This window comes from Chanodichthys erythropterus, chromosome 12 (assembly GCF_024489055.1).
Source record: "Chanodichthys erythropterus isolate Z2021 chromosome 12, ASM2448905v1, whole genome shotgun sequence".
In the NCBI taxonomy this organism is placed as follows: domain Eukaryota; kingdom Metazoa; phylum Chordata; class Actinopteri; order Cypriniformes; family Xenocyprididae; genus Chanodichthys; species Chanodichthys erythropterus.
In genome coordinates this window covers 2,726,010-2,798,098 of record NC_090232.1, presented here as the reverse complement: position 1 = coordinate 2,798,098, position 72,089 = coordinate 2,726,010, and the positions used below count along the sequence as shown (strand labels likewise).

General features: G+C 38.0%; 5 protein-coding genes across 7 annotated transcripts in view; 3 read left to right on the top strand and 2 right to left on the bottom strand.

Moving 5' to 3' along the window:
* Positions 1-15,156: 15,156 nt before the first annotated feature.
* On the bottom strand, positions 15,157-36,236 carry LOC137032944 (uncharacterized). The gene is made up of 5 exons (XM_067404986.1): positions 36,158-36,236; positions 31,336-33,747; positions 30,683-31,050; positions 29,425-29,490; positions 15,157-15,228 (listed from the first exon to the last, which is right to left on the bottom strand). The coding sequence occupies exons 2-5, from the start codon at positions 33,398-33,400 to the stop codon at positions 15,157-15,159; spliced, it is 2,571 nt and encodes an 856-aa protein (XP_067261087.1). The 5' UTR covers positions 33,401-33,747; positions 36,158-36,236.
* Positions 36,237-36,252: 16 nt separating this feature from the next.
* LOC137032035 (small integral membrane protein 11-like) lies at positions 36,253-40,148 on the top strand. Of its 2 annotated transcripts, none has more exons than XM_067403517.1 (3): positions 36,253-36,382; positions 38,511-38,727; positions 38,805-40,148. In XM_067403517.1, the coding sequence occupies exons 1-2, from the start codon at positions 36,368-36,370 to the stop codon at positions 38,697-38,699; spliced, it is 204 nt and encodes a 67-aa protein (XP_067259618.1). In that variant the 5' UTR covers positions 36,253-36,367; the 3' UTR covers positions 38,700-38,727; positions 38,805-40,148. The 2 variants fall into 2 exon arrangements, with proteins under 2 accessions (XP_067259618.1, XP_067259619.1); XM_067403518.1 differs by lacking the exon at positions 36,253-36,382 and adding an exon at positions 36,435-36,921.
* A 149-nt stretch (positions 40,149-40,297) lies between these two features.
* On the bottom strand, positions 40,298-56,523 carry rcan1b (regulator of calcineurin 1b). Of its 2 annotated transcripts, none has more exons than XM_067403515.1 (4): positions 56,180-56,523; positions 45,113-45,286; positions 43,685-43,844; positions 40,298-42,514 (listed from the first exon to the last, which is right to left on the bottom strand). In XM_067403515.1, the coding sequence occupies exons 1-4, from the start codon at positions 56,297-56,299 to the stop codon at positions 42,342-42,344; spliced, it is 627 nt and encodes a 208-aa protein (XP_067259616.1). In that variant the 5' UTR covers positions 56,300-56,523; the 3' UTR covers positions 40,298-42,341. The 2 variants fall into 2 exon arrangements, with proteins under 2 accessions (XP_067259616.1, XP_067259617.1); XM_067403516.1 differs by lacking the exon at positions 56,180-56,523 and adding an exon at positions 47,049-47,353.
* Positions 56,524-58,130: 1,607 nt separating this feature from the next.
* Positions 58,131-60,335, top strand: LOC137031574 (caldesmon-like). Its single transcript, XM_067402610.1, has one exon. The coding sequence runs from the start codon at positions 58,131-58,133 to the stop codon at positions 60,333-60,335; it is 2,205 nt and encodes a 734-aa protein (XP_067258711.1).
* Positions 60,336-65,301: 4,966 nt separating this feature from the next.
* The window catches only part of LOC137031985 (chloride intracellular channel protein 4), a 7,720-nt gene continuing 932 nt past the window's right edge, over positions 65,302-72,089 (top strand). Inside the window, exons 1-6 of the mRNA XM_067403410.1 lie at positions 65,302-65,456; positions 69,512-69,621; positions 71,022-71,147; positions 71,235-71,341; positions 71,429-71,610; positions 71,995-72,089. The exon at positions 71,995-72,089 is cut by the window's right edge and continues 932 nt beyond it. Coding sequence (XP_067259511.1) covers positions 65,394-65,456; positions 69,512-69,621; positions 71,022-71,147; positions 71,235-71,341; positions 71,429-71,610; positions 71,995-72,089 — 683 coding nt within the window. The 5' untranslated portion in view covers positions 65,302-65,393. The remainder of the gene's footprint in view (positions 65,457-69,511; positions 69,622-71,021; positions 71,148-71,234; positions 71,342-71,428; positions 71,611-71,994) is intronic.

Genomic DNA, 72,089 nt, shown 5'->3' with positions numbered 1-72,089 from the left:
AGTTCACCCAAAAATGTCATCAGTTACTCACCCTCAAGTTATTCCAAACTTGTAAGAATTTCTTTCTTCTGCCAAACACAAAGGAAGATATTTTGAAGAATATGGATAACCAAACAGTTCAAAATACTTTGGAAGTCTATGGGGCCCATCAACTGTTTGGACCATTTTTGGGTGAACTGTCCCTTTAAGTTCAGATCTATGCTCCAAAAGGAGTTTACAGTTACTGTGCTGATTAGATAAGCAGTGTTCAGCAGCCGTAAACATCTAAACTCTGCTTTGTGCCTAACAAACATTCTTTAATAACAAGTTCAGCCTCATCTTGGCTTGTTTGGGTCATGTCACACTCCATCGGCTGACACATGTGACACAATAATGAGTGTCAAAATTTTGTTTTTGGGGTGAAGCTACTCCTTTAAACCATCCATTCTAAGGCACCTGTAATCACACCCCCCTCTGGGAAGCCCTCGAGGAAACTCAGCACATGATGTCCTCGGCTGCGCTCCGTCCCCGGAGAACCGACTCAGTCAGACGAGCGACTCGCTCACATATAAGGGATATTGTGTGCTCGATGTGAGAGAGCATTGTTCCCTCTCAGAGCCGTGGAGAGAGAGCGATCGAGAGAGGCAGAGTGAGTAGATTTACCTAAGATTGTGTCTCTAGGGTTCAGGTTACCAGACATCGCCCCCCGCCTCTGTCTGCCCACTTTCTCCCTGAACAGAATTTTCCACTCGTCTTTTTTCCTGGGAAGACACCTACATTCATCCGCTGCACTTCTCATCCTCTCATTATACACTCGCCTATAGCAAAAAATAGACAGTAATTGTGAGGGATTGAGTGTAAACTTAGAAAACCCTCCAGAAGAGTCAAACAATTCATTCTTAGTGATGGAGATCTGGTTCATTGTTGCATAAACGTGTATAAAACACATGTTGCTCAAGACTAAATTACATCTGACCTCTTGCTGCAAACAAACATCTTTTTACTAATTATATCCTTTAAGCAAAACAATTAAAATGTCTTGTGACGGTGTGCATTCTGGGTCAAAAATAAGCCCATAAATGTTAACCAGAAGCTGCCCACATGCAACAGTTTGGGGTCAAGATTTTTTTTTTTTTTTTTTTTTTAAATAATAAATTAATACTTTTAATTTAGCAAGGATGCATTAAATTGATCAAAAGTGTCAGTAAAGATGTTACAAAATTGCAAATCAGCATATTAGAATGATTTCTGAAGGATCATGTGACACTGAAGACTGGAGTAATGATGCTGAAAATTCAGCTTTGCATCACAGGAATAAATTACAATTTACTATATATTCATGTAGAAAACAGCTGTTTTAATTTGTAATAATGTTTCACAATTTTTACTGTATTTTGAATCAAATAAATTCAGCTTTGATCACAGAAATAAATTACATTTTACAATATATTCACATAGAAAACAGCTATTTTAATTGGTAATATTTTTCACAATTTTTACTGTATTTTGATCAAATAAAAGCAGCCTTGGTGAGCACTTCTTTTTTAAAAAAAACATTTTTAAAAAATCATACTGAACCCAAAACAATTGAATGGTTGTGTAAAATAGTGAAGGTATAGTTAATAGTGAAAAAACAATCTAAACAATTAAAAAAAAACAACAACAATAAAAAGATGGGGGAAAAAAAATGCATGTGCAAAAAAGAAAGATACCTGAATCAGCTTAAAAGAACTTGAGAGATAATATATTAATTGTCTGTTAATATGTTACAGTTTTTATTATTTATTCTTTCCGTCATTAATCATTTAAATATCCGAACTCTTGCCAGCTAATTTATTTTCGCCACCCATAACGCTTCGCTGTGAACCTTGAACAGTTTTGCCCTCAAGACGTCTTTGCTTACCTATAAACAGCAGAAGAAAGCAGAGACGTATAAAAAGAGTAACACAAACATCTAAACACAAAATGGCCAGTGAAAGTAAAGATTGTGCGCTAGAGCTGCAGGTTGACACAACAAACGCAATATGTCACACGGGGTCATGGAAAAGCGCTCTACCGAAACCATTGTGAAACATTGTCCCATATGGGCTTGACAAAGTTGAATTTTTTTTAGCCCTGATAGCGATTAACACCAACATTCCCCTGTTAAACACTTTATTTCAGTAGTCCGCTAATAACTTTGCAACTATACTGTATGTCAACTAATTATTTTAATACTTTAATGACTGCTAGTTGACATGTAGTTGCAAAGTTACTTGTAGTAGAATGTCTAAAGTGAACCTTCAAAATAAAGTGTAACCCTAAGCGGCTATAGCATTAGGCCTACAAGCAGCATTAATGATTGATCTCATCCAGAGCTTCTTGACTTGCCTAAGTCTTCCAAGCAGCAAAACCTCCTATATTGGTGTAGATATGTGGCTGACACCTGGCTGAAGCTTAAACCCATGACTGTTTACAGAACACAATGACCATAAACATGTAAATCAGGTTCACACGGGCAGGACACCTATGAGAATGAACTCAAACTTAACCCAACAAAACACTGTGTTAACAATGAACATATATTATAAATCGATCAAAAGTGACAGTAAAGACATTTATAATGTTACAAAAGATTCTATTACAAATAAATGCTGTTCTTTTTAACTATCTTTTCATCAAAGAATACTGAAATAAAGATGTATCAAAATGTATCACCATAAAAATATGAAGCAGCACAACTGTTTTCAACATTAATAATAATCATATATGTTTCATGAGCAATAAATCAGCATATTAGAATGATTTCTGAAGGATCATGTGACACTGAAGCCTGAATAAACTTGAACCCTCCGGTGCTCTTCTGTCATCTTTGACTGAAAAATTCAACTTTTTGTTTTTGTTTGTTTTTTTAAAGAATCTTTTTTAGAAATTGTTACTTAATCTGAATGGTCTGAAGCTTGGTAAAGGTTTTGGTACTTGCTATGTGTCATAGATATGTTTTGAAAAGTTTAAATGGTCCTGTAAAAAAATATGAGCCCACTGGAAATGATTGGAAAACAAAGTTATCTAGTGGAAACGTTTGGTACTGCGGCCAAACAAAATCTCACTGAAAGCTCATTTTTTGAGATATCAACCTCAAATTTTGGAACATAACTTGTTTAGATTAATGGCTTTGGTTTTCTCACAGTTTTAGAGTAAAACATATTTTGTAAAATATATAAATTGAAAATAGTGTTTTTGTGCATTTTTCATAACAATAAATGTAAAATTGTACAACTTTTTAAGTTCACTTTTTTTTTTTTTTTAAGTTTACTTTTTTCACATCTGCAATATTCTACCAAGTGTCTTCTCTAAAAAGAGACCAAACTTCAGTCTTTGCTCCAAAACATTCAAAATTTACCACAGTTTAAGTTGGAAAATTTCATTTTCAGGTCTATGTTTAAAAAGAGAATAAAACAAACTATAACTATTGCATAAATATAATTTAGTAGCATAAAATCCCCTAAAAATACAAAATATTAAATAAAAAACATGATCAAACTAAAATATAGTACATAAAAAAAGATCATTGTTGAAATCTATATTTAACATACTGTTTAACTATAATCAAAAAATATTAATCTGTTAGCATTTTATATTATTAATTAAAATTATTAATGATCTTCAATGCTTTATCTATCTAATTTATGTGTAGCCCTCATTATGCTTCACTCTTGAACAGTTTTGCCCTCGAGACGTCTTTGCTTATCTATAAACAGCAAGGAAGCAGAATTACAAAAGAAGAAAGAACACAAATGTATAAACTCAAAACAGTGAAAGTATAATTACGCTGCAGGTTCACATGCAGGATCATGGTGGACACGCTGAGCACACTGAATGATTAAAAATCACTCAACTGAAACCACTGTGAAACAATTTTACACACTTTTTAGCTCTTTTAGTGGTTACAGTAGCAGACAGTGTCTTTCAATAGGCAACTAAATCAGATGCCTGAATCAGCAAATGCTGAAAGACACGTTTAGGTTTTGACACGAGATGATGCAAATCCAAAGTAGCACAGAAATACCATGGAAAGCATTTATTGTGAGTTTTTAGAGTTGGTCAGGGCAGCTTTGGCAACCAAATGCTCTCAGAATAACACAGAAGTAAAATCTGACCACTTCATAAGATTCAAAAGATGTATTTATTCACTAGATGGGCATTCCTGTTATACAAACTACTAATTTTTCACAAAAATAGCATGCACAAAAAGGCTCAGTGCCCAATTTGCATGGCAGATTACGATCAGAACAAAGGTAGCTCAACATTTAAAGAGCTTTGTGCTTAAAAATGACTTTATTCATGTTGAGAGAAAGGCAGAGAAACAAGCTGCATTGGGTTCGTTTAGGGACAGGTCCCAGCTAACAAAACTATGTTCTATCAACATTTTGCTAAGTTATCAAAATGTATGTTCTCGAATATTCAAAACATCCAGTTTTTTAAATGTTTTAAAAGGGTTATGGATTGAGAAATCAACTTTTCCTTGAGCTTTATATATATAAGAGGTCATCGTATTATAAGAATATCCTGTAAGTTTCAGAACTGAAAACTTCCTTGTTAGTCCAATAAAACTTTTAATGACACCAGACCCAGAGATCATGACCTAGATAGGTGAAACTCCGCCTCCGCAGAAGAAATCAATGCCTACTTCATCATTGCAATGTCAGCCTCGCCCACCACTGGTGTGTGAGTGAGATGAGAAGGAGAGAAGAGCGATATAGGACTAAAATAACATTACCTTTCAAACGTTCCTGCTAGGAATATGGTTATTTATTTTCAACAATGTGAATGTCTCAGTTGAGCTTTATTTATTTGTATTCGGTACATTTCAGTGTGGATTCTTTGGTAAATAAATCGTATTTTGGTGCAGGCTTTGCAAACAGATTTTTACGATATGGACTCGACAGTAATGCAACAACATGTCAGTAACTGTGTTCATTCTAATGCCTGATCTGATATTAATGATTCAAGTACAGTCAGATGTTCTTTATCTGTGTATCAGTAAATCAAAACCTCATGTTGTTTCTCTTAGTAGGATGAAAATAATCTATTATTTAAACAGTGATTAAATTATAAATAGAAAGTGATCAAAGAACGCTCCCTTAACAATAGCTGGAGCTGTCAATCAAACAGTGTGAGTTTATCAGTGACTGAGTTCTGGACTCGTGCAAAAACTCCCGTTTTATTAAAAAAAATCTCTTAGTTACATCATGCTGGCACTGTTAGTTATGATGAAAGCATTCGTTATTGTGCAGAAATTAAGTTGCAATGACGAGATCACTGCTTTCATGAGCTCAACAACATGTCTGTGATCGACTACATGTTCATCACTGCAACCTTTAATGCCACAATCTAAATATAACGCCATAAATAAAAATGTAATGCAACACTTTCCATGATTTCCATGTTAACCTTGAGAGCTGTAATAATAAAAACGTGCTAAAAGTTTTCAAGAGAGTAATAATTAGCAATTTCATATTGCAAAGATGTTAGCCAATCACAGCAGTGAAGTCTCACAGCAGACACGCCCCTTAAAACAGTGTGGTCAAATCAGAGGGCTAAAATTAAGGTAGGTAAAATGCCTTTTGTTTCAAAGTTATTACAATTTTTGATGTAAAAATCATACTAACATTATAAGTGCACCCGGGGAAACATTATAAAACAATAAAACAACGCAGTTCAAATGTTTTTTCTTATATGTGAACATTCCATTCTCTGAACATTCTAAAACAAGTAGTTACATTTAAAAAATGTAAAAATGTTATATCATCATCCAACTAAACCGTTTCAGGAGAAAAAGTTCCATGGATGATGTATAAATGATGCTTTTGTGCTAACGATTTGAGAACATTATTAATAAAGACCAGATTAGATCATTCTATTAATGTCACTGAAAGAACTTTTGTTCATAACTTGCCAGAACATCATCTAAAGTTCTGAAAACGTTCCCTGTTAGCTGTGAGGTAGTGGACATGTCTTGTGTAATAGTTGGCAAAATCTGCATTCGGCGGGCTGGGCTGGTAGTTTACCCTCCGGCGGGAAGTTACTGAATGACTTACTGAGGGAACAAACCAGTAAAGCGAAGGAGAAAGGCATGTGTGTGTTTGTGGTCACTGTGAGTTTGCCATGTAAGACATGTTCCTGGTTCAATTTTGTTGTTCCTGGAACAACATTCCTGTCCAACCATTTTGTCCTACCCCTAATCCTAACCCTACCCATGACTTAATACTTAAAATCAGAGGGAAATGATTGGTGAATAACACTGATGTAGAAGCACCTAACCATGGTTGTAAGCCTAAACTTGGCATAAACTCAGATCTGATTGGTTGATTGGAATGTTGTTCCAGGATCAACAAAGATGTTAATCCAGGAATTTGGAGTAATTGGTGAAATCTGGTTCACTTCGTTGGTCGTACATAGTTTCCACAAGTGTTTTTGTGAAAGAAGGCGCCCTGTTTGTCCATGACATCATGAGCTTCAGTCATGTCGAGGCGAGGCAAAGCCTGACTGCTTTCGATGAAGACTAGAGCAAACAAAACATTCAAAAGGTGAGCCATTTGTTTACTTAGGCTTGCCTGTGAGATTCTGACAAAAAAGCATTGTGTATTATCCCATAGGAAAGAAAAATCACACTTTTTAATATCTCACTTGTTTCTCCAAGACAGCAGTGACAGTAAATGGAGAGATAAATGATGTTACATAAATGTATACAGTCTATAATAAAGTGTATTATAAATGTATACAGAAATGTTTATTTCTCTTAATGAATTTTAAGAGAAACAGCTGAGACAATCAATCTAAACAACTAATAAATTAATGAACTAATGTTCCTCTGACACTTTATCAACCCAAAAAGCAACATAAAGAACAAAACATGTCTAAACAGTTCTCCAGTACATGAAGTACGTGACCTTCACTTGCTACACTGTCTTTGTGAGTCCCTGTGAAAAACTCCAGGCCGGAGACACTGTGAGAGGGAGGAGGACATGGAAAAGTTCCTCACAGGGGATCAGGAGGAGGTCCGGCGCTCACAGTCCTTGATCTGTAGAGGTCATTCCTCTGTTCCGACACACTCTCGTTCAGCTGCGGATCTTTTCTTTCGGGATTGTTTACTCACTCCTCACGTTCCCATTTGTGCTTGAGGGGCTTCAGATTAACGTGGCCTTCGCGGCCGTTTGACAGACGGGTGAGCTGTCATTGCACAATGTCATTTCCAAACATGTAGCTAAAGTTACGGGAAGGCCAGCGATGTATAAATGGTTTTAAGAGATAATCCCTGACACATTCCAGGACGCGCATTCACCTCCAAACAGATGGCACTCTTATTAACATGCCTGTGTAACCGGGAAAAAAGGACACTGGGAGAGTGTTGACTTTATACGTCACAGAGGACATAATGAGAGAAGGAAGTTACTCTTAAAAACCTGTGAGGCCCAAAAACTATTCAGCTATAACTATAACCCAGCAAATGGTTGTTTTAACCTAGCGGTTGGGCTGTTTTAACTCAGTGATTGGGTTGTTTTAATCCAGCGGTTGGGTTGTTTTAACCCAGTGATTGGGCTGTTTTAACCCAACAGTTGGGTTGTTTTAATCCAGCGGTTGGGTTGTTTTAACCCAGTGATTGGGCTGTTTTAACCCAACAGTTGGGTTGTTTTAATCCAGCGGTTGGGTTGTTTTAATCCAGTGATTGGGCTGTTTTAACCCAACAGTTGGGTTGTTTTAATCCAGTGATTGGGTTGTTTTAATCCAGCGGTTGGGTTGTTTTAACCCAGTGATTGGGCTGTTTTAACCCAACAGTTGGGTTGTTTTAATCCAGCGGTTGGGTTGTTTTAACCCAGTGATTGGGCTGTTTTAACCCAACAGTTGGGTTGTTTTAATCCAGCGGTTGGGTTGTTTTAATCCAGCGGTTGGGTTGTTTTAACCCAGTGATTGGGCTGTTTTAACCCAACAGTTGGGTTGTTTTAACCCAACAATTGGGTTGTTTTAATCCAGCTGTTGGGTTGTTTTAACCCAGTGATTGGGCTGTTTTAACCTAACAGTTGGGTTGTTTTAATCCAGCAATTGTGTTCTTTTAAACCAACAATTGGGTTGTTTTAATCCAGCGGTTGGGCTGTTTTAACCCAACAGTTGGGTTGTTTTAACCCAACAATTGGGTTGTTTTAATCCAGCGGTTGGGTTGTTTTAATCCAGCAGTTGGGTTGTTTTAACCCAGCGATTGGGCTGTTTTAACCCAACAGTTGGGTTGTTTTAATCCAGCAGTTGGGTTGTTTTAATCCAGCGGTTGGGTTGTTTTAACCCAGTGATTGGGCTGTTTTAACCCAGTGATTGGGCTGTTTTAACCCAACAGTTGGGTTGTTTTAATCCAGCGGTTGGGTTGTTTTAACCCAGTGATTTGGCTGTTTTAACCCAGTGATTTGGCTGTTTTAACCCAGTGATTGGGCTGTTTTAACCCAACAATTGGGTTGTTTTAATCCAGCGGTTGGGTTGTTTTAACCCAGTGATTGGGCTGTTTTAACTCAACAGTTGGGTTGTTTTAATCCAGCTGTTGGGTTGTTTTAATCCAACAGTTGGGTTGTTTTAACCCAACAATTGGGTTGTTTTAATCCAGCGGTTGGGTTGTTTTAACCCAGCTGTTGGGTTGTTTTAACCCAGTGATTGGGCTGTTTTAACAACAACAGTGGGGTTGTTTTAATCCACCAATTGGGTTGTTTTAATCCAGCGGTTGGGTTGTTTTAACCCAGCGATTTGGCTGTTTTAACCCAACAGTTGGGTTGTTTTAATCGAGTGGTTGGGTTGTTTTAACCCAGTGATTGGGCTGTTTTAACCCAACAGTTGGGTTGTTTTAACCCAACAATTGTGTTGTTTTAATCCAGCGGTTGGGTTGTTTTAACCCAGCTGTTGGGTTGTTTTAACCCAGTGATTGGGCTGTTTTAACAACAACAGTGGGGTTGTTTTAATCCACCAATTGGGTTGTTTTAATCCAGCGGTTGGGTTGTTTTAATCCAGCTGTTGGGTTGTTTTAATCCAACAGTTGGGTTGTTTTAACCCAACAATTGGGTTGTTTTAATCCAGCGGTTGGGTTGTTTTAACCCAGCTGTTGGGTTGTTTTAACCCAGCTGTTGGGTTGTTTTAACCCAGTGATTGGGCTGTTTTAACAACAACAGTGGGGTTGTTTTAATCCACCAATTGGGTTGTTTTAATCCAGCGGTTGAGTTGTTTTAACCCAGCGATTGGGCTGTTTTAACCCAACAGTTGGGTTGTTTTAATCGAGTGGTTGGGTTGTTTTAACCCAGTGATTGGGCTGTTTTAACCCAACAGTTGGGTTGTTTTAATCCAGCGGTTGGGTTGTTTTAACCCAGTGATTGGGCTGTTTTAACCCAGTGATTGGGCTGTTTTAACCCAACAGTTAGGTTGTTTTAATCCAGCGGTTGGGTTGTTTTAACCCAGTGATTTGGCTGTTTTAACCCAGTGATTTGGCTGTTTTAATCCAGTGATTGGGCTGTTTTAACCCAACAATTGGGTTGTTTTAATCCAGCGGTTGGGTTGTTTTAACCCAGTGATTGGGCTGTTTTAACTCAACAGTTGGGTTGTTTTAATCCAGCTGTTGGGTTGTTTTAATCCAACAGTTGGGTTGTTTTAACCCAACAATTGGGTTGTTTTAATCCAGCGGTTGGGTTGTTTTAACCCAGCTGTTGGGTTGTTTTAACCCAGTGATTGGGCTGTTTTAACAACAACAGTGGGGTTGTTTTAATCCACCAATTGGGTTGTTTTAATCCAGCGGTTGGGTTGTTTTAACCCAGCGATTTGGCTGTTTTAACCCAACAGTTGGGTTGTTTTAATCGAGTGGTTGGGTTGTTTTAACCCAGTGATTGGGCTGTTTTAACCCAACAGTTGGGTTGTTTTAACCCAACAATTGTGTTGTTTTAATCCAGCGGTTGGGTTGTTTTAACCCAGCTGTTGGGTTGTTTTAACCCAGTGATTGGGCTGTTTTAACCCAACAGTTGGGTTGTTTTAATCCACCAATTGGGTTGTTTTAATCCAGCGGTTGGGTTGTTTTAACCCAGCGATTGGGCTGTTTTAACCCAACAGTTGGGTTGTTTTAATCGAATGGTTGGGTTGTTTTAACCCAGTGATTGGGCTGTTTTAACCCAACAGTTGGGTTGTTTTAACCCAACAGTTGGGTTGTTTTAACCCAACAATTGTGTTGTTTTAACCCAGCTGTTGGGTTGTTTTAACCCAGTGATTGGGCTATTTTAACCCAACAGTTGGGTTGTTTTAACCCAACAATTGTGTTGTTTTAATCCAGCGGTTGGGTTGTTTTAACCCAGCTGTTGGGTTGTTTTAACCCAGTGATTGGGCTGTTTTAACCCAACAGTTGGGTTGTTTTAATCGAGCGGTTGGGTTGTTTTAACCCAGTGATTGGGCTGTTTTAACCCAACAGTTGGGTTGTTTTAACCCAACAATTGTGTTGTTTTAATCCAGCGGTTGGGTTGTTTTAACCCAGCTGTTGGGTTGTTTTAACCCAGTGATTGGGCTATTTTAACCCAACAGTTGGGTTCTTTTAAACCAACAATTGGGTTGTTTTAATCCAGCGGTTGGGCTGTTTTAACCCAACAGTTGGGTTGTTTTAACCCAACAATTGGGTTGTTTTAATCCAGCGGTTGGGTTGTTTTAACCCAGTGATTGGGCTGTTTTATTAAAATATAAAAAAAATATTAAAAATATTTTTTAACCCGCCACCGTCGCCTCGGACCCCTTTACCGCCCTGGTCAGTGGGTATGGCTATCCACAAGAGATATGCGCCTGCGACTCCCATGTAAGAAGTTAAGTCCAAGGTACGTTGGCCCTTTTCAAATCACGCACCAGATAACACCAGTCTCATTCCGTTTGGCATTACCTAACCATTATCGTATTTCTCCCACTTTCCATATGTCCCTGCTCAAACCCGCCGATGGCCCCCACGAGGAGGGGGAGGAGAGGTCCAGTGACGAGGGCCCCCCACCCGTCTTGGTCGACGGTGAGGAGATCTATCAGGTCCGAGAATTGTTGGATTGCAGACGTCGCGGTCGCACACTCCAGTACCTAGTTGACTGGGAGGGGTTTGGTCCGGAAGAACGCTCCTGGGTCAATTCGGATGATATCCTAGACCCCAGCCTGGTGGCAGAGTTCCACACGAACCATCCGGATAAGCCAGCCCCTCGTCCTCGAGGAAGACCGCGACGTCGCCAGCATCCTCGCGCCAGGAGGCGCTCGCAGGGGGGGGGGCTCTGTCACGGAGACGAACTCCGTGATTCCCTCCTCTGGCCATCGGAGGGAACCATCACCCGAATATTAGCACACACACTCACACTACATTTCCCATAAGCCCGTACCTTGGACTGATTACACCTGCAGCTGAATCACATTACCCGGACTATAAAGGACTGCCATATCCACCTGTCAGACGCGAAGTCTTGTTTTGCCGTGGTGAACAATTCCGAGCGTTATTTCCTGTTTGATTACTTGTTGCTGTCTGCCTGTATACCCGTCTACGATCCATTGCCGCCTACCTCTGACGTCTGCCTGTTTTCCCGTTTCTGTGAGTGTTATCTGCCAGCCCTGACTTACTGCCTGTCTGACCACGATTCTGCCTGTTCCTTACATACCAGTTTGCTCCTGTCTGACCCTGCCTGTATTACTACGATTCTTCTAATAAAGCATGCAAATGGATCAATGCCCGAGTGATGATTCGTTACAAAAGGAGAGTCAATTCTGACTTCATGTTGACTTTAAAGACTTTACAGTTTTGATATAAGAAATAAATCTGCACCTTGACAGATTCAGTCCATGTGTTTGGTTCAATGATAATCCAGGTATGTGTAATCAGACTATGGTTAATGTTAATGTGAACTGTCGAACACTGTGCTAGCAGTGACATGCTGGTGTGTTAATACTCCTAATAACATGATTAACAGACACCTGCAGTCCCTGATCAGAGAGAAAAACACCATGGATGCAGTAATACTGATCACAAACAGATTAATATGTGCCTAAAAAGTCCTGCAGATGAAGAATACGATGCTCTGAAATACACATAAATGAAAATGGGCATAAAGATGAGTCTGAATAGCCAAATTCAATGATTATAAGTGCATTTATACACCTCATGAACATATATATGATATATATGACTACTGTTTAAAAGTTTGGGGTTGGTAAGATTTTTAATGCTTTTGAAAGAGGTCTCTCCTGCACACCAAGGCTCAAAAATACAGGAAAAAATGTGAAATATTATTACAATGTAAAATAGCTGTTTTATATGTAAATCGATTTTAAACTGTAATTTATATCCTGTGATCAAAACTGATTTTTCAGCATCATTACTCCAGTCTTCAGTGTCACATAATGCTTCATAATCATTCTAATATGCTGATTTGCTTATCAAGACAAATCTATAAATATGCATATCTGCAAATGAGTCAATAATTTTCATACAGTACACTCTAAAAAATGTTGGGTTTAAAACAACCCAAGTTGGGTTGAAAATGGAAAGTGCAGAGCCATCGAGATCACAACACATTTAGCCAAAGACTGGAAGATAAGAGAGAGAGGCGCAACTGCCCCCTTTGCACCAAACACTCCCGCCAACCTGCTGTTGCTAGGCAACCTGCGTGCATGCCAGAGATTAATGCGCGCAATCCATGAGACTCAAATGTCTTTACAATTACAACGCGACACAAGAGGTGCAATCAGAACATTGTTTTCCTCGGTGAATGTAAAGGGTGGCAGAGAATGAATTGAACAGCTTGCTGCTAGAACAAGTGCAGATTGAACTTTTCCACGATGCAATGCCACATTCCACCGTGCTAATGCTCACAGATTAGATACGCATGGAGGGCCTCTCCTGTCATGCATTCGGGGACCGGGGGAAATTCCAGCCTCTGATACAGTGGACACAGTCCAGTGGCTATTGCATTACCTCAGTTATTATGCAAAGCTAAAGGAATTCCAGGCACATTGGACTAATGCAAAATGACACTGCATTGGTTTTTGCACTTTTAGCGAGAAGTTCAAAGTGAAACGCGAGATGCGTTAAAATAGCGTTCAGTTTCATAAATGAACAGATGAATCTGAAGGGGAGAAAGTGCAATGCGCAATATGGTGGAATGAGTCCCACCTTCTAAATAAAAGAGCCAATCATTAATTGCTAAAGTCATTTCATCACTGCGGCTTCCTTTAGAAGATCCGGTTGATATAGAAACAGTCAGGCTGTGTCCGAAATCACCCCCCTATACCCTCATTTCCTATTCCCTACATTACTCCACTAATATAGTTCACTTGAAGGAGTGACACCCGACAGCCAAGTAGCACGTCCGTTCTGCGCCTGCGTAAGATGAAATGCCTCTCTGTACCAGCAGGTGGCAGTAGCTGAACAACCAATCAGAATGATCAGATGGCCCGATGGGCCGACGAGCTCCGACGCCGATTCATGTCGAATTCAACTTGTACTTGAACATTTACGATGTTCATACACGATGAGCTACTGAGCAAGTTACCTATATGACGAAAAAGTCATACGGAGCTGGATGTGATGCAAACATCAACGTGTAGATTTTAGTATACAAAATCATGCACTATGGTAAAAGGGTTTTCATTGTACAATAAAGGGACTGTGGGAAAACAAGTCTTTTTATTAATCTATAATCTGCCCCTGCAATCATGATTTGTGTGAAAAGTAATAAAAGTTGTTTCCTCTAGTGTTTATTTTAGCTGGAAATCACAGGTAATTTTATTTTTTGAGTTTTGCACATTTTTCCAATGAGCCTTTACACATTTATTTAAAACAGCATCATGATTTACTGCCAGAATTCTTGCATTTTGTTTATTTAGCATGTCTCTAAGGTCTTCTGAGTGTTTTTTTTTTTCAAATCATAACCCTAACTATGAGCAGTAAATGTGATGCTCTTTAGCAAACACCACTAATTATGGTCATTTTCAGCTGTTCTATCCATAAATGCATGTTAAAAGTGAAGAATGCATCATAATAATCAGTTGTGCCTACTTTCTGTTTTCTTGCTCCTTTTAATGGGCACTTGTTAGTCGCTGCTTTCTCAGTGTGTTCTGTTCACTCGTTCCCTCGTGATCACACTCAGTGTTCAGTACTGCTGTCCTACAGCTGTTCTCGCTGCATATTTTTATCTATAAAGATAGCATGAAATAACCCTGGTGGTAAAAAATAGACATTCTACAATCAGCCTGACTCTTGTGTTCACCTTAAAGACCAGAATCAAAAATTGGACTCTTGTGGTTTTTAGTTGCATTCATGCATTAAGCTCGTCTATACTGCACTTCTAATACAACGCGAATCCCGGAAATGTTGGGACGTTTTTTAAATGTGAATAAAATGAAAACTAAAAGACTTTCACGTTACATGAGCTAATATTTTATTCACAATAGAACATAGATAACATAACAAATGTTTAAATGGAGAAATTTTACAATTGTATCCACTAAATGAGCTCATTTCAAATTTGATGCCTGCTACAGGTCTCAAAATAGTTAAGGCAACAAATGGCTAAAAAAGCAAGAAAGTTTGAAAAGATTGAGCTGGGAGATGCCCGTGGTCTTCAGGCCCTCAGATGACCCTGCATCACTCATTGGCATGTTTGTGTCAAAGACTTTACCAAATGGGCCCAGGAATACTTCCAGAAACCACTGTCGGTAAACACAATCCGCCGTGCCATCTGCAGATGCCAACTAAATCTCTAAAATGCAAAACGGAAGCCATATGCGAACATGGTCCAGAAGCACCGTCGTGTCCTGTGGGCCAAGCCTCATTTAAAATGGACTCTTTCAAAGTGGAAAAGTGTTCTGTTGTCAGACGAGTCCAAGTTGACATTCTTGTTGGAAATCATAGATGCCGTGTCCTCCAGGCTAAAGAGGAGGGACACCTTCCAGCGTGTTATCAGAGTTCAGTTCAAAATCCAGCATCTCTGATGGTATAGGGGTGCATAAGTGTATACGGTATGGACAGCTTGCATGTTTTGGAAGACACTATGAATGCTGAAAGTTATATAAAGATTTTAGAGCAACATATTCTCCCCTCCAGACGACGTCTTTTTCAGGGAAGGCCTTGTGTATTTCAGCAGGACAATGCAAAACCACATACTGCAGCTATTACAACAGCATGGCTTTGTCGTAGAAGATTCCAGGTGCTGAATAGGTCTGCTTGCAGTCCAGATCTTTCACCTATAAAGAAAAATACGTCAAAGACGACCACAAACTCTTCAGCAGCTGGAAACCTATATCAGGCAAGAATGGGACCAAATTTCAACACCAAAACTCCAGAAACTCATAACCTCGATGCCCAGACGTCTTCCGGAATTCTGGTTGTAATCTACTGTCAGATGTACTTTTATACATATTTAAAAATGACTTTTTCTTCTAAAAGGTGATGCACCCAGGATATGCTATCCAAAATAAACACAATGGCTGTGGTAAGTCTCTTGAATCACTCCACACTCTTTCTTCTCACATAATAAGATCAATAACACTCAAATCAATATTTCATAATGACCGGCTAGCTGTAGAATATGAGAATAGTACTGGATATTTGGAGAACAGGTTGATTTGAAGATCTAAAACAGAACTGTCAGTCAGAAGAGCGATGCTTAAGGTCAGTAGTGTCATGTCTGTGAAGCAGCCGAGACCCAACTGTCAGTCAAAATGATGGGCGGGGTCAGAGCGATCACCAGAGTCTGGCGTTTTAAAACAAACCGCTATACAGTTTGATAAAAATGAATTCTCAAATACTGAGACAAAATCCCACCAGAGCAGCTTCTCTCCTCCTGGCAGGGTTGCCAGGTCTGCATAACAAACGCACCTAGTTGCTAAGTAGCCTGAATCTGCGGGAAAACCGCAGACTCGGCAACACATCCGTTACTGTATCTGTGTCAAGGATTTCATTTTTTTTTTTTTCTGTCAGTTTACGGCTACTTCTTCATAATTTACAAGCCTGTCCTACTTATTGTTGTGGATTTATAGGCCTATCAGTAAGCGGGGAGACTTCATGACTGTTGCTTATATTTAGGACCCCAAAATTCTTTTTGCAATGCAAACAAATCTCATTTTTATTAATGCAAAAAAGGCATAAAGGTTTTAGGTATCAAAGTAGTTAAATGTATGCTTCTAAAAAAATGCTATTTGGTAGGAAAATATGATTGACTGTCATTAGGCAGTAGTTTCCTTCAGATTCTCCTACATGAACATTCACAGTCAAACTGTAGTTGAACTCTGTAAGAATAATCAATGTGTTTTACTGGAACGCTCTCAATGGAGTTACATAACACAGACATGTTTCATTTCAACACTTGTGCATCTAAGACTGAAATCATTACAGTGCTGCTGCGTTATTCACCTGGAACTAACAAAAATTAAAGATTAATTATCATGCATTTAATAGGACGCATATTGTTCTGTGACTAAAAATATCTCTCTCTGTAGATCTTGACATCAAAGATCAAATGCAACTGGAGAATGTTAGATGAGCTAAATGTCTTAAAAATGTGAAAATGGTAGATGTGGATGGAATGGAAAAATGGAACGAAACGCTACATATTAAAATTGACCAATAACCTGAAAATAAACACCGTCTATAGCCTGATTCCACCTCAATAAAAAGAAATTGTGGTTTATTTATCATAATTGCTACTTTATTTATCATAATTGTGAGTTGAGTTGAAAATCAGTGTCGTTAGTATTAACTAAAGCTATTAAAAATAGTTTCTGTTAATTGAAACAATGCTGAAATAAAATACAATATAAACAGATAAAAAACAGAATACTGCCTTGGCAACAAACTGAAATAAACAAGTTTCTGTTTGCTAAAACTGAAATTAAAAATAAATTAAAGCTAAATATAAATGAAAATGTATTATTTTATGCATATTTAATATGATTTCCATACCAAATACTTAAACATTTAATAAAATGAATACAAAGTTGAGAACTACTGCTCTAGTCAACTTCAAAAACAGAGCTCAAATAAAACAGATAAGAGTGATATGCATCATTTCAGCAGTTTTAGCAAATGCTAAAGTCTAAAAAAAAGTCTATAATTTGATCTCATCAGCGATCCATCCCTTCTTTACATGAATGTACAGAATTATAAGCACCATAATTTCATTTTACTGACATTTACACACACATATGTGAACTCTTTGTAATTATGGCTTAATGTGCCTCTCCAGGGACTCAGTGAAGAAGATAAAGGAAGTAAATATCGTGTCATGTCCCTGAAGTCATTTCACATCTGTGGGAGCTTTGTCAGCGCACAGCCCTCTTGACCTGCGGCTTCTATTGCCTCATCCTTTAGGGAATCTAAAAAAAATAGCGTGTTGTGGTTTATGTTTGGCTTATCATTGATCTGTTCTGCTGCATGTCGCGACCGCCTCGATGAGAAAACGAAAGTGGCTTCAGAACATGTGACGGAGTATTAATCTCACACATCTCAGCCCTTTTTAAAAGGCTTTCTGGTTTTGGACTTTGTCCAGAATAATACATTTAAATCCCAACATTTACTATTATAAAGTAATCTGCAAAGCTGGTTTCAAATCCGCTTTCAGCATCATAATCTGTTCCATATATAAAGCAAGGATCCGTTTCTTTAAATATATGACGACAGTCATTAATGTAACCCAGAATGGGGTCAAGATGATTTAAAGACACTGTGAATCTCCTGCTGTGGGAAACCGTGACCTGTTAGAATGAGTAATGAAAGACGCTTCCTCATGGATGGAGCAGCATCTAGTGGCTCTCAGACCTCTTTAAATCATCCCTGTTGTTTAACATGTCTGCTGACATCTGTCACAGTTGTTATGGCACTGCATGAACAAACTGGCATATTTTTGCTCTCTCCCTATCATAGTTTTCAATTCTTTAAAGTCAACATGAAATTATAACTGTGGATAATTCATCATTGCACATTATTCTTTTTGGTTGACGTCATCAAACCCTCGTATTTTACAATAACCTGTCATATTTACATTTATGCATTTGGCATAAATTATCCAAAGCGACTTACATTGCATTTTATCGGTTCATGGCATGCATTGCCTGGGAATCAAAACCACCTTTTCACTGTCCAATTAATTCCAGATTTATGCATGGGGAGATCATTACAATGAGGTGAAATAATATTAATCATTATTATTATTTCACTCTAATGCTAAAACTCTGTAAGACAATTACTTTATAAATGAATAACATTTAAAATATTGTCGCAGTCAGGCAGAAACAATCTCCATATTGTCATTTTATTTATTTATCTGTGGGTTTTGCAAATATTTAACCAATGAAAAGTATTAAAAAGAGTTTGTGACTAAACCTCGCGACTTCATTGGCTCCTCAAACTGTCAGTCAAACCGCATAACTCCACCTCCTCTATCGACCGTCGCTGCTTGTTTGCAATGCAAAGGCAAATAAAGAACTGGTTCTTTGAATAAGTACAGTGTTTTCTTTGCTCAAGAAACACCGTCTATATGGCTAACGTTTTATGTATTTGAAGAGTTGAGAAATCTAGCATTTGCCGTCGAGTTATAGCCAAAAGTGTCTTAAATAGCCTGTGTGTACCAGCTTCCTTCTTTTAGCCTAACATGAGACTGACAGAATCTCAAATGACAGAAAAACAACGTGCCCCCATAGCTACAGCTACAATAAACTTAATAACCCAACATAATGCAATGCAAAAAATGATTTTGCTTATGTCAAAAGAATTTAAATCCAGCCTTGCCTACAATATCACGTCTCACTTAGAAATGGGTCACATTTTGGGATAAAAGTGGGTTGTGAACACCATATTCATCCTCAAAGATCAAGAACAGGGTCTACAATTGTCAACGTTAGATAATAATTAGTTAATAATAATTATAAAAACTCTACTGTTACTGAAAGGTATTGGAAAATAATGCAAAGTTTAAATATCAATAAGAAATCTGATCTTTGCAATTGACATGAACAAATACAATCAAGATAATCTTCCAAGGCTGTGCATCTTCAAACTATTTTTACTGCAATTACCTTAATATATGCCACTGGTGCCATCAAACTTGGATGGTGAGACAAAATGTTAATTTTGAACCTGTATTCTGTATTGCAAATCCTTCAAAGTAACCTATAGATACTAAATCTTTACTGTCATTTACTGCAAAGCAGCAATATTACCTGTTGTTTTGTTACCTGTACACCAGTAAAGCTGCTGGACGGTGGGAGTTAATGAGCAGAAGGAGTTTATATTGTTTATATTGCACTAAAAATAGTATGCAGAACTGTACACCGTAAACAGCTTATTAAAATTGCAATGCGATTCAATTAAAATTGCACACAGAAATGGAGTAGTATGCTGTTCCCACAGTTGACATGCAGCTTGTGTTGTACACTTTAAAAAATACATGGGTTAAAAACAACCCAAGTTGGGTTGAAAATTTATTTAACTCAACTATTGTTTAAAAATGACTATATGTCTGGCTTAAAATGAACCTTAAATGTGATGGAAATTAAAAATCAGACCCAATTATTGGAGGCAACAATAATAAGAAAAAGATGAACTTTTATTAATAAGCAATTTAATAAATGTTTAATTATTATCCATTAAACGTATTAATAAATGTTAATTTCCAACATACTTTGTGTTCATATTAAGCAAGCAGTACAGTAATTATTAAACAATAGTTGAGTTAAATAACACTACTCAGAAGGTTGGGCAAACATGTAACCCAACTGCTGAATTAAATTAACCTAATTGCTGGGTTACAACAACCCATTTGCTGTGTTTGTCCATTTTTCAACCCAACTTGGGTTGTTTTTAACCCAGCATTTTTTTAGAGTGTAAGATGTACTATCACTTCATATTATGTGTTTTGTAACTTTTGATGCAAGTTTTGAGGTTTAAATCCTTGTTTTCATCATTTTGCATTACATTAAATCATCAGTCACAGTGATTCAGCACTCATATAGGCGATCATGTATGCTGTATGACTTATATAATATTCCCACTTTTCTAGACATGGCCTGAATAACACGTCATTAAGGTCACTGCGTCACAGAGATGCTCACGAACATCTGTTTTACTAAAACACTAGATTCATTTTTTTTAACAGGATTTGCCTGCCACAACTCTAATTAGCATCTACTCCACAACATTAATTAAGCGCTTGTGGCCTAAAGAAAAAGCGTTAATTAAGTTTTTAATCATTTGAATGCTCCTTGTACAATATATTCATACAACACAGCTCAGATGAATGAAGCTAATCAAAATTAAACCGATAAAAACAGTGTTTCAGAGAACATTCAAAAGTAACATTCCCATAATGATTGCAAAATGGAATGTTTCCTTAACATCTGCATACTTTTAAACGTTTTAAAAAAACTGTAGAACATTCAGAAACAACATCATTGCCTAATTAGAACTTTCATGGAACAAAATATGTTAATGTTTGGAATGTTCCAAACGTTATTTTTGCTAGCTGGGTAGTTTGTTCACTTGCTGGAAGTTTATTAGTGGTTCTTGGTAATATTAGTTCAAAATCTTTGACTTAGTTCAGCAAGCAACCATCCAGAATCCAGCGATGTCCTAGAACACACGAGCATCATTGGAGCTTTATCACAACAGACCTGTGACCCATTTTCGAGTTTGTGACCCTCTAGTCAAAAGCCACTGTAATAGATCACCTGTATTTGTGTTTGCGTCTGCATGTACTGCTGTTTCTCGCTCTCGTCTCATCTGTCTGCTTCCTTCTCTGAATGAGAGTATAGATTGGTGCTGGATGTGTCTGAGAGCTCAAGGGTGCTCATTAAAAGCAAACTAGCATGCTGCACTTCAATCTGGAGATGTCTGGAGTGTAAATGTGGAAGGATATTGATAGATCTGTCTATAATGTCCTCAGTCTCGATGTCTGTGTAGCAGGAGCAGGTGTGTGATGAACATAGCAGGATAAACATGATGAGAAACATTGCTAGGGATGACAAATGATACTCACAACCCAATGTACGGCCATAACATGATGTATTTTGATTGCAAACTGGATATTTAACACATACACACATAGCAGGTTGGGACTTTTATCCATGAGGAACTGACAGGATCGTGCAAAGACTCTCTAATTGTTTGGTTACCAACATTCTTCAAAATATATGTTCTTTTGTGTACAGCAGAAGAAAGAAATTCATACAGGTTTGGATCATCTTGAAAGTGAGTAAATAATGACAGAATTTTCATTTTTTGAGTGAACTATCCCTTTAAATATCTGAACACAGCTGTTTTGTTGAAAGCACTTATATTAGGATTTGATTCCCGTATGTGTGCACATAGGTTAACGTCAGCGTCTCTAGCCGTCGGATTGGTTCGTGCGCAGAGCTCATGACCCATTTTGGTTCAGTGGAATTCCGAGACTCATTGCCCTTCCCAACAGAGCACAGGTGCGGATCAGAACACGCTCCACAAACACTGGATCATCAGGGGGGAATCGCAGCCCCTCGGCGCTCTTGATGTGTCAATGCCACACGTGCAACATCAGCCTCTCGAAAAACACAACACTACATTTATAATGCTGAAGTGGATGATTCTTGTTTTAAGCATGATTTCACTTCATTTTTATACATTTTTCAAAATCAAGACTTGATATTTTAAGGCATTTTGCTTCTCAAGAAAATGTATCTTGATGTAAAAATGTCAAGTAATAAAATATTTTTTTTAGCAGTGCATAATCAAGGCACGGAATTTCAAAATGTGATATAATTCCCAATTACCATTTCCCTGACATTTCACAACATTTCCATATTATCCACACAAAAAAGGGCCTATTTTTGAACCAATGCATCTAAGAAACAAATACATCCCATGGGCAAACAAAGTATATCAAAAGCATAATTCAGGGACAAAAGAAAGCTGCTCTGGGCCTGTGAGTGGTTTCTTTAGGGTACATCAGTTTTCGACTACATTATCAAGTACTATCAAGCTCACTTCAAAGGCTTCAGGTAAACCTTATGGTTTCAGTACACAGCTAAAAGCTCTGAAGCCTAAAATCACCATACATTATGCAAAGTACTAAAGAGGCCTTTTCTCATTATCAAACATAAAACAGCCCACATTTATGTATACTGAGGCAATACTGGCTCGCTTTGATCATGGGGGCCAGTCACACAAACACACACATTTACATATAATACTTTTATAACACATTTATATATAAATACTTGCTATTTTTTTGCAGTACGGTCCATCAAAATCTCTTTAGCTCCAAAAACTAGTGAGCTGCATAAGCAGTTGCACTGGGTTATTATCGTTAACTAAAATAAAAATAAAAAACTGTGGCGTCTTTCGTAAGCATTGAAGCACACGAGACAGGAATAGCAAACTTAATCCATTTTGTTTACTCCTTCACTTCCATTCTCACACATGACATCACTTCAACAGTTCTGTCTTCCTCTTTCAAAGTAGTAGTCAATAAAATATAAATAAGTGCTTCAAGTGCATTAAAGACTAGGTATTATGTTTTAATTAGCAAGCCTGTAACCATCTCTATCATAGATGGAAAAGACCATTTACAGACAATTTACCATAGGAAATATGTGGTTTGTAAAGCTTTTTAACAGTTATCAAGGTTGAGCCAAAAACCTAGCACTAGTTCGCCAAAGTTGTTTTTTGAAATAATCTCCAATATTTATCGAACGATGGATAGCGGCATTCCTAGAGGCAAAGATGCTGAGAATGAGTAGTTCAACTATGTGGTATGAATGTTGGGGGCGTGTGCACAAAAATTGCACAATATACAATCCTTTACGCACATAAAAAACTACATTTTTCTACATTTTTTAGGATTTTCTTTCAAATTTCTCACAAGCCTCTATGGCCATGATCCAAACAGGCCCAATCGGCCTCCATTAACCTTGCCTGATAGCTGCTCAAACTTCATTGGCCACCACCACCATTTTTTGAGATACCCGAATATCCTTAAAGGCAGTCTTGGCACCTTGATCAAAGGCACCGCATGCCAATTTTCAAGGTAATCAGACTTCGGGTTGCATAGTTATAGCCATTTTTAAGTTTTTTCCATGTTATAGCACCACCAAGTTTCCAGTCGCCGCATCCTTTTTCATGCGAACACAGAATGAGCTCTTACATAGGTGTGCCAATTTTGATGAAAATATCTAATTCTGTTCATGAGTTATGGCCATTTTAGTAAAAGTGGCTCCGCCCACTTCGAACGTTTTGGCGCGCCCATAGGAACTGTGAATCGAAATTTCAACTTTTTTTTGATAATTTTTTGACTCCAGAGAATCTTGCTGCACTGGTTTGGTTCCAATCAGGCCAGAAACCTAGGACTAGTTCGCAAAAGTAGGTTTTTCGAACAAATCCAAAATACCCGAAAATTTAAACCTTAAGCCAAAGATTCCAACGATATAAGACACTTCAGCCTAACGGTTTAGGAGTTAAGAGCCATTTGCCTTGGTGATGTTGTAGACGGTGTGAGAACTACCAGCCTTCCAAATTTCAAGTCTCTACGACTTATGGTTTGGTTCGCCCGATCACTTTTAGGGGAGAATGCCAATCCTTGGAAATTTTAACAATTACGATAGGGTTTCAGCGCTACGCACTTGAACTCCTAAAAATCACTTCTGGTTTTACAATTGAGTCACAATGCATGTGGTGCCGCCTAAAAACAAGGGTTCTTACAACTTTAAAATGCAGTCTACGAAGGTTGCTCGCTTGGATGGAACAGAGCTTGAAAGTGAATGTCCGGTTTGCTATGAGAACTTTATTGGGATTTTAAGCTGTCAAAACGAAGACCTCAAATCTCCCATCGCTCACCCTGACAAAACAAAAACAGCTCAGCTGCACAAACTGGCAGATGTTGTTTTGCAAAGACTCAAAAAAGGCCCCGGTTTCCTGGAATCCAGTGTTATTTCACCCAGCGTGCCGAACGCTCGTCTCCCTGTGGAGCGAAGGTGCCTGTGGAGTGAAAGGGGCGAGGGAGGTCACGAATGGAGAACGCAAGACACTCTGCACACACCTTATCTCGCTCTGTATGTTTGTTCAGATGGGCCGATAAACTCTTCCTCCCACATACACTCCTACTGATATTCATTAGCGCTTCACTTTATGACTCGAGCTGCTGAGCGCTTCAGGCCATCGATGATAATCTGAATGCATTTTAAATTTCCTCAACTATTTAAAAAAATATGAAACGCAGATCTTCTTTTCTGACAGAAAAGCATCTCTCAGCTAGAATAAGTTTTCATAATAAATAAACTGGGTTTTTGAATGCTGGATATTTTCTAAGTTGCATAGCAAATGTGCTTCAGTTTTTAAAAGGATGCAAGTGTGTTTTTGGGGTAGAATGTTCTCAGAACTTTAGCTAACGTTCTGGCAAGGTTCTTTCAAAGATATGTACAAATGTTCTTCTAGTAACATTAATAGACTATTCCTTTAAAGTTATTTGGTCATTAATAATGTTCTCAAAAACATTTATACATCATTCATGGAATGTTTTTTTCTGAAATGTTTCACTGGATGTTCATCTAAAGTTTTTTAAATGTTGCAACTTGTTTTAGAATCTTCAGAGAGTATTCAAAAGTAATATTCCATAATGTTAGCAAAATGATAAAATGGAATGTTCCCCTTACATAAAACCAAATGATACATTTTAGTGTATCATTTTTTGAAGGTTTAGGGAACATTCAGAAATTAGGTTTTTATATCTTAATGGGAATGTTAGCAAAATGTTCTTGGAACATAGGCGGGATTGTGCTGCTTGAAAATTCATTTTTGAATCCAGATCTCTGGCTGACTGAAACTGGTCTGTGTTTTGGTCTATCCGTTGAGTTCAACAAGCATTCAGGTCTCTGCAGCTGAAAAGAAACTTCTGAACAGTGTTGCCACTACCACACTAGACAACAGAGTTGATTTTTAGGGGCCAAGCACAGAAGGAGCAATGGCACCTGTTGTATCCGTTGGCGTTATTATTAGTCTATGCATATATTAGCCTATGGCGTATATTAGTCTATGGCAGCCCATAGAACCGCTTGCGGGAAAGTTATGAAATTTGGCACACTGATAGAAAACAGTCCCAAAATTAACTACAGCAAATATGGTTGTAAGGAGGTTAGTAGATATGGGAAGAAGGAGGCGGGAACCGGCGAACATTGAACGTAACTTTTAATGTAAAATAAACAAAGAACAAAACGAAAGTAATGCCGGCAGACCCTCGCGGACGTCTGCCGGCCACACAAACATAACAAAACATAAAATAAAGTCCAGGCCTGGTCCTCTCTCGTCTTTCATTGTAGTCGCTCCTCCTTTTATGCCTCCGGAGCTCCTCCGTGAGAGACTCGAGGCCGGCACGCCTCGCAGGTGACGCTCATTATCACTCGCGTCACCGGCCTCGCGCCGTTCCCTCACGGCTCTCGCCCGCCCTGCTCGTCACAATGGTGTATTTAGATCAAACTCTCTAGAGCCACCACTTGTCCAAAAATTCACTCATTACTAGTTTCTAGTAATCGTGAAGACCTTGATTAGCTGGATCAGGTGTGTTTGATTAGGGTTGGAGCAAAACTGTGCAGAGCTGTGGCCCTCCAGGGATTGAGTTTGAGACCACTGCTTTATTGTATTCAGATCAAACTTGGTACATGTCATCACAAGCGTGATCTGAGGTTACATGCTGCATTTTGGCTTAGCACCACCTACTGGTCCGGAGATAGCAATTTTTTTTGCTTATAACTTCCAAACGGTTTGGCCAAAAATGATAAAACTTCAGGGCAGCATGTGGAGTTGAATGATATCCAGTTTTACCATATCAGCCATTTTGCAATTTGTAGCAAAATGCTATATTTTTTTAATGCATTAGTGTATCATTACGAAACTCTGTATGGGTCATCAGCACGATGCTCTGAGGGAACCTGAGAAATGTCAAGACAGCGCCAATGAATGGTGAAATCAAATATTCATATGCTCACACACCTTTTGATGTGGTTGACTTATTTTCATGGGAGTCCTGAATCCTTGCCGAGTCGAACGATACCTAACATGCTAGGTTTCAACTTATGGTTTGTGCAACGCTGCGATTTAGCGTTAAAACAACTTTCGCGAATATCTTTGAAACCATTAGTCTGATCGAGACAAAACCACCGTAGGAAATTCGGAACAGGTCATTGGCAATAATTAATTTAAAGCCCAAATGCCCAAAAAGTGGCAAGAAAATGTAATAAAAGTCAAGCATGGATCATTTTTATGTACTCAAACATGTCTATAATAGATATTTTCACCAAATTTGACACTTTTTGGAGGACACATAAAAAAGTGGGGATTGTGCCTGTTGGTGGCGGTATAAACAAACAAAATATTAAATTGCCACTATCTTCAATAAAGTATATGAAATAAAATGCTGTATTTTACTTATGATTTAACTTCTTGCTTGCTTCTTTGTGCTCGGACCCTTAATGGCTGCTTGCAGATGTATTTTACCTGGTTATTGCATTATAACATTTTGCTTCCAGGCCAACTTTACGCTCATTTTCTCTTAAATGCTTGTCACATGGCTTCAGCACACTGTCTGCGTGACTTCATGTTAGCTTTTCTCAGAAATGACGTCCTTCTAGCCGCTTCCCCAAGAGGTGAATCTGTGAATTGTTAAAGACACTGTTGATGTCTGGACAGTTTTGGCCATTTCAGCCACTTACATGTCAAATCTGTCTCGAAAAATGTCAGCTTTTTGCTTCTCTAAGCAAAAACAATTCAGGGAAGAACTTTCAGTTGAGTCAGTGTTTATAATAGACATTAGTTTCACTGTTTATCACTGTGAAACAATCCGTACTGTATAAAGCGCTTTATAAAGGTGACGTGACCCTTATCTTTTTACAACCTTCTTTCGAAGTTCATCTCAGCTCACTGATCTTTATAAAAGACTCTACATGTGAACTCAAACAATAAGTCTGTGCAACTCAGCTGGAGTTTTAATGATTTTAACCTTTTTAAAGGAACTTATTCACAATGTTTCAAAGCAGCTTTACAGGAAATCATGCTGTTAATGTTTATAATATCTCAAAATCTTATAGTCGCATTTAGCAGATCAGAGCTGGATGATTATAAAGTTTACATTTTGCAACAATACAAGCAATCAAAGATTTGCTATATAGTATATATATTGCTTTACAAAAGTGCAGAGTACATATGCAGATAAAGTTGGAGCGATTATATAATTACATTTTGTGACTAAATAAAAAATCAGGTAAAGTGTGTTGGCCATGCATTAACGTCTTCTTCGTATGTTTTTGGCCTGAAACCTCACACAAAAACAACAAAATATTAATTTTAACATGTTGAGGATAAATCCAATTGGATATGCTTTAATTTACATTGTGCAATTAAACAGAATTGGAAATATTTGTTTTGCCAGTACTTCCAGTTCAGTAGCTGTATCCTTTGGGTAAAGAAATTCACATTTTAAAACATTTGAGTCCCGCAGGGTCAAGATCTCAGTGCTGAAGTGAGCAGTATTTCCAGCTGAGAGTGTACGTGTGCAATTACACTCACCATCTAAACATCTGATGTCAAATTCACATGTACATGACCATATATATATGTATGTGCAGAAGGCCTATTCTCAACCTCAACCCCCTAAACATTTCACAGCTAACAATAATGCTGTAGTGCCACCTGTAGGGCTCCGCTCGGCTCTTGCTTGGGCTTCCTCATAACACTGTAGATGAAAACACCCAGACGATCATCAACCGGACATCATAAAACACTGCAGTAATTCATTACTATTCAAGTGAAACTCTGAACAAATGTAACGCCTGTTCCTCTTTGCCACATGCACTCGCTCCACCTTACAGAAGATCTATTGTATTGAGACATGATGACTGGAGGAGGATTCAGTTAAACCAGAGTAGGTGGACGGTCTACATCATGGCAGCACTTTAAGGGGGCGAATGTTTTACAGTTTGCATGTGAACGTGACATTTTAAACCAGTGCAGATTTGTGGGTGTTTTCTGGCTTGTTTTGTCTCTGTTGAATCAGTCGACACAAAGACAATAACTGATGATATCACTTGTAACTAAATCCAGGACTAAATCCAGATCAGTGAAGAATCAAGGGTCTGGTGTTGGTGAAATGGAAACCATCATTTGCATGGCCAAAATCTTTTTTTCCAAGCAGTGCTGACATCATGGATATTCAGACATGTGAAAGGTCACCATCTAATACAACACATATTTATGGGTATGAGCAAAAACATGACAGATAGAGAGAGATTTGCAATGTCCACAGCTATTATCTATATATTTACATAAATAAACACTCACAAAAAAACCTTTCACAACCAAGTGTAATGTTGTTGCGCCCTCTAATGGGGACTTTGCATTTGCTATAAAAATGTAATGCATTAAAACTGACATTTGAATATTATCATAATCCATTACACCAATATAATATAATTTTTAAATATTTTAAAATGTCTTTTATATTTAAGAGTTATTGCATATAAAGATCAAGGGGATATATATATATATATATATATACAGTACAGTCCAAAAGTTTGGAACCACTAAGATTTTTAATGTTTTTAAAAGAGGTTTCGTCTGCTCACCAAGGCTACATTTATTTAATTAAAAATACAGTAAAAACGGTAATGTAGTAAACTTAAGTTCGTAGTGGGGAAGGAAGTGGTCAGGGACGACGAACAACTGGTGACTGAGTCTTTATTGAATGTCAAACAGAAGGACTGTGCAACGCACAACAACGAAAATAAACAATCCACAAAGGGCTTCACTCCAGGTTCGGTATACACTATCCACAAGGGCTTCACTCCACGTTGGGCTTACACTATCCACAAGGGCTTCACTCCACGAACCTCGACTCGACTCAGTCAACAGTTCCCCTCTCTCTCACACACTCCTGCTTCTCACGGCGTTTTGTCCTGTCTCCGCGCCAATCACTGCAATGAGAAACAGGTGTTCGTGATTTGTATTCAAGCCACTCACTTACCACGCGTCTCCCGCCATTCTCTCCGGTTGCAGACCTCGCTGAACCACGCCCCCCTCGCCACATACCCCCACCGCCCGACTCAGGCCGGGGAGCCGTCCGGCCTGCAGCCCCCCCCCCCCCCCCCATTTCTGGAGAGGAAATCGGCCACAGCCATCCGAACACCCGGCCTGTGGACCACCTTGAACTTAAAAGGCTGTAGAGCCAGATACCAACGAGTGATCCGCGCGTTGGTATCCTTCATGCGGTGGAGCCACTGCAGGGGAGCATGGTCCGAACAGAGAGTGAATTCCCGTCCCAGGAGATAATAGCGGAGGGTGAGGACGGCCCACCTGATAGCCAGACACTCTTTTTCTACGGTACTGTACTTAGCTTCTCTCTTAGAGAGCTTACGGCTAATGTACAGTACCGGCCGCTCCTCACCCTCTATCTCCTGGAACAGGACAGCACCCAGCCCTCTGTCCGACGCGTCAGTCTGCAATAGAAAGGGGAGAGAAAAGTCAGGAGAGTGAAGTAGTGGCCCGCCACACAGAGCAGCCTTTACTTGGGTGAAGGCCTGCTGGCACAGCTCCGTCCACTGGACCGTATCTGGAGCATCCTTTTTAGTTAGATCAGTCAACGAGCTGGTGAGGGCCGAATAGTTAGGTACAAACCTTCTGTAGTATCCCGCCAGCCCGAGGAACTGTCTAACCTCCTTTTTGGTCTTGGGGCGCGGACAGGTCGCAATCGCTGCCGTCTTGTCAATTTGGGGACGCACCTGCCCATGCCCCAAGTGGAAGCCCAGATACTTTACCTCCACGCGCCCAATTGCACACTTCTTCGGGTTGGCCGTGAGCCCAGCCCCTCTCAGCGATCTCAGGACGGCCCTCACATGCTGCATATGCCGCTGCCAATCGTTACTATAGATAATAATATCATCTAGATAGGCAGCCGCATACGCAGCATGGGGCCGGAGAATCTTATCCATGAGTCGCTGAAAGGTAGCCGGTGCCCCGAACAGCCCGAACGGAAGCGTAACGAATTGGTGTAATCCGAACGGCGTCGTGAAAGCTGTCTTTTCTTTGGATAAAGGCGACAAGGGGATCTGCCAGTACCCTTTCGTTAAGTCCAGTGTCGAATAAAATCGAGCCGCACCTAGCCGGTCAAGCAATTCGTCCACCCGCGGCATTGGATACGCGTCGAATTTCGACACTGCATTCACCCTGCGATAATCCACACAGAAACGAACCGAGCCGTCGGTCTTAGGGACCAAAACTATCGGGCTCGCCCAGTTACTGCTGGACTCTTCTATTACTCCCATTTTCAGCATTGCCTCTAATTCGTCCTGAACTACCTTTTTTTTGTGTTCAGGTAACCTATACGGCCGGCTGCGAACCACCACGCCCGGCTCCGTCTCGACATGGTGCTGAATAAGGTTCGTACGCCCCGGCAGGGGAGAGAACACGTCTGCAAATTCCTTTTGCAATTTGGATAAATCAGTGAGCTGGGAGGGCGAGAGGTGATCTCCCCCGGGACCAGCTCGAGATTTTGAGTTTTTACATTCGCCTATGGACCGAGATCATCCTCCCCACTAATCACCGTCGCCAGCATCACTGATTATGCCTCATTACATTTTTTTAGTAGGTTGAGGTGATAGATTTGACGTGCCCCCTCCTGTCGGACCGTACCACCTCGTAATCGAGCTCGCCGACTTGCCGTGTGACCTCAAAGGGTCCTTGCCACTTTGCAAGTAATTTCGAACTGGAAGTAGGGAGCAATACAAGCACTTTTTCCCCCGGTGCGAATTTACGTAGGTTAGACCGTCTGTTATACAGTTGGCTCTGTCTGTGCTGGGCCTGTAACAAATTCTCCATTGATAGCCGCCCCAAAGTGTGGAGTTTTGATCGCAAGTCCAGCACATACTGAATTTCATTTTTGGCCTGAGATGGTCCATCCTCCCAAGTTTCCCTGAGGACATCCAGCACCCCACGGGGCTGGCGCCCAAAGAGAAGCTCGAAGGGGGAAAACCCCGTGGAGGCTTGCGGGACTTCTCGCACTGTGAATAACAGAGGTTCCAACCACTTATCCCAATTTTTGGCGTCCTCTTGCACGAACTTACGAATCATGGATTTAAGCGTGCGATTAAAACGTTCGACCAGCCCGTCCGTTTGTGGGTGAAAGATGCTGGTACGAACCGATTTAATGCCCAATAATTCGTACAGTTCGCGTAACGTGCGTGACATAAACGCCGTGCCTTGATCAGTGAGGATTTCTTTTGGAATCCCCACCCGGGAGATTAAGCGAAACAGTGCATCCGCAACACTTTTAGCAGAAATGTTGCGGAGAGCCACTGCTTCAGGATATCGTGTTGCATAATCAACAATGACTAATGCAAAGCGATGTCCAATTGCTGATCGTTCTAATGGCCCGATGAGGTCCATACCAATTCTCTCGAAGGGGACCTGCATTAAGGGAAGTGGGCGCAATGGCGCTTTTAGGGTGGCCGGTGGGTTCACCAACTGGCATTCACGACAAGACGCGCACCACCTGCGTACATTCTCGTGAATGCCCGGCCAGAAAAACCGGGTCATGAGACGATTTAGTGTCGCTGCCTGTCCCAAATGCCCCGCCATTGGATTAGAATGAGCCGCGTGGAAAAGCATTTCCCTGCGGCTCTTTGGCACTAATAACTGGGTTGTATCTTCTTTTGTCTGAGTGTCTTGGGTCACTCGATACAACCTATCTTTTATAATCGCGAAATATGGGTAAGCAAGCGGACGTCCAGGCTGGAGAGGCTGACCATCAATCATCGAGACCCTATCAAAAGCATTTTTTAATGTCTCATCCTGAGACTGCTCCAGGGGAAAATCATCGCGTTCCGGAAGAATTAGTCTTCCGGCTTCACTCAGATCCCCTGCAGCAGAACTCTCCGGTCTCTGATCAGTCTCTCCGACCTGCACTCGCGCTTGCTCACCCCGCGTTCTTTCCCCCCAAGAGGCATCCGAGCATAGACATCCCAATAATTGTTTAAACGCGGGCCAATCCGTCCCCAAAATTATCGGATGCCGGAGGTGCGGGTTAACTGCCACCTCAACACTATGCTTTTGTCCCCTAAATTTAATTATGACGGACATTACGGGATATCTTACCACATCCCCGTGCACGCACCGAACCCCAACCATGCGGCCTGTATCCAATGCCCCAGACGAAATCAGGCTTTGATGGAGAGAGGTTTGGTTACAGCCCGAGTCCACCAAAGCCTGATAGGTACCCCCCTTGATACTCACAGGTATTTGGTACCCGCCAGCCTGACCAGGGGCGGCCTGAGGATCGTCGGGGACCCGGATCACCGTCCCGACCTCCATAACCGGACATTTATCCACAAAATGATCCGGATCCCCGCACCGCCAACAGGCCGGCCCAGACCTGCCCGCCGCTCCAGTGGCAGAGAGTGGGCTGAATACATGGCGCGGAGAGAGGGGGGAAGCAGGAGCGGGGTCCGCCCCGGCAGCAGGGAGTCCCGCCCCCCTGGGCGGGGCTCTGGGTCCGTAGGAAGGTGCCTGTCCCGTTCCGCCCCGCCCTCGGGGCGGAACACGAGGTGGGCCGGGCGGACGAGACCTAGGGAAAGGGACAGGTCTAGAGAGAGAGGGGGACAAAAGAGAGGGAGAGAGAGAGGCAGCTGGAAGGGGTTCGCCGCCCCCTTGGCACGCCACCAGATGATCCTCCGCCAGTTGGATGGCTGAGTCCAGCGACGTGGGGCGGTGGCACTGGACCCACTCGGCCGTCTTTTCCGGGAGCCGAGTGATGAATTGCTCCAGCACCACGCGATCGACGACCAGGTCCACGTCGCTTCCCTCAGCCAGCAACCATTTGCGGCACGAGTCCCGGAGCTGCTGGGCCAACGTGAAGGGCCGGCCGGACTCACCCAGGTCGAGGGAGCGAAAGCGCTGTCGGTGCTGCTCCGGGGTCCGACCGACCCGCTGGATGATGGCCCGTCGTAGGTCTTCATAGACCAGGAGGTTCGGGACGGGGAGCTGCTGTGCCGCCACCTGTGCTTCTCCTGAGAGGAGCGGGACCAGCCTCATCGACCACTGGTCCCGCGGCCATTTACACGCCTCCGCGGATCTCTGGAAGAGGTCTAAGAACACCTCTGGATCATCCAGTGGGCCCATCTTATTTAAGGGCAGGTGGACAGGCACAGCGGGCGGTTCGATGGGCTCCCGGGGAACCTCCCGGTCAATCCAGCTCCGGAACGCCTCGCGGTCCTCCTGCTGGGTCTGTAGGATGGCTTGAAAACACCGCTCCTGGTCGCCTCTTAACTCCAGCAGGGCCTGTTGTTGTTCGCGGTGCAGGACCGCGAGGGACGCGATGATGTCCGCAAATGTGGCGGAGGACGACGATTGCATGGCGACGTGCACACCGACTTCCTTCCCGGGTTTCGGCACCAGTGTAGTAAACTTAAGTTCGTAGTGGGGAAGGAAGTGGTCAGGGACGACGAACAACTGGTGACTGAGTCTTTATTGAATGTCAAACAGAAGGACTGTGCAACGCACAACAACGAAAATAAACAATCCACAAAGGGCTTCACTCCAGGTTCGGTATACACTATCCACAAGGGCTTCACTCCACGTTGGGCTTACACTATCCACAAGGGCTTCACTCCACGAACCTCGACTCGACTCAGTCAACAGTTCCCCTCTCTCTCACACACTCCTGCTTCTCACGGCGTTTTGTCCTGTCTCCGCGCCAATCACTGCAATGAGAAACAGGTGTTCGTGATTTGTATTCAAGCCACTCACTTACCACGCGTCTCCCGCCATTCTCTCCGGTTGCAGACCTCGCTGAACCACGCCCCCCTCGCCACAGGTAATATTGTGAAATATTATTACAATTTAAAATAACTGTGTACTATTTAAATATATTTCACAAAGTAATGTATTCCTGTGATCAAAGCTGAATTTTCAGCATCATTACTCCAGTCTTCAGTGTCACATGATCCTTCAGAAATCATTCTAATATGCTGATCTGCTGCTCAAGAAACATTTATGATTATTTTCAATGTTGAAAACAGTTTTGTACTTTTTTTTTTCAGGATTCCTTGATGAATAGAAAGTTCAAAAGAACAGCATTTATCTGAAACACAAAGCTTCTGTAGCATTATACACTACCGTTCAAAAGTTTGGGGTCAGTAAGAATTTTTATTTTTATTTTTTTGAAAAGAAATTAAAGAAATTAATACTTTTATTCAACAAGGATGCATTAAATCAGTCAAAAGTGGCAGTAAAGACATTTATAATGTTACAAAAGATTAGATTTCAGATAAACACTGTTCTTTTGAACTTTCTATTCATCAAATAATCCTGAAAAAAAATATTGTACACAAATATTTTGTACAATTGTACACATTAAATGTTTCTTGAGCAGCAGATCAGCATATTAGAATGATTTCTGAAGGATCATGTGACACTGAAGACTGGAGTAATGATGCTGAAAATTCAGCTTTGATCACTGGAATAAATTACTTTGTGAAATATATTTAAATAGAAAACAGTTATTTTAAATTGTAATAATATTTCACAATATTACTGTTTTTTACTGTATTTTTAATTAAATAAATGTAGCGTTGGTGAGCAGACGAAACTTCTTTTAAAAACATGAAAAATCTTAGTGGTTCAAAACTTTTGGACTGTACTGTATAATATATATATATATATACACACACACACATATATATATATATATATATATATATATATATATATATATATATATATATATATATATATATATATATATACTGCCCCCTAAAAGTTTGGAAACACGGCAAAGTGTGGTTTTGGACTATATCAGCATAAATCCTTATCATTTTTTGGTACAAATACATTACAGTAACTTGACATTATCATTGAAGACCAGCAATAATAATTTTGATTTTGATTGCTTAATAATGGCAATATATACATGTCAAAGTCAGACATGCCCCCTTTCGTAGTTTGTGTTGTCCCTTATCAAAACAAAATGATCACAAATTAAAAAGGATTAATGCCAGTATTGTCCAAAACCCCACTTTTCTAGGGCGTTTCCAAACTTTTGGAGGGCAGCGTAATATATATACACACACACACACACACACACATGTTTGTTTTTGTGAATTGTGGGGACTTTCCATAGACTTCAATGCATTTTACACTGAACAAACTGTACATTCTATCCCCCTACCCTGCCCCTACCCCTAAACCTAACCCTCACAGGAAACTGTGCAAACTTTTACTTTTTCACAAAAACTCATTCTATATGATTTATAAACCCATTTACATTGTGGGGACCGCTGGCTGGTCCCCACGATGTAGGTGAACTCAGGTTTATATTACATCATGGGGACATTTGGTCCCCACAATGTAATATAAACAAAAGCACACACACACACACACACACACACACACACACACACACACACACACACACACACACACACATATAATCCTTCTATAATGTTCACCAACTCTCTAGAACTGGTCTATATATATCCTTGATCACACACACACACACACACACACACACACACACACACACACACACACACACACACACACACACACACACACACACACACACACACACACACACACACACACACACACACACACACACACACACACACACACACCCTTCTATAATGTTCATCAGCTTTCTAGAGCTGCCCTGTGCCTTTAAAGGAGTTATTTCGTGACCTGGATGCGTTGCGCGATTGGTCATCTGGAGAAATGCGATTATTGGGAGGAAAATTTTGTCAGCTAAAAATTATTTCGCATGAAATAAGTTATTCTTCTAGGGGGCGCTATATGGCACAAAAACCACTGAGCCGCATTTAAATCTCAAGACGTATTTTTGATAATTGGAGCCTAGAAAGTAGAGTATTATAATCATCTATTAATTCCAAATATACGGATTATATGCAATAAAAAAAAAAAATCCCAATTTTACATCACAATTATTAATTCTCACAGCGCTGAGAAAAGTAACATGTACCACGTGACAAATGTTGTTAATAAACTGTTTCATTATATCTAATAATAGTCTATTAAATGAATAATTGAACATCATTACAATCTTTTTATAGTTTAAATATATAGACATGTAACAGTTAAATGAACAAGTATTACATTAAAGATGGCTGAATACATGTAGAGTGAGTGTAGAGAGCTCCGCCTCCTTTGGAATTCGGTTTCACACTCATTTCCGTTCTACTCAATAATTCGGTTCGTGTGATGTGGACACGCCTCCAGAGGTCATTTCACCGTCTCTTGTGGAGATTAAATAGAAGCAGCTCGAGCTGAGTTCAGATTTACCTTCACTCGACAGAAGAAATCATCATGATCAACTGGCGGGTAAGAGCATGCAGTTATTATGATATATCTCAAAATAATATTATGCCAACTTTTTCTTACTTCGTTTGTAATACAGTCTAACAATAAGTACCATGGTATTACTATAGTGTTTTGAGCGTGTACTCTGGATATACTACGTTTTTAAGAACATAATATATAATTGTTTATAATAATAATATAATAGTTAGATTGTATGTGTACCACTTAGAATTACATAATGGTAAAGTTAGTACAATGGTCCTTGTCTAAATGCATGTTATTGCCACAGTAAACCTTCAGAAAGCTGATATTGTGTTCAGTATGATGGTGCATTTCTTAAAACAACAGTGCTTTTGCTCCGGACACTATCTGATCCTCCAGTGCTTCAGCTGCTCTTGTCATGCAGAAACACTCTCAGGCCACAGACACTTCTATAACCTTCTATAACCCACTGAACTGCGCTGATGTGGGGGAAGGTCTTCTGTCAGTCTCAGCTGTGAAGTGACAATGCTTATACAGTTCCTCATGTCCATAGACTGCCTTTACAAACCTTCACCATGGTAATCATAGTATTGCAGTACTTCTTAAACTTTAATAACAACAATAATAAACATGCTTGTGAAATATGATCTGGTCCGACTGAAGAATTTCAAGTTTATAATGCAAGTTACGTTATAATTAATAATGTCAAGAAATGAAAACATATTTCTAACTATCTTACATGAGGACATCAACTTGACACCACAAAAACACTAAGATACGCTGATGTTTGTGCAGCTGTTGATTTGATGTCACTTCCTGGAGGTTTGTTTTTTTTTGGGAGGAGGGTCTTTAAAAAGGACAAACGGGATGGAAAGTGAAATTAAGGATTATTGAGGAAACGACAGTATTCACAAGTAAACATATTGTTTGATTTTTGCTTTGTACGTTTGGAGAAAGTTACCAAAGAAATTACAAGCCTTTAATTTTTAGCAAAAAACAAACAAAAAAACTACAGAACTGAAATTATTTTAAATCCACCTCTGTTCACTTTATTATAATTTTGTCATAAAAGTAAACAAACTTATATGATTTTTTTGTCCAATATTTTAAAACATTTATCACATATCATTCATCACTTCATTATTTATAAACTATTATGGTATTGTATTAAGACTTAAAATTTAAGATTTTTAGTTCAAGTAATGTTATGTGCATCTGCATCAGAGAAATATTATACAATATTTAGTTTTATTATTCGTAGTATTTTAGTATTATTTATAAACTAAAGCTGATCCAAAATATTAAGAAATACTACAATAGTGAAAGTTTAAGTTTTTATATTATTTTTTCCTTTTTTTTTATATATATATATATATATATATATATATATATATATATATAATATATATATATATATATATATATATATATATAATATATAATATATATATATATATATATATATATATATATATATATATATTAAAAAGTATGGTATTTATAGTATTTTTTCAAATAAAATCTTATAATATATATTACATAAACTATAAAATGAGAAAAATAAAAATATATAAATATAAAATAAAAACTTTCACTATTGTAGTATTTCTTAATATTTTGGATCAGGTTTAGTTTATAAATAATACTAAAATACTGATAAAACTAAATATTGTATAATATTTCTCTGCAGATGCACATAAAATTACTAAAATTAAAACGTTTTATATTTAATTATATATATATATATTATAATTATATAATTTATAAATTTGTTTATATTGTTTTAGTAATTTTATGTGCATATGCATAATAGAGAAATTCTATTAGTATTTATAAACTAAAGCTGATTCAAAATATTGAGATACAATAGTTTAGTGGTTATCTGCTTTTTGTCACTTTTTTTTAATATTCTTATTTAGTAATTTTAATACTTAAACTCAACTTAATACTCATTTTAGTCAATTTCAGCTATGTTTTTAATAGTATATAATTACAACACTGCACCAAACAGTATCTTCTTACACAATTTTTTCAATGAGATTGCATATTGAGTTAATATAATTTGATAGTCGTCATAATTATATGATGTGTGCATGTAAGGTTTATCATGTTAAAGGGGTTTCTTGTGTGCTTCTTGTCATAACGGTGTGTGTAATTGTGTTCTCAGGCTTTGGACAATGTGCCGTTGCTGCTGTACATCCTGGCGGCGAAGACGCTGCTGCTGTGTTTGGCGTTCGCTGGAGCAAAGATCTATCAGAGCAGGAAAGCAGACGCTGCTCTGAAACAGCAGATGGAGATGAAGAAGAAACTCGCACAGCAAACGCAGGAGCTCATCGAGAACAAGAAGGACGACTGACATGTGGGACTCGTGAGGAGAAAAACAGGTGATGAAATGATGGTGAAACGCACACGTGAGCGCAGTAATCGAGGGTCTCTCTTTAACGCTGTGTTCGTGTTGCAGGAGTGACGTTTGATTGGCCTGTTGTGGATTCAGCTGTTGAACTTCTGTCTGCTGTTTACAACATGGATTGCTGCACAAGTCTTGTTTTTATACACAGTTTTTATTTATCATCTCTGACGTTTGTAAATAAAATTTTGTATGTATATCCATCCTTGCTGTGTGTTCATAATTTAGCTCAAATAGCTCAGAATTTATGATTAAGAATAAAACCTTATCATCCTTTGCTGTAAATGCAAACCGCTCGTGGCAGGTGTAATATAAAGCATTTTGAGCCTAATAAACCAGGTAAAAGACTTAATGAGATTTTTTTTTTTTCTGTTATGCACGTGCGTTACATAAAAAGTTGCATGTATCAAAGTCTCACCAGCAGGTGGCGCTGTTAAAAGCCTATTGTGAAATGAATCGACTGAGAGCTGCAACACTGAAATATGACCAGGACAAGGTTACATCGACCTGTTAACTAATACACACACACATCGCTTTCTGGAAAAACACCTGCTATAAATGACACTTAATATAAAAGAAAACATGTTTGAGATTATCTATTTATCTATCTATCTGCATCTTATGATTATTTGACAAGTATCATGTTAATTATAATATGTTAATGTCACAATGCAAATATCTTGAAACTTTATATCTTTACATATTATAAATATCTTTCTTTGATTTGGGGTGAAATATCAGGCAGAGACAGGATTTCCTTTTATAAGAGTGTTTAAATTTTTAAGCAAATTCAGAAGTAACTCTAGAAAGTTTACAGCATCCCTGCCTGATGTATTTTGCTGTCCTGACGTCATTCAAAAGCAATTTTAATTACGAAGCAGATCATTCTTAAGCTGCTGATCCTGCATTATCATGCAGAAAATAAGCAACAGCCATCGACACAGAGCGACTGTGAATATGTAGATTCGTTTGGTTCATATCAACATTATGCTTAAAAAAATTAGAAATCATAAAATATCCCATTTGGAAGATATCCCACTGTATTTGCATACTATATTTGATTGGTCTTTAGTCCTTTGACAAATCAGACACATCTGCTGTGGTTTAGGTGTACAAGTTTGTTGAATGAATATGACGAATGCAAGAGTTTACACGCATCTAAATGATTTTAGTGCATATCTATCAGCTGCTGTATATGACAACCATCTTCTGCTGTCAAAGCCTGGACAGAAATAAACATCAGATTCCGTTCTTTGGTCAAGATAGTTTTATTAAAGGTAAATGCTTTTCCTCCCTCCATATTCTTGCTACCTAATGAATAAGATTTAATTGTTGATAGAAATCCTGAAGCTTTTTTTTTTTTTTTTTTTTTTTTTTAAGATATTGGCTACATTCAAACACATCAAATATACACAGTATGTTATAGTTGCTTAAAATCACTGGATGACATTAGAACGTCTCCTACAGTAATGGAAAAGAGGAAAATATCTCCAAAGACAGTAGAGCACAACAGAGCGGTTCATTTGACAGGTCGAAGAGCGCAACAGTAAAATCACATTCATTTTCTCCATAGTGGTTGTTATGATAAATGTTTTTATAGTCAGTGGTTTTATTTTTTATTTTTTAAATTCAATTAAAGAGCTGAATTTTGCACTAGCTGAACAGATATTCACCAATCAAGAGTTTTATGGAAATTGGAATCAATACAAAACCATTTAAAATCAACCGCTCTCTCTGCGAATTGCCTCCTACACTCAAAACAACTTACATAAATATATTTGATTTGATTTCATTTCATTTATACATGCAGCCAATGATTTATAGTCAATATTTAATTTTATTTCAGTTTATTTTGACAGTCAATATTTTATTTAACTTTAAAGGGGTCATGAACTGCGTCGTTTTATTGTTTTATAATGTTTCCTGGGGTGCACTTACACTGTTAGTATGATTTTTACATCAAAAATGATCATAATTTAGAAATAAAAGGCATTTTTCCAACCCTCTGATTTGAACGCTCCGTTTTAAGGGGCGTGTCTGCTGTGAGACTTCAGTGGAAACGCCCACTGCTGTGATTGGCTGACATCTTTTCATTTGAAATACTTCTCTCGAAAACTACTATTAGAGCTCTCAAGGTTAACTAATTGTGAAAAGTCTTGATTATTATAGCATTACATTTATATCTATGGCGTTATATTTAGATTGTGGCATGAAAGGTTGTAGTGATGAACATGTAGTCGATCACAGTCATGTTGTTGAGCTCATGAAAGCAGTGATCTCGTCATTCCAACTCAATTTCTGCACACTAACAAATGCTTTCCTCATAACCAACAGTGCAAACGCGATGTAACTAAGAGATTCGTTGAATAAAACGAGAGTTTTGGCGCGAGTCCAGAATTCAATCACTGATAAACTTGTGCTTTTGATTGACAGCTCCAGTGACTGTAAAGGGAGCGTTCTTTGATCGCTTTCGATTTATAATTTAATCATGTTTAAATAACAGATTATTTTCATCCTACTAAGAGAAACAACGTGAAGTTGACCGTTAAGTCATTGGTTTGATTTACTGACACACAGACAAAGAACATCTGACTGTACATGAATCATTAATATCAGATTAGGAATTAGAATTAACACAGTTTCTTATAGTACAATGACCTCTTATAAATCAAAAGGAAAAATTGATTTCTCAATTTCTCAAAGCTTTTGCATTCGATCACAAAAGTGTTGCTTTCCCCCAAGAAACTTTGTGTTTGAAAACTTTGCAAACGAACACAAAGTTTCTCAGGGGAACGCTAAAAATTTGTTAGAGAACACAAAGCATCGACATATAATTTTACCTCCAATCTCATAGTTTTTTCCTTCCATACATTCACAATGATTCATTCCCTCATAACAGATTAGTACAAGTGTCTTCATTTTTACCAATGTTCAAAATACCTTTTTGCTTGTGATTGATGGAGAAAATGAATGGGAAAATACTCGCGATACCAAGGCGGAAAAAGTCGGCGGTCACAGTTGCGCTCTATATACAAAGACAAGTACTTCATGTTGTTGTCAGTTTACCACATTATAAGGCTCTATTTTTAAAGTGCATAATACTTGGAGGAGCTCGCAAAGAACTTCAGCAACAATAATAATGACTTTTCAAAGACTGTACGAGTGCTTAACTGACTAAACGTAGAGACGATACATGATAATGACGACGAGTACATGTTAGTGGCCCCGAACGACACACAATTCAGACACGTTTGTTTGTGCAACACAAAAACGTTTTCCGTATATATCAGATGCAGTCTCGCACTTTCCCTTCGCTTTTCTCTCGGTTTATTAAAATACACAGTTGTGACGTCAAGCAAATAATGACATTCATAATACGAGAGAAACTCTCCCAAGTCCCTGACTCCATCAGAGATGGATGTTAAGAAATGAAACGCGAGATTATGAGCATGGTCGACTCCCTCGCTAACTAGGAAGAGGATTTGACGCTCACCACCACCCCCGGTGGTGAGGATGACAAACTGCATGACTGCATGTTTCCTAGTTATTCCCGTGTTGGTCGCGAAGATGAAACGGCCCAGAATGTTCCGCTCACTGGTTAACGGACGGGACATAGTCTGGGCGACGGGTCTGGATGATCTTGGGTCGTGCGCGTTTGCCGCTCTCTGCTGCTTCCTCCTCGTCCTCGGAGATTTCGTCCTCGCACACGTGCACGATGACGCTGGGAGTGTTGGTGGTTCCAGTGTGGATCTCGTACTGCTCACCTGCAAATACAAGTAAGTGTCAAGTTAAAGAGGACCTATCTTTCTACAACAAGCTTCTTCCCGAGTTAGTGACATCACTAACCCTAAAATTTACATAAACCCCACCCGCGAGAACATGTTTTAAAGTGGGCGAGGCCATGTTGGGCTGCTTTAGAGAAACGGAAGAGTTGCCGTCATTTTACGCCGGACTGCTTCACAAACGAGGGTCAATTCAACACTGGATTTGCACAAAAGATTACGGCACAACTCCACAGCAACTACATCAATTTATCCACTAACCATTCAGAAACGTCTAAAAGTTGTAACTTCTTCCTGAGTCTCTCCATCACTCCGACTCCGGTTTGAACAATGTAAGGCTGAACACCGTTACTGACAATCCTCATTCTGGCTGCGTGAGATTCTCCAGCTTTGTTGTTGTTGAGCTGTTAAAGCTCCGCCCTCTTCTGGAAAGGGGGCGGGAGCAGCAGCTCATTTGCATTTAAAGGGACACGCACAAAAACGGCATGTTTTTGCTCACACCCAAATAGGGGCAAATTTGACAAGCTATAATAAATGATCTGTGGGGGATTTTGAGCTGAAACTTCACAGATACATTCTGGAGACACCAGAGACTTATATTACATTTTGTAAAAGGGGCATTATAGGTCCTTTTTAAAGAAAAACAGCAAATATAATTTTGCTGTGCTGCATTTATTTGATCAAAATATGCAGTAAAAATTGTGAAATAGCTGTTTTTTATGTTAATATATTGTAAACTGTAATTTATATCCAGTGATCAAAGCTTAATTTTCCGCATCATTACTCCAGTCTTCAGTGTCACATGATCCACCAGAAATCATTCTAATATGCTGATTTGCTGCTCAAGAAACATTTCTGATTATCATCAATGTTGAAAACAGTTCCATATATTTGTGGAAACCGTGACACTACTTATTTTTCTGGATTACTTAATGAATAGAAACTTCAAAAGAGCAGAATTTATTTGAAACAGAAATCTTTTGTAACATTATAAATGTCTTTACTGTCACTTTTGATCAATTTAGTGCATCTTTGCTCAATAAAAGTATTAATTTCTTGAACGGTAGTGTATATGCCGCATATGTAGTTGAGATATACAGTGCAGCGCTCAGTCTCAAAGTATACCATGGAAAAGAGGTAAATAGGTTATACCTGGTCCTAGTTTAGACACAGCACACAGCAGGTCGTAGTTGAGGACGGGCATAGCATCCTGCGACTGCGCCCAGCCTACAGGGGGCGATGCCGGTGGGGAGATGAGGAACTGCTTCTCTGGTTTAGGAGGCTCAAGGCGAGGACTGCCGATATGTACCGACTGTACAGGAAAAGAGAAAGAAAAGGAGAGAGTTTAAACATATTTGCATTTACATTTATGCATTTATCTATAGTGATTTACACTGGATTACAGATATAACTTTTATCAGTTCATGCATTTCCTGGGAATGGAACCAGTGACCTTGGTGTTGCTAGTGTCATGTGTTACTGTTTGAGCTACAGGAATCCACAAAGCTAAACCAGGTTACCAGGGCATTTCTATGCATTTTATTCTATAAAACTTACTTGTTATTGAATGGGGGCAATGAATTTAAAACTATTATTAGTATTGTTTTATTACAATTAATTATTAGTATGATGTCTTTATCTCCAAATACATTTTCATTTTTTATTTAATAGTTTTAATTTCACAAACTGTTTCCAGTTATTATAACTTTTTCAGATGTTATTGTAAGTTTGTGCTTTTGATAATGGATCTTTAATATCCCTAATATCCCTTTAAAAATATCCCTTTACTTTGTATTTTAAGGTCATTTGAGCAAAAAGTTTATGCTTTCTGCAAAAGCAATTGTTACTTTCACCCATGTGTTAACAGTTAAGATGATCTTTGTTCATAAGACTTTATAATTAATTAAATCTGCTAGAGGTTCAGACAAAATATCAATTTAAAAATATATAATTAATTGGAAATAATTATTTAAAAAAAAAAAAAATTGAGTGAATGATTCAATGACTCACTCATAAAGACTTCCCTTTTTTCATTGCTGGATAAATCAGTGTTTTTGAATGAATCTCTTGAATGAATGATTCAATGACAAATACATTTTTTAGTAGTGACTTGTCACCATCTACTGTTGTAACGGTGTAATTGATACAATTTTTATTTGAAGCGTCAAGTTACTTTTAAAAGGGTGATTTACTCTATTTTCGCTTCTGTGTTTATATCCAAACTATAAACTTTTGTCCCAGTACTTCTGTGATAATATGAATATTTGTAACACAGAAATAATGATACTGTATGGTTAAAAAGACTGTTTGTGAAGCTGTTTCATACCTATACATGACAACGGCTCTCTCTGGCTCAGCGGTAGTGGCAACATAGATTAGTAAGGAACGTTCTGGTGTGATTTTGTCAAAGGTTTAATAGACACGGGTGAATCATCATTTAGGAATGAGATCACATAGGTGTTTGAATCGAGATTGCGATCTTTTAATGATTAATCGTGCAGCTCTATAACACTACGGTATAAAAAAATATGGAAATAATCTGATGCCATCACCATAGTACTTCTTTGTAAGGGTTATTACCTGAGCGAAATACAGACGCATCTCCTTTCCATTGAAGTCACTCTTATGGAGTTTGACTCGGGCCTCGGCTGCTGCTAAAGCATCGGTGAAGTTGATCCGAACCCGTCTGAAGCTTTTGAAGAACTGGAACGATGTGCCTGGATCAAACGCGCGGAACAAAGCCTCAAACTGCTCCTAATAAAGCAAAACAAGAGGAAAAAAAAGTGTCAAATAACTGGACAATCATAAACAGTATAATTTCCTCAATGAAAAACATATCGCAAGAGGGTTGCGAACCTCATATATGAAAGAAAAACAAAGAACCTATGGGCCTCAATCATTAAAATGAGTAGAACGAAAATTATTTGCGTTAGAATGCGTTAGAATGCAAGAAATGTATTTCAAGATTCAAAAGATTCACGTTTCCAAATATTGGAAATCCATTTATTTCATGATCCAGTGAGTAATGTTTCCAAATATTGGAAATCCATTTATTTCAAGATTCAAAAGATTCACGTTTCCAAATATTGGCAATCCATTTATTTCAAGATTCAGTGAGTAGCCTTCCCAAATATTGGAAATCCATTTATTTCAAGATTCAAATGATTCACATTTCCAAATATTGGCAATCCATTTATTTCAAGATTCAGTGAGTAACCTTCCCAAATATTGAAAGTCCATTTATTACAAGATTCAAATGATGTGTTTCCAAATATTGGCAATCCATTTATTTCAAGATTCAGTGAGTAACCTTCCCAAATATTGGAAATCCATTTATTTCAAGATTCAGTGAGTAACTTTCCCAAATATTGGAAATCCATTTATTTCAAGATTCAAATGATGTGTTTCCAAATATTGGCAATCCATTTATTTCAAGATTCAAATGATTCACATTTCCAAATATTGGCAATCCATTTATTTCAAGATTCAGTGAGTAACCTTCCCAAATATTGAAAGTCCATTTATTACAAGATTCAAATGATGCGTTTCCAAATATTGGCAATCCATTTATTTCAAGATTCAATAAATAATGTTTCCAAATATTGGATTTTCCTGCTAGCTACAGCAGTTTTCAGGATGTGTTTCTCTTTTCTTTGTATTATATCATGTGTGCAACACATTCAGTGTGAGGAGGGTTTAATTATTGGTCTCAAAGAATGTTTTAGATAGAAATTCATTCTGCTGGAGTTTCATGAATGAGGTCCAACATAGACTGTTGTTCAAAGGTTTGGGGTGGGTAAGATTTTTAATGTTTTTAAAAGAAGCCTCTTCTGCTCACCAAGACTGCATTTATTTGACCAAAAATAAAGGAAAATTAGGAAATATTATTACAATTTAAAATAGCTGTCTTCTATGTGAATTTGTTGTAAAATAATGTATTTGTTTGATGCAAAGCTGAATTTTCAGCATCATTACTCCAGTCTTCAGTGTTACATGATCCTTCAGAAATCATTTTAATATGTTGAAAATATATTGTGCTGCTTCATATGTTTGTGGAAACCGTGGTTCATCTTTTCAGGATTAGTATTAAATTCAAAAGAACACACCAAATGTATCAATTTAATGCATAGCTGGATAAAAGTATGAAATTATATTAAATAAATAAATAAATAAAATATTTTAGTATTAACCCAAAACTCTAAATATGTAAACAAAAGATTCCGTTTCAAGCTACAAGCCTCTAACCCCATTGTTGAAGCTAGTATCTAAACCAAACAGGGCATCGAAAACAGGAGAGCAGGGAAAATAAGAGCTGTGGATCATCAGTGAAGAGCAGCAGATTAACACGACCAGGTTAATTTAAGTAACAAACTAAACCAAATCTTTAAGCTTGTGGGAGACCAAATATAAAAACAAAAACACAATGCAAAAAAGATTAGTTTAATGCAAAATTAGCAGCAGAACCTTGTGAAAGAGAAATGCAATCTAAACGTCCAAATGACACGACCAATCTTACCCGAATCTGTGTCCGACTGAATATGTCATCATCCACTGGTGTGGCCACCAGGCAGAAGTTGTTGCACTTTGTAGTCTTAAGATGCATAATTCAGTTTTAGAAGAATGAGCAAATTACATGCAAAATGCAGATTTTCACCTGCCTCTATTGGGATTTCCAAAATAAGACCTAAATGTTTAGAGTCTGTTCCAGATGAAATGCATCTGAGAAAAGCCACTCCGCCGCACGTGCCAGCAGAAGTTTCTAGCAGTGCTCTGAGGTCACGGCTTTACCGGCGGGTTTATCTGCTGCTGCTTATAGTCCAGCTCATACTGTTGAGGACCGCCTCTCTCTCTCTCTCTCTCTACCTTTCTAACCTTCAGCTCCTCCTTTCATTTCTCTCTGTCCGTCTCTCATTCCTTGCTGCTGACTAATCCTAATGAGGAACTGGAAACTCATGACATCACTCAGTCCAACATCCTCATTCTCTCCCTTCAGCCTATTTCCATGTTGGCCTTTGGCAATCCTATTGTCTCTCACCTTTCCATCCCACCATATCGAAGTCATTTAAGCACTTTCTAACATCATGATTTTACAATATGACATCCTGTTTGTTTGCAGATTTTGTCCAAAAAGCAGGAAATGCCTAGACTGCACCTTACACCAAAACTATTTCACAATAATCAGACTATTAAACCATGGCTTCCCACTAGAAATTTGCAAAATGTCTTTTTAGCGATTATCAAAAAACAACATGTGCCAACCATCTTCACATACTCATAATGAGAAATGCTTATGAACAAAAAAGAAGCTTTAATGGTTCCCTGCGATTAACATTTGACAATGAATAAACTAAGACAGCCACAAAAGATAGAGAATAGTAATTTTATAGTTTATGAATCATATATAGTATATATACATAGTATTATTTTAATATATTATTATATTTTATTATAATATTTCCTTATATTTGATTTTTACTTTACAGTAAAATATCACAAGTAATATTTTTATTTTGTTTTTATTTAGAATTTTTGTATTTAGTGTATTTTAAAGCCATATTAATATATAATCACACAACTATGTCATATTCTGCACCCCTACAAACAAGCAAACCTGGATTAGTTTTAAACCGCATTTAAATCACAATCTTTATCAGAAAAATTAAATTTAGTTTTTTTTCCACAAAATCATGCAGCCCCAAGTAAAATTTTGTAATAACTTTTACAGAAAAAAAAAAATGTAAAAATCTGTTAATTGGTTACCTGTAAGTAACTTTAACATATATATATATTGTTATATATATATATGTTGAAAAACTAAATGAAAAACTGTTTAATGTCACATTATGTGATTTTACTGTAAAATACTGTCAAATTTATGTTTTTTGCAAGTAAAACCTATGAGTTACCAAATAATTTAAAGTGAAAAAATCAAGTCAAAAGACATTCCCAGAGATCCCTGCGTGATGATTTTATTTCAATAATTTTGTTTCTTCTTATTTTTCTTCTCAGTAGAATAAAAGTATGGTCTTTTGTGTTACATTTTCTGTTATTTAGTTAGGGTACGTTTACATTAAAATGATGCACTTAAAACAGAAATGTTTTTCCTCTGCGTTTTTTTTGCATACAGATGACAAAATGACTAAAAACGCTGTGTTCTGCTGCCAGGCCAGTAGATGGCGATGTGACTTTGTAAAGAAACTACGCGCCTATATACTGAACACAAAATACACATGTACATGACGTCACTGTTTCCACAAGTTTGCGTTTTTGTAGTTTATACGGAGATACACCGTTATCGTGTAAATGAATGACCAAAACACATAAAAGTTGTCAGTTTTTCATTGAAAACGGTGTTGTGTAAACGGTGCCTTAGTCATGTGTGTTTTGTCTTTGTGTTTATGACCATTTATTTGCAAGTATTGGTCATGTTTAATGGACAGGCCACTTACTGATTCATCATGTGGCTTTAGAGAATACTGGTCAATAGAGAATACTGGTTAATCAGTTTGATTCATACCAATTTTCTAATGATTGACTATTCTGTATGTGAACTGACCACTAACTACCGAGAAACCACCCAGATCAACCTAGCAACTACATAGCAATAACCTAGAACACCTTAGCCACCACATGCATTTGGATTCATAACAATTTGCTTATGATTCATTGTGTGAACCTAAATGACTCATAAATCAGACATCACTATGTGAACAACTTTCCACAAAACTTTCCATGACATTTAACATTTCTCAAGATTATTCCATGCCTGGAGAATACAACCCACATTTCCAGGTTTTTAATGACCGTGGGAACCATTTACACCAAACATCAAAAAAGAAAAAAAAAAACAAAAAAAAAAGAAAAACAAAAAAACAAGCTGACTGTGGTGAACTCATTCTTGTTTGTGTGTGTGTAAATGTGTTGATGGTAAAGACTGCATGGTTAGACAGTAACCCACAAGTCTTACTTGTTTAAAGATTACACTGATCACTCATTTGTGTACAAGCACTGTGTGTGTATTGCGGAAGGACTGTGCATCTCTGACTCAATGGAAAAATGGAAATATGAAACCGAAATAAGGTGATGGAAAAAATGCAAAGGGAAGCAGACACTAGATGGGTGTTATGCAAAGACATGTGGAGGTGAGAAGCGGAGAGTTGTGCTGATATGTAAGCAGTGGTACACATAAGCCCCCGGAGGATATTTATATCCAGCTGCACAAAAGCGTATGATGATGTAACATATGAATGAATTACATATTATCTACAGTAGCCCCTTAAATGTATATGGACACTTAAGCTACTTTAAATGTCAGAGCTTTAAATAACAGCAATAGAAAGCCAACATACTGATATTCTCGTTAAAACCACCCAGATTACCTTAGCAACCACATAGCAACACCCTAGCAACAACCCAGAACACTCCAGCAACTGCATAGTAATCACCTAGCAACCATCCAGAACACCCAGCAACTGCATAGAAGCCTCCTACCAACCACCTAGAATACCCTAGCAACTGCAGCGTAACGACCTAGCAACCACCAGAACAGCAAGCAACTGTATAGAAACCACCCATAACACCCAGTAACTGCATAGCAACACCCTAACAACATCCAGAACACCCAGCAACTGCATGACCAACCAGCCAACCAGAACACCCTAGCAACAGCAAATTGGCCAACTAGCAACCACCAGAATACCCAGCAACACCCTAGCAACCACCCAAAACACCCAGTAACTGCACAGCAACACCCTAGCAACATCCAGAACACCCAGAATCTGCATAGAAGCCTCCTACCAACCACCTAGAATACCCTAGCAACTGCAGCGTAACGACCTAGCAACCACCAGAACAGCAAGCAACTGTATAGAAACCACCCATAACACCCAGTAACTGCATAGCAACACCCTAACAACATCCAGAACACCCAGCAACTGCATGACCAACCAGCCAACCAGAACACCCTAGCAACAGCAAATTGGCCAACTAGCAACCACCAGAATACCCAGCAACACCCTAGCAACCACCTAAAACACCCAGTAACTGCACAGCAACACCCTAGCAACATCCATAACACCCAGAATCTGCATAGCAGCCTTCTAGCAACCACCCAGAACATCCTAGCAACAGCAAAGTTACCAACTAGCAACCACCAGAACACCTTAGCAACCACCCAAAACACCCAGTAACTGCATAGCTACACCCTAGCAACATCCAGAATACCCAGCAACTGCATAGCAGCCTCTTAGCAACAACCCAGAACACCCTAGCAACTGCAGAGTAACCACCAGAACACCCTAGCAATCACCTAGAACTCCCAAGCAACTGCATAGCAACCTCCTAGCAACCACCCAGAACATGCTAGCAACCTCATAGACACTGGTCTGATGAATCACGTGGATGGCCGGGTGCGTGTGCAACTTTATATAGTTGTAATATGTGTATAATGTGTATGTGTCTCATTTATAATGCATACTTTTTATTATCCTGTATTATTTACTGTATTAAATGTTTAAATACATTCTGTGTACTGTAGTTACATCCTGTCCGGGTTTAAATGCATCAACTGAAGAAGTATTTCATGTCGCATGTGGCCATAGGGTGAACAACACACCATCTGTGCATTAGCTTCAAAGCTCACATCACACCTGGTACGAAAGGTGTCAGAGAGGGCAAAATGCAGAACAAAGAGGTTTACGTTGCTGCACGAGCACTCATGCATACGAGACCGAGTCAATCCCGGGACAGAAGCTGAGTCACATGTGCGGTCAGCCATAGTGCAGAACAGCTTAAACATTTCCCCATGCTTTCTCACAGAGGAGAGGAATGGTCCTGTATTCTCACTTGCACTGTGTTTTGGTGGCTCTTTAACAATGATTAAGATGATTTAAGTTGCTGGTGGTCAAACGTCAAACATGCAGACATTTCCATAGAGACATTGAAGCAGGTGAAGCTGTTCCTTTCAAAACAAGCTGGTGGAATAAAGTGACCTGAAATGTCTAACACTTAACCATAACATACACACTGTCGTTTAAAAGTTTGGGGTCTGTAAGATTTTTTCTTACTGCAGAGTTTTTCTTACGGCACCTTTACTTTTATAGCACTTTATACAATAGAAACTGTTTTAAAGCAGATTCACAATGACAAACAGGAAAGTAACAGAATTACGATGCAAACTTCATCAAATAATGAGACAGATTCAAATTCTGCTGTAAAGCAGCTGTAGCAAGATAATAGTGCTCATGTCACTTTAGAAGACTTATGGATTCATTTCACACTATCTTTGTCCTTCTTTGGTGCTCTGCAGAAGAGAGAAAGCCATATGAGTTTGGAAAGATATGAGGGCGAGTTTTCATTTCTGGATGAACGATGCCTTTAATGACAGACCCACACGATAATGACAATTCAGCAAGTATTTCATACACAAGCATAACCATAACACGGCTTCGTTTCACTTTTGTTGTAGAAACACTGTAAACATGGTACAAAATGTCAAACATATACAAAATAGTCTGTTTTTACTGTGGCAAACCAAAACAGTAAAATTTGTAAAATCACTGTTTTAGATGAAATATGACCAGCTCGCTCTTAAATGTGAGGATTATGTGCTTATCTGTATGTTTTCGATTTAGTTACTCAAGTTTAAGAAAAAAAAAAAAGATATTTAAAAATGCTAAAATTAAAGGTGAAGTGTGTCATTTTTGCAAACGTTTTACAGATACAGAATTAATGAGAATTATATCTGCCGATATTTTGATTTTCTTAAGGGGAAAAAATAATCTCTCCTAACTAATGCTGCAAACTACAGGAAACGCTCTCATTTAGTACATTACTATAATATTAAAGGTTGCAATTAACAACTTCGCAGTTGAAACCCTGATTACAAGAGACACGATTCATTTCAGTAAGTTGTACTATATATTTCAACATACCTTCTGATGTTCATGCACATTTTATCATGCTGTAACTTGTGGTAAAGTGGAAGAAAAAGTGATCGGTCACGTCACAAGTGTCAAACGCCATTTATCATTTGAATTTTGTGATAAAATAAATAATCTGAAAGATAAGACTTTGTTTCTTATCGCAAAGCACAAATCTCTTTGTGATTATTGGATGGGAGACGTGCTACAAAATAATGTTTGGTGTTGGGAAAAAACGCGTAACCCTGCTTTACATCGCAATTTTGTAACTGTTAATGCTAGGTTGCGTTAAAGGCACAAAATATACAATTTTTAGATTATAATATCCAAAAACCACTAGAACAATGTTATATATTTTGTTGACTTGTGTACTTACATTACCAAATGTTTCCAACAATGTTTAAATCCAGAGAAATCCAGAGCAATTTTAAGCAGGACACGGACCGTGTAATTTTGTCGCCTGTCAATGATATCCTATCCACATTATCATCGATTTCCAGTTTTACTTTAGTAGAAACCATGGAAACACCAAAGACGCTTTAATATATTATGTCTTTTTATTTATTTGAATTACCACAATTACCATGTTTTTACCATGCCTTAGAGACAACACTATTTTGTCAAGAGGCTAGCATATAATCAGAGAGAGATTTTTCCATCATACAATATATTTTAAAATTAATTCCATGTCATTTAGCAACAATCATTTAGTTTTTATTAATATGACTAATATCGATCTAGATTACTGCAAGCCTCTTACACTAACAACTGAGCAAACGCACAGAGTAGCATTATAACATAACTTTCAAATGTATTTAGTATGATTGTTTTAACTATGTAAAACAGTGCTGCATTACGGGATATAATCGGCCCCGATGGCCAATAGTCAAAATAATAGCTTTTATCGGTCGATACCGATTATTGGCCGATACATCGGTGCATCTCTAGTTTTAACATAAAAAAATGTCACACTTCACCTTCACATCAGATTTTTAATACTGTACAGTGCTTTGACTTATAGAAAGGTTTGTTTATTTATAATTTAGTAAGTCTGACAGACACCTGGCCTTCTTAGCTAACACATTTTCCATTGTTCTTATGGGATAGTTTCAAATTCCACAATTAATCCAAGTTCCTGCTAAAAATAAATCTCTTTGGAAATAATATTACATAATAAGCCTAAATTTAAACAATACTGATATGAAAGTCATGCACGACAGAGAAAAACAAATGCTTTATAAGTGGGATAAATATGAGCGAAGACTGCGATCGACCTTTGATCTCACTGTAAGTGGAAAAACACAAAGCAACAAAGGTTTATTTTATTTTCCGTGTCAGCAGCTGAGGTCAAGGATCTTTCCAAGAGTTTGGTTCCTTACTGAATGTCCTTTTGTAGCAGTAAAGCAGGTGTGGTGCTAAAATAAGCCAAGGCTTTGTGGAAGCTTCAAACAATCTCACCAAAGAGAGACACCAATGGGTAATAGTCATATTATTAGAATGGAAAATGAGGGAGACGTTGGAAAATGGACCAACAAGTCAGAGCAAAACCAACTGCCAAGTCAAGCATAATAATTATCATTGCACATACTTTAAACAAACCTGAATTAACCCTTAATATGAAATTTCAGTGCATAACTGAATATCTCCTCTTGTCAAAGAGATGTGTGCTAGTAGTTTCCTAATAAAACATGTGAAAAAGGGACCTGATCTAGAGACCAGCACTTTCCAAACACTGCTTCGTTAAGATTCTGACCAGTTAAGAACCTTTCTGACCAGCAGACATCACTCGAGTTTGGTGTATCTTTTGCTTCAAAACAGTGGATTATTTTGCAAAGCAATTGATTTTGAAAAGCTTTGTTTCTCCCATCAGGACTTGGGATGGGTTCTTTTGATTTGTGCCAATAAGCAACCAATCAAAACCGCATAGCAACCACTCAAAAACACCAGATTGCCATCAGATTGGCAACTACTCAAAACACAGCAAAGCACAATGGCAGGGAGTTTTTGGCAGGTTTTCTAAAGAAAATGTAACTACCTAGCTTGAAATACTGCTCTATAATGTCTGTAACACCACTTATTATAACCATATTATATCAAAATGAATTCAGAGTGGCTTATATAGTGGCACCGGGTCTCACATGGTTTGTTTAGTATATGTAGAAGATATACAACGAATAGGCATAACATTATATGACAACCTTCCTAATATTGTGTTGGTCCCCTTTTGCTGCCAAAACAGACCCGTCGAGGCATGGACTCCTCTAGACCCCTGAAGGTGTGCTGTGGGATCTTCACCAAGATGTTAGCAGCAGATCCTTTAAGTCCTGTAAGTTGCGAGGTCCATGGATTGGACTTGTTTGTTCAGCACATCCCACAGATGCTCGATTGGATTGAGATCTGGGGAATTTGGAGGCCAAGTAAACACCTCAAACTCGTTGTTGTGCTCCTCAAACCATTCCTGAAGCATTTTTGCTTTGTGGCAGGAGCATTATCCTGCTGAAATAGGACACAGACACCAGGGAATACCGTTTCCATGAAAGGGTGTACATGGTCTGCAACAATGCTTAGGCAGGTGGTACGTGTCAAAGTAACATCCACATGGATGGCAGGACCCAAGGTTTCTCAGCAGAACATTTCCCAAAGCATCACACTGCCTCCGCCGGCTCTGCTTCTTCCCATAGTGCATCCTGGTGCCATGTGTTCCCCAGGTAAGTGACGCACACGCACCCGGCCATCCACGTGATTCATCAGACCAGGCCACCTTCTTCCATTGCTCCGTGGTCCAGTTCTGATGCTCCACTGTTGGTGCGTTCGGTGCCCTGACCGGTCTGCGGCTATGCATCTCCATACTCAACAAACTGATGCACTGTGTATTCTGACACCTTTCAATCAGACCCAGCATTAACTTCTTGAGCAATTTGAGCTACAGTAGCTCATCTGTTGGATCGGACCACACAGGCATCAATGAGCATTGAGAGGGAGCAAACCAAGGATTTCAAAATAAGACCAAGACAAGTGAAATCGCAATGCATTTCTGCTATAATAAACTCACAAGGCCCACCATCAGACCTAAAGCTATTCCGCATTTGTTTTGCGCAGAACATGGACTCGTTCAAATGAACATCTGTGCAGTCTTACAAAAAAATATTGTGGTACTATGTAACATGTCCAAAGAATACTATGGTTGTAACATAGATAAGGATGTCCGAAAAGAACAGGGTACTTTTTGGAGCATTTTAGTTACAAAATACATGCCATCCTCAAGGTAAATATCCAAAACATTATATTACCATGGTACATACACAAAAACCATTATGGTGCAATGTCTAAAAAACATGGTAATGCTATGTTTTTAGACATGTACAATACCTTGTTTTCTTGGACATGGCACTGACATGTTTTTTTGGACACTGTACTATAGCAGTAATCGTATTTGCATGGTAATACAATGTTTTGGACATTTAACTTGGGAATGGCATGTATTTTGTAACTAAAATGCACTAAAATGGTAGGCCTACATATCCACAAAGCAAGGTAGTACCATAGTATTTTTAGTGCAATGCTCATGTCCCACTTGTCACACTTGAGTAACTGAATTAGGACCCATTTTAGGAACAATTTAGTTCTATATGGCTTTGGTGACACTCTCACTTCCGCGACATCAGGTTCCACTGTTGCGGTAAAGCGGGTAATAATCGGGGTAAATGCAAAGCGCGTGCACGCCTACCTTTAACTGCTGCTCATTAAAAACCTCTTCGGCCACTTTACACGCGATGAGCGCGCTGGGTTGGTCGTTGAGCTGGACTTCTGAAGTCGCCGCCCCTCCGCCGCTCTCTGACTGCTGCATGGCAACAGATGTAACCGCGGCGTTCGGTGCCTTTGATCTCAAATGCGGGTGCCTTTGATCACAAACGTTTCAGCGCTCAGCTCATGGCGCCATGCTCTGCGTTCTACTTTCTCGTCTCCGAAGCAGCGTCACACCGTCAAATTGACACACACTACAGTGCTAGTGCATGCATAGTGCTACTACTAAAACCGTGATGTATTCCTGAAACGAAAATGACGTCTACACTTGCGACAGACTGCACTGGGGGCCAAAACAGCTGATATGACGTCATGGTTTCCGCTTACGCACGAGCGCTGTGAAGCATTGGTTGATGCAAGTATTATTTGTGACAGTGATATAGATCGTTCAAAATGTAACCAAAAACACGGGAGTCACTGAAGACACGGTTAGGTTTGTGTAATGTGTGCAGTGCATGGATTTTAAATGTGTTATGGTAAAGATTATCACTGTAAAGTGGTCTTTGACTGCCCTCTTTTGGTCAGATTTGATGCAATGCAGGCAAATGGCAGTGTGGTCGTTGAATGCATTGCTTAAAATACAGTGGCCAAAGAGTATTCTGATACTCAAGTTACACTAAAAATGTCAGAATGTCATTGCGTTAAGTACGAAGATATTAAAGACAGCAAAATCACACTTTACATACAAAACAGCAACAATCTTTCAGTTTGAACTGAGAGATCTAAAGCAGGAAATGAAGACTCGTGTTACTGGTTTTATGGTTAGTAGAACATGTTCATAGTTAATCTGTTGAGCTACACCCTTCTAATTGTAACTAAATTATATATTTCCCCCGTGTTCTTACGATTTATGACAGAAATGCAATGTATAAAATGAAATATATGATGAGATTTATTTATGTATCTATCCATGCATCCAACCATCCATCCATCCCTCCATCCACCCATTCATCCACTTTAGCATACTTTTAATAAAGAGTACTTATTATTGAAATAATTTACTTTAAAATAAAATACTTAAGTGCAAACTATATATAATGTTTTTGGAGACTTAATTGCATGTTATTTGCAATTAAATTAAAGTGTAAAAAGTTCTTTAAAGCATGACAAAAGATTATTAAAACATAATGATTTTGAATGTACTTTAAAATAAAACTTTTAATTTGACATTAGAAAGTGCACTTTTTAAAAGTGTGTTAAGAAACATTGTCATTAAAGAGTATTCTCTTTAAGCATATTTAAGTAGCCTTTTACTTAATTAATAGTAGGCCTATATTACCTGCAGGTACAGTTCATATTTATTTGAGGATATATATATATATATATATATATATATATATATATATATATATATATATATATATATATATATATATATATATATATATATATAATCAGTTCATTTTGATTCTACTTCATTAAGATAGCAAACAGGATAGAGAATTAATGCATGCCGTACCCTTAAACCGATCATCTTGAGCTGACCAGGCTCCCATTGGAGCGGATTTTAGAGGGCAGGCAAGTCATGTGGGGATCAGAATCCGAAATTTACCATAATCCTCGAGAGGAAAAAGGGGGGAGAGAGAGTAAGTCCTAGTTACCTCTACAGAACATAGACTGGAGAGGTAGACACAAGAGCTGTGGTGTGTTAGTTATACAACAAGTTTTACACAGTCATAGCGAACTCTAAACACCCTTCTGGCTTTTGAATTATGACCCAGGCCAAGAGTGATACTAGTATCAACATGGAGATTTCTAATGGAGCTGTTATCCACTGTCCTGCAGGATCATGCATGGAGATGGAAGATCGGCGGACTGGGGAGGAAGAGGAGGAGGAAGATGAGGTTGAACTAGCTGAAGAGGTGGATGAGTATATGGACGATGGTGGAGAAGACAATGTAATGCCCTCAACAGACATGATTGTCCATAAAACAGAGCAAGAGGATATTATGGAAGACCTGGAGGACCAAGAGAGAGCGATTCTGCAAAACAAATCTACAAAAGAGGTAGAGGATGGAGAGACGGAAGATGAAGTGAACATAACTGCCAAACTAACAAGGTCTAAGCTACTAGCTGAACTCTCAATAGCAGCGCAAACACACATTTTGAAACTTCAAAATGAAGCTGAAGTGCGTGCAGGAGCATTCAAAGAAGTGGACGAGAATCAAGCAGATCACAAGTTGGAAACACTGTACGAAGATGAAAAGGAAAGCGATGAACAACAAGTGCAGACTTTGAGTGTAAGTAACACGGAGACACAAGAGCTGCTACTCTCTGAGGAAAGAGAGGTCACTTGTTGCCTTCAAGAGAAAATAGAAATCGAGTACAGAGATGATCAAATGCAGCAAGTAAAAAATGAAATAGTTTTGCAAGAAGAGGAGCATGAAGAGGTAAAGGCAGAAGGTTGTGATGATGAGGGTGTAAAAAACGTTGTGGATGAAGAGCCACGAATGGTTTCTACCAGTGAAGAAGAAAACTTTCAGAGTCTTGGGGAAGAGGAAGAACCAGCAACATTTGATAACATTGGCAAAGAAAAGCCTATGACCGAGGTGCCTTTATTTCAGGACTGCAAAGCAATTGGAGAACCAATGCACAAAGATGCCTTAGCCACAAATAATGATGAAGAGACGTCCACCATTAACAAAGCAGCAGATGAAAAGGCAAATGACTGGATTGCAACAGAACCACCACCTTCTCAAACTGATCTGTTTGGTGGAACGATAGAGGAGATGGTCCATAATTCAGATCAGTTGGCGGACAGCATTGTGCAAGAATGTGAAAGATTAGAGTGGATGCAACAGGTGGTGGGTGACACAGATCTAGGGAACTGTGAGAGAATTGTGGCGGATACCCAATCAGCCATTGTCAATGGACCCGAGGAGACAAGAGGAGATAAAGAAGCTGATAAAGAGGAAGAGAGCATTGAAAGGATTCAAAGAGGCATGGAGATTACCAAGGAGCCAAAGCAGGTCAAGAAGGAGGAGCTTTCAGCAGAGGAGGGAAGCTGTACAGAGGTAGAAGAGCCACATGATGCACCTGAGATTATAGAAGAGGAGGCGTGCAAGAAGCAGGAACAGCTCGGTAATGACAAACAGGAGGTCGCAGAGGGAGGCGATGCTTCAAAGGAACAGCCAAGACTAGTCAATGAAGAAGTGCCAATACCTGTAGAAGGGGGGGCGTGTAAGAAACAGGAACAGCTCGGCAATGGCAAACGGGAGGTCGCAGAGGGAGGTGACGCGGCAAAGGAACAGCCAAGACTAGTCAATGAAGAAGTGCCAATACCTATAGAAGGGGGGGCATGTAAGAAACAGGAACAGCTCGGCAATGACAAACAGGAGGTCGCAGAGGGAGGCGATGCTTCAAAGGAACAGCCAAGACTAGTCAATGAAGAAGTGCCAATACCTGTAGAAGGGGGGGCATGTAAGAAGCAGGAACACCTCGGCAATGGCAAACAGGAGGTCGCAGAGGGAGGCGACGCGGCAAAGGAAGAGCCAAGACTAGTCAATGAAGAAGGGCCAATACCTATAGAAGAGCGGGAATGTAAGAAGGACAAACAGCTTGGCAATGACAAACTGGAGGTCACAGAGAGAAGTGATGCTGCAAAGGAACAGCCAAGACAAGTCAAGGAAGAAGTCCCTACGAAAATAGAAGCGGGGGCAGAGAAGTGGCTAGAAGAGCTCAAGGCTGTCATTGAAGATGAGCCAAGGAGGAAAGCCCAGGGGGGGCGTAAAGTGACCATACCTTCCTGGTTGAAGGCCAACGAGAGCTCAGATGCCCCTTTCCAAGAGCCACCGAAGATACTCGGCAGTCAGATCAGAACCATGAGTGGGGGCAGTGAAGGTGAACTGAATATCAAAACCAAAGGACTGGAGGTCACCATGGCGAATGGGTTCCCTGAGATACCATCTTCTGTAGTTCAACAGGAAGACATAAAACCCCTGGTAATGCCGAGGAGGATGGCAACTCCAGCTCAACGGGAGGGCGATCCTCATGACCAGCAGATCTCCCTATATGTGAAGGTACGTTCTATTGTTATTTATAGCCAGATGACGGTCAAGATTTCTATTTGCATGTTGTAGTTTTAGAAGGAAATGAGAGTCACGTTGGTTTTCTTGTGACTCTCATGATAACCACAGGTTCTACTCAAAAACGGTAGACCTGCTGTAGTCAGTATGCAGTCTGGAAACTATCAGAAGCTTTTACTTTTTACTTTAGTAACAATAAATGTTTTAGTTTCTATCTATGATTATTGTAGTACATTTTACAGGGAAGGCAGAATTTTACATACCATATGACATGTCAAAAAGCAGACAAAATTCAGATTTTTGTAGAAACGCTGAGAGAAATAATGAATTGAGCTCTGTAATGTCATATTTTAAAAAAGTTGTCTTGTTAGCCATGTTAGCATACAGTTTCCTACAATGACAGCATGTCCTTCTGCTCAGCAGATGGTGTTACTATCATCAACACTAATTGTATTAGTGTCTTTGCTCTACTAGTCAGTTGATCAGCTGTCATCCCGCTTCTAGAAAACCAGACTGTAATTCCCAGTCCTGGGCAATGTTACTGGAACAAGCTAATAAGGCAGGTACACAAACTTGACCACTGCTGAGTGACTTGCCAAAACCAGCATGAAAGTGTCTAAAACATACCTTATACTGGTAACTAATAATGCATTTTAACTGAACTTTAAATCTAATCATGAGCCAAACCTTTTTATGTCACCAGGTTTTTTTAAACTGTTTTAATTATGGTAAACTGGTTCATATGACATAAACAAAGAATCAATTCATGTACAATAAATTTAAAGTAATATATTAGGACTTGGAGCCTGACCCCTCCAACCATAATTCCAACCCTGTTTGTGATGTACTGTATAAATGGTTGTTGCTGGTGATATAATGCACATTAATTGAGATTATTCTAAGCAGTGTGTTAAACTGATGGATTGATCAGTGAGCTAAAAATGAATCTGTCACAACAGACACAACTTGATTCTAGAACAGTCCAATAGAAAGTACCATATAAAGTATAATTTCAAATATATTAGGAAAAAAATGGCTTATATTATACAGTGCTCAGCATAAATGAGTACACCCCCTTTGAAAAGTAACATTTTAAACAATATCTCAATGAACACAAAAACAATTTCCAAAATAAGACTAAGTTTTATATAACATCTGTTTAACTTATAACATGAAAGTAATGTTAATAATATAACTTTTCAGTTTTACTCAAATTAGGGTGACGCAAATGAGTACACCCCACTTAAAGGCTCTGGAGCAAAGCTAAATTTTAGACTACAAATGTCTAATCTAACAAGAATTCAACCACAGGTGAGTCTAATTATTCATTACACAGGTGACAGTTGACTATAAAAGAGTGTTAAAACCCCATCCCATTTCTTACTGTCCGCAATGGCACCACATGGAAGAGAAATGTCACAAGACCTGAGAAAGAAAATAATTTCTTTACACCAGAAAGGTGAAGGCTACAAAAAGATCAGCAAAGCTTTACTTATCAGTCAGAATACTGTAGCAAAAGTGGTACAAAAATTTAAAAAAGATGGAACTGCAACCATCTCACAGAGACGTCCAGGTCGTCCACAGAAGTTAACACCTCAACAGGAGCATCTTCTGATGAGAAGTGTTGAAGAAAATCGGCATGCAAGTTCACTGCAGTTATCTAAAGAAGTAGAAAGCCAAACTGGGGTGACTATTTCCCATGACACAATATGGCGTACACTGCAGAGGAATGACATGCTTGGGTGCCATCCAAGAAAGAAGCCTGTCCTAAAGCCCAGGCACAAAAAAGCCCACCTAGAGTTTGCCAGGGCCCATGCTGACAAAGATGAAGACTACTGGGACTCTATACTCTGGAGTGATGAGACCAAGATAAATGTTTTTGGAACTGATGTCTTCAAAACTGTATGGTGTCACAAAGGCAAGGAATACAAATAAAAATGCGTGGTGCCTACAGTGAAACATGGTGCTGGTGTCGGAGAGCTGCATTTCATTGATGCATCATGAATTCACAGATATACTGCTCTATACTGAAAGAGAACAGGGTGAAAGTGATTCAGTGGCCAAGTGTGTCTCCTGATCTGAACTCAGTTAAACACTTATGGAGAAGAGACAAGTTGAGCATTACTCTCCATCCAGCATCCAGTCTCTAAAAGATGTCATTCTTGAAGAATGGAAAAAGATAGATGTTGCAAAATGTCGCCAACTTGAGTACTAGATGTAGTAGTTTTTGTTGTGGGGTGTACTCATTTTTGCATCACCCTAATTTGAGTAAAACTGAAAAATGTGTAATCTAAGTTATACTATTAACCTTACTTTCATGTTATAAGTTAAACAGATGTTATATTAAACCTTGTCTTGTCAACATTTTGGAAATTGTTTTTGTGTTCATTGAGATATTGATTAAAATGTTACTTTCAAAGCGGGTGTACTCATTTACGCTGAAACATTTGGAAAGAAAGCCCTTAGCCAAATTCTTGTTATATGAAGGAGGTTGAGCAGCGGGACGTTAAGCCTGGTAAAAATGTCCCTAAATCCCCCCCATATGTTTCTGCAGAGCAATTCCCGTAACAAAGACGCCCTTTGTGCAAGTTGCAGTGGAACACAGTGAAAAGTGCAACTCCCACAGTCTCTGTACTTTTCAGATCACAAAAGTATCATTTTGTGTCTCATCATAAGTTTTTGTATGTTGTCATAGTTTTGCTTTGGTGAGCAGGATCTAAGTGATGACATGTGCTCACAATTATTATTAAAGATGCACATGTGCCTGTTATTCAGTGATAAACCGCTGTTTCTTCATGTGTTTTGCCTCTCTGCTCTTATAGTGAATAATGTGTTTGTATGTGAATATGAATTACTAACTGTACACCTCTATGCCTCTGTCCTGATAGAGAAGCTGAAGTATAGTGGGTTAATCTCCCAGCATTCCTCTACATACTAATCTGATTATGATGTTTGTTGGTCTGAGTTGGCTGTGAGAAGGATCTGAGATTTTGAGTGTTTAGGCGGTGGAGTGACTCTGTTCAGTCATAATATGATTCCTGCATGTGCAAAACTCACTGTCATGATGATAGAGTGTTGTGTGTGGTTACCAGGGTGTTCCTAATGGTTGCTAGGGTATTCTGGATTGTTTCTTGGGTGTCTTGGGGTTCATTGATTGGTTTTTAATATTTTGCTGTGCGATTGCTTGTGTGTTCTGAATGGTTTTTAGAATGTTGGTAGGGTTATTTGAGTGGTTTTTAGTATTAGCATGTTGCTATGGGGTTGCTAGGGTATTCTGGATTGTTGCTAGGGTGTTCTGGATAATTGCTAGGGTTCTCTGATTGGTCTTTAGCATTTTGCTATGCGATTGGTAGGGTGATCTGAATAGAGTTTAGAATGTTGCTAGGGTGTTCTTAGTGGTGTTTAGCATTAGCACGTTGTTATGGGGTTGCTAGGGTATTCTGGATTGTTGCTAGGGTGTTCTGGACAGTTCCTAGAGTTCTCTGATTGGTTTTTATCATTTTGCTATTGGATTGCTAGGGTGTTCTGAATGTTTTTTTTTAGAATGTTGCTAGGGTTTTCTGAGTGTTGTTTGTCATAAGCACGTTGCTATGGGGTTGCTAGGGTGTTCTGGATAATTGCTAGGGTTCTCTGATTGGTCTTTAGCACTTTGCTATGCAATTGGTAGGGTGATCTGAATAGTTTTTAGAATGTTGCTAGGGTGTTCTTAGTGGTGTTTACCATTAGCATGTTGTTATGGGGTTGCTAGGGTATTCTGGATCGTTGCTAGGGTGTTCTGGACAGTGCCTAGGGTTCTCGGATTGGTTTTTAGCATTTTGCTATGCGATTGCTAGGGTGTTCTGAATGTTTTTTAGAATGTTGCTAGGGTTTTCTGAGTGGTGTTTATCATAAGCATGTTGCTATGGGGTTGCTAGGGTATTCTGGATAGTTGCTATGGTGTTCTGGATAATTGTTAAGGTTCTCTGATTAGTTTTTAGCACTTTGCTATGCAATTTGTTAGTGTGTTCTGAATAGTTTTTAGAATGTTTCTAGGATGTTCTGAGTAGTGTTTAGCATTAGCACGATGTTATGGGGTTGCTAGGGTAGTCTGGATTGTTGCTAGGGTGTTCTGGATAATTGCTAAGGTTCTCTGATTGGTTTTTAGCACTTTGCTATGCAAAATTGCTAGAGTGATCTGAATAGTTTTTATAATGTTGCTAGGGTGTTCTGAGTTGTGTTTAGCATGTTGTTATGAGGTTTCTATGGTATTCTGGGGTTTTTTCATGGTGCTCTGGATAATTTGCTAGGCGGTTGCTAGGGTGTTCTGAGTGTTTTTAGCATGTTGCTATGCAGTTGCTAGGGTGTCCTTTTGGTATTCTGGTTGGTTGTTAAGCAGCTGTTTATTGGCCCACAAAATTTGACATAAAATGTGACACATTTTACAATTTCATTATTATTATTTAATTGCAGTGCAGTTACCGGAGTGCTTGTATTCAAATGTTCCTTATCAAATCAGGTTTTAGAGTCTCTCTAAAGATGCACTGCCCTCTACTGGTGTTATGTTGGCCTGGTTTACCCTCATGTCCTCATCTCTCTCTTAGCTTATCTTCAGGTGACCAGACCTCACATAATCATTCCACAACCTCCAGACTCCTAAAAACAGTCACACAGTAGAAAATCTATTCAATTCTGATGGCCCTTTAGAACACATACAAGCAGGAGACACACATATATACATCACTGAACTAAACTGTTGGATGGAAATGTATAGCTTATTGTGCAATGTTATACTGTATACTGGAAATCATAATAGCGATTCCCATCATCATAAAGAACTTTTTTTTTTTTTTTTACAATGATGATCTCTAAAACTCTTTCATAATGCACATCTTATGAACGGCTTCTCTATTGCTGATAACAATGAACAAATGTCTCAGTGTCTCGTCCTGCATGTTTGACCGTGTTCTCCAGCCCAAACACCCACAGAACACGAAGACAGACTCTTACCAAATGAAATCAGTCATTCTGGATTCACAAAGACATTTTCATGCAGTCAGAGAATTTGTTTTGAGAAAATATTCTGCATTCAATTTTATTAGACATGTAAAAGCAGTGTATCTGCAGCATTTCACAATGGCTTGGTTTGATGTAGCTGCTAAAAAACTGGGGTTTCCTAGCATTGAGCTGTTTGTGAAGGTAAGACACTCTCACAATAAACCTTCAAAGAAATAAAACATTTGTTCTTATTAGAAACAAATCATAGGCCGACATAGTTTTGCATTGTGTTTTATTATAAAATAAATGTCACAAAGAAACTCTTTTGTGCAGTTAAACTTTCAAATGTGTGCAATCAAAGCTTGCTTAGCATTTTCCCAGTCAAAAAATGTATTCAAAAATATTATTAACTATTACCTATTTTTCTAAACAAGCTGCCTAAAAATCAGTTTTACTTTTCCATAGTTTTTAGACATTCTACTAACTTTCTACTTACTAACTAAAGTAAATTTGCAACTACATGTAAACTACCTCTCATTAATTTGCAACTACATGTAAACTGCCTCTCATTAATTTGCAACTACATGTCAAATAACTCATTAATTTGCAACTACATGTAAACTAACTCTAATTAATTTGCAACTACATGTAAACTGCCTCTCATTAATTTGCAACTACATGTCAAATAACTCTCATTAATTTGGAACTACATCTCAACTAATTCTGATTAATTTGGAACTACATGTCAAATAACTCATTAATTTGCAACTACATGTAAACTAATTCTGATTAATTTGCAACTACATTTAAACTAACTCTCATTAATTTGCAACTACATGTCAACTAACTCTCATAATTTGCAACTACATTTAAACTAACTCTCATTAATTTGCAACTACATGTCAACTAACTCTCATTAATTTGCAACTACATGTCAACTAACTCTCATTAATTTGCAACTACATTTAAACTAACTCTCATTAATTTGCAACTACATGTCAACTAACTCATTAATCTGCAACTACATGCCAACTAACTCATTAATTTGGAACTACATGTCAAATAACTCATTAATTTGCAACTACATGTAAACTAATTCTGATTAATTTGCAACTACATTTAAACTAACTCTCATTAATTTGCAACTACATGTAAACTAATTCTGATTAATTTGCAACTACATTTAAACTAACTCTCATTAATTTGCAACTACATGTAAACTAATTCTGATTAATTTGCAACTACATTTAAACTAACTCATTAATTTGCAACTACATGTCAACTAACTCATTAATTTGGAACTACATGTCAAATAACTCATTAATTTGCAACTACATGTCAACTAACTCATTAATTTGCAACTACATGCCAAATAACTCATTAATTTGCAACTACATGTAAACTAATTCTGATTAATTTGCAACTACATTTAAACTAACTCTCATAAATTTGCAACTGCATGTCAACTAACTCTCATTAATTTGCAACTACATTTAAACTAACTCTCATTAATTTGCAACTACATTTAAACTAACTCTCATTAATTTGGAACTACATGTCAACTAACTCATTAATTTGCAACTACATGTAAACTAATTCTGATTAATTTGCAACTACATTTAAACTAACTCTCATTAATTTGCAACTACATGTAAACTAATTCTGATTAATTTGCAACTACATTTAAACTAACTCTCATTAATTTGCAACTACATGTAAACTAATTCTGATTAATTTGCAACTACATTTAAACTAACTCATTAATTTGCAACTACATGTCAACTAACTCATTAATTTGGAACTACATGTCAAATAACTCATTAATTTGCAACTACATGTCAACTAACTCATTAATTTGCAACTACATGCCAAATAACTCATTAATTTGCAACTACATGTAAACTAATTCTGATTAATTTGCAACTACATTTAAACTAACTCTCATAAATTTGCAACTGCATGTCAACTAACTCTCATTAATTTGCAACTACATTTAAACTAACTCTCATTAATTTGCAACTACATTTAAACTAACTCTCATTAATTTGGAACTACATGTCAACTAACTCATTAATTTGCAACTACATGTAAACTAATTCTGATTAATTTGCAACTACATTTAAACTAACTCTCATTAATTTGCAACTACATGTCAACTAACTCTCATTAATTTGCAACTACATTTAAACTAACTCTCATTAATTTGCAACTAGATGTCAACTAACTCTCATTAATTTTCAACTACATTTAAACTAACTCTCATTAATTTGCAACTACATGTCAACTAACTCATTAATTTGCAACTACATGTCAACTAACACATTAATTTGCAACTACATGTCAACTAACTCATTAATTTGCAACTACATGTCAACTAACTCATTAATTTGCAACTACATGTCAACTAACTCATTAATTTGCAACTACATGTCAACTAACACATTAATTTGCAACTACATGTCAACTAACTCATTAATTTGCAACTACATGTCAACTAACTCATTAATTTGCAACTACATGTCAACTAACTCATTAATTTGCAACTACATGCCAAATAACTCATTAATTTGCAACTACATGTAAACTAATTCTGATTAATTTGCAACTACATTTAAACTAACTCTCATAAATTTGCAACTGCATGTCAACTAACTCTCATTAATTTGCAACTACATTTAAACTAACTCTCATTAATTTGCAACTACATTTAAACTAACTCTCATTAATTTGCAACTACATTTAAACTAACTCTCATTAATTTGCAACTACATGTCAACTAACTCTCATTAATTTGCAACTACATGCCAACTAACTCATTAATTTGGAACTACATGTCAAATAACTCATTAATTTGCAACTACATGTAAACTAATTCTGATTAATTTGCAACTACATTTAAACTAACTCTCATTAATTTGCAACTACATGTCAACTAACTCATTAATTTGCAACTACATGTAAACTAATTCTGATTAATTTGCAACTACATTTAAACTAACTCTCATTAATTTGCAACTACATGTCAACTAACTCTCATTAATTTTCAACTACATTTAAACTAACTCTCATTAATTTGCAACTACATGTCAACTAACTCATTAATTTGCAACTACATGTCAACTAACACATTAATTTGCAACTACATGTCAACTAACTCATTAATTTGCAACTACATGTCAACTAACTCTCATTAATTTGCAACTACATTTAAACTAACTCTCATTAATTTGCAACTACATTTAAACTAACTCTCATTAATTTGCAACTACATTTAAACTAACTCTCATTAATTTGCAACTACATGTCAACTAACTCTCATTAATTTGCAACTACATGCCAACTAACTCATTAATTTGCAACTACATGCCAACTAACTCATTAATTTGCAACTACATGTCAACTAACTCATTAATTTGCAACTACATTTAAACTAACTCTCATTAATTTGCAACTACATTTAAACTAACTCTCATTAATTTGCAACTACATTTAAACTAACTCTCATTAATTTGCAACTACATGTCAACTAGCTCTAATTAATTTACAACTACATGTCAACTAACTCTAATTAATTTGAAACTACATGTCAACTAACTCTCAATTTTTGCAACTACATGTCAAATAACTGTTATTGCAGTATTATTAGACTGTTAAGTTAGGGTTAGTAGAGTAAATTGACATGTATTTGCAAAAATATAGTCAGTAGAAATGTATGTTGGGGTGCATCAAAATAAAGTGTTAGCAGACAGTCTACTAGTGACTGTTAGTTGACATGTAGTTGCAAAGTTACTTACAGTATAGTAGAATGTCAGACTATCACAAAGCTGCTGAAATGAATGACCTTGTTTTTCAGATTTTGAGCGTTTGAATGGGAAACACCATTTCATTCTTGTGTTAGTATCGACTCAAGTATCCTGCTCAGAGAAAACATCTTGTGATGTTGTTTGTTCTGCAGCTGAACAGTTTAAACTTATTTGGCTCCTTAATGGTTTTTCGTCATTTATTTTGGGGTTCAATGAGGATGAAAACTCCCTTGGGGAAAACTTTCTTTTTTCACCATTTAATTTTTGTGGAACAAGAAGCTTCTTTCTATTTAAAATCAAGTAATTATAAAGGCTCTGTAGCTCAGTATTTATTTATTTATTTATTTATTTTGAATAGCCTAAAGTAACTACTTAAACTTAAATGTGCCTAATTAAATCACTGTTTATTTCTTTAGCCATGCATAATCTGTGTGCATGTTGTGTGTCTCACAGGCCGGCAGTGATGGAGAGAGTATCGGGAACTGTCCCTTCTCTCAGAGACTCTTCATGATCCTCTGGCTGAAAGGAGTCATCTTCAATGTCACCACTGTGGACCTCAAGAGGTGAAGCACAATATTCACAGATACAGACACAAACAGACATATTTCCCATTAGGACAGTTATGATTCCCAACAGGATCAAATGCCCCTGAAGAACAGCAAAATGATTTTTTTTTTAAAAATTTAAGCCTCTGTAAGACATTATTCTGATCAACTAAATCATATAGAAATTGTGTATACACTGGGATCTTATTTAATCCCATTAAGATCCTTTTGCTTCCAAATAATGATTTTTGATAAATGGTAGTGTTATTTTAGTACAATATATATAGTTACAGTTATTGTATTTTGAATTGGCCTTTCATTTTTATATTTTCAGTTTTCATTTTTATTTTAGTAATGCATTTGGGTCCATTTTGACCTGGAAGAGTACATCAAAATAAAAAATATAAATAAATAAAAATCCGTCTTTTACTTTCGTGTCCATTTTGACCCATAAGTGAACTGTGGACCCATAAGTACACATGAAATTATGCTCTCTCTTTTTTATTTTTTTATTTTACATATGTATATTAGTTACATTTTTCTCAAATTGCTTCTGTAAAATACATTTAGCCTCTATTCTACACTTTCCTACACACTTTTCTTCCCACTTCAATTGCATTTTGTTTATAAACAAAATGCAAAATTGCATAATTTCATGCATAATTCTGAAATTAAAATAAAATGACAAATTTAATGTCTGTTTGTAGATCAAACATTCCTAGACCAAATAGTGTAAAAAAAAAAAAAAAAAAGGAACGCTTGTTTGAAAAAGAAGTCCACATTTCACTCTGCTCCCACCTGTTGATGAACCATTGAAGCATGAAAATGAGATTCAAGCTGTTTATCATCTTTTTTTTTTCAACTGAAGTTAAATGAATATATTTTGAAACATTTCAGAGTAATACTGATGTTGTTTTGATGTTGTTTTGTTAAACAAAAGAATGTGTAGTAAGTTCAAAGGAATTAAATTAAATCCATTGAGGTCAATGGAGTTCATACTGGTAATTCTCATATTAAATGTTCTTATAAATTTCAAATAAAATTTCTCATTAATATTTATAAGCATTTTCTTGCACTTGTTTCTATGATTGTTCTTATTTTAAATTTCAAAGAATTCCTCAATTTTTTTTATTTTTGAATTAATAAAAAGGGAGTAAAAGTAGTAGCATGAAATAAAAAAAAATGCACATTCAGATAGCTTTCATTTATTTTTATTTTGGTTTTAGTTTTAGTGATTTTAGTATATATTATATATTAGTATATAGTATATATTTTAGTATATATTATATTTTTAAATTTAATTTAATGTTAATTTTTTTATATTCCAATTAACAAAAACTTAAAAAAAATAATAATTTTAGTTTTACTTACAATAACAACGCTGATGAAGGACGGTTTTGTTGATCCGTGTCTCACAGGAAGCCAGCAGATTTACAGGATCTCGCTCCAGGAACAAACCCGCCATTCATGACCTTCAACGGAGAGGTTCTGGTTGACGTCAACAAGATCGAGGAGTTTCTCGAGGAACGATTGGTCCCACCACGGTACTTTCTATATCGGTTCACTTGTCATTTCTTAATTACTTGCCTCAGAGGTTTGTTGCATTATTTAAAACTAATTAATTTTTTTAGATATCCAAAGCTGGCAGCAAAGCATCCAGAATCCAACACAGCAGGAATAGATGTATTTGCCAAGTTTTCTGCCTACATCAAGAACCCTCGTAAAGAAGCTAATGAGGGTGAGTTTAATTGTTTTTTAAATGGTTGCGAAATGAGACTCTTTTCTTGTGTAATTCTGTTTTAATCTGGTGTCTGTATGTATTCAGGTCTGGAGAAAGCTCTTCTGAAGTCCCTAAAGAGGTTGGATGAGTATTTGCAGACGCCGCTGCCCGAGGAAATTGATGCCAACAGCCTAGATGATCCTGATGAGTCTACACGAGGCTTTCTGGATGGACCAGACCTCACGCTGGCCGACTGCAACCTGCTTCCCAAACTACACATCATGAAGGTGCATCTTTCAACTATGACAACTCTCTGAATAGTTTAAGTATGTTATTGAATATGACAAGATCTGTGGACTAGATCTGCTACTCTCAATTATCGCTGCTGCAACTGCAATAGATACACAGACACGCTGCTGTGAGCATGTAAGATTTGCTGCTGCTGCATAAATAGGCAGACTTAAATCCCATTGCAGATCTAGGCAGGTGGAGCTGGGGGAAGTGGAGTTGGGTTATGCATAATATAAGTTTTTTTTTTTCTTATTTAAATGTATATAATGTAATTGCACAATTTTTTTGCATGCACACATTTTTCACTCAGTAATTTAAAATGCATATGCTGGATTTCATATGACCAACCAGTTTAATCACCTGCATACTCTGGTTTGTAGATTGTTGCTAGGAAATACAGAGGTTTTGAGATTCCTGCTGAGATGACCGGAATTTTACGATATTTGAATAACGCCTACCAGAGAGAGGAATTCAT

Excerpts from the sequence above, each read along its gene's own strand:
- LOC137032944 (XM_067404986.1), bottom strand. The coding sequence starts at position 33,400 with ATGCAATCGTCGTCCTCCGCCACATTTGCGGACATCATCGCGTCCCTC. Across the intron at positions 31,051-31,335 it reads TCCTGAAGCAGTGGCTCTCC|TGCGAGAAGTCCCGCAAGCC; the intron begins GCAACATTTCTG and ends TGTTATTCACAG. Across the intron at positions 29,491-30,682 it reads GCGAGCTCGATTACGAGGTG|ACTGACGCGTCGGACAGAGG; the intron begins GTACGGTCCGAC and ends TTTCTATTGCAG.
- rcan1b (XM_067403515.1), bottom strand. The coding sequence starts at position 56,299 with ATGCAGCAGTCAGAGAGCGGCGGAGGGGCGGCGACTTCAGAAGTCCAG. Across the intron at positions 43,845-45,112 it reads TGCGTCTGTATTTCGCTCAG|TCGGTACATATCGGCAGTCC; the intron begins GTAATAACCCTT and ends TTTCCTGTACAG. Across the intron at positions 42,515-43,684 it reads TGTGTCTAAACTAGGACCAG|GTGAGCAGTACGAGATCCAC; the intron begins GTATAACCTATT and ends TTGTATTTGCAG.
- LOC137031574 (XM_067402610.1), top strand. The coding sequence starts at position 58,131 with ATGGACGATGGTGGAGAAGACAATGTAATGCCCTCAACAGACATGATT.